Source organism: Trachurus trachurus (genome assembly GCF_905171665.1).
Source record: "Trachurus trachurus genome assembly, chromosome: 5".
NCBI classification, from domain to species: Eukaryota; Metazoa; Chordata; class Actinopteri; order Carangiformes; family Carangidae; genus Trachurus; species Trachurus trachurus.
In genome coordinates, this window is record NC_139896.1 from 15,203,930 (window position 1) to 15,276,018 (window position 72,089).

At 41.9% G+C, this 72,089-nt stretch overlaps 2 protein-coding genes across 2 annotated transcripts in view; one reads left to right on the top strand and one right to left on the bottom strand.

The window, feature by feature from the left end:
• Positions 1 to 25,789: 25,789 nt before the first annotated feature.
• On the top strand, positions 25,790 to 48,546 carry wnt4 (wingless-type MMTV integration site family, member 4; the record flags this gene model as incomplete). The annotated part of the gene is made up of 6 exons (XM_083971511.1): positions 25,790 to 25,866; positions 45,408 to 45,489; positions 46,258 to 46,411; positions 46,659 to 46,790; positions 47,101 to 47,243; positions 48,076 to 48,546. 6 exons carry the CDS (start codon positions 25,790 to 25,792, stop codon positions 48,544 to 48,546), a joined length of 1,059 nt encoding a protein of 352 aa, XP_083827637.1.
• Positions 48,547 to 61,664: 13,118 nt separating this feature from the next.
• cdc42 (cell division cycle 42) overlaps positions 61,665 to 72,089 on the bottom strand; it is an 11,297-nt gene continuing 872 nt past the window's right edge. Inside the window, exons 2-6 of the mRNA XM_083972614.1 lie at positions 67,193 to 67,333; positions 66,852 to 66,924; positions 66,535 to 66,644; positions 65,732 to 65,929; positions 61,665 to 61,871 (exon numbers count right to left, since the gene is read on the bottom strand). Coding sequence (XP_083828740.1) covers positions 61,782 to 61,871; positions 65,732 to 65,929; positions 66,535 to 66,644; positions 66,852 to 66,924; positions 67,193 to 67,297 — 576 coding nt within the window. The 5' untranslated portion in view covers positions 67,298 to 67,333 and the 3' untranslated portion in view covers positions 61,665 to 61,781. The remainder of the gene's footprint in view (positions 61,872 to 65,731; positions 65,930 to 66,534; positions 66,645 to 66,851; positions 66,925 to 67,192; positions 67,334 to 72,089) is intronic.

Here is a 72,089-nt window from a genome sequence, read left to right on the forward strand (position 1 = left end):
CAATGTCATCACATGCACTTACAGGGCACACATACAGACAGAGAGGAGGAAGTGGAGGAGTGGTACTATGGATCTGCCATGTGTTCCTGTAATGTGTCAGAGCCTTAGTGTGTTTTTAAAACTTATTTCAGGGCTAATGTCAGTGTGTTGACCCGGGTTGTGTATCATGTATAACATGTTCCAGTGTTTCTTATCCTGAAATATCTCAACAGTTATTGAAATTCCTGGTTGTTGGTGGACGAATTTCAATCCCTGAAAAAGAGATTGTTAATCTCAACATCTATTCCTGCATAAATAAAGGTTAAATAAGCAAATCAATCAATCAAGTAATTTCGGTGATACTGTGAATTTCCATCAAGAGACACCATCAGGTCTGTCTGTCTGTCTAATACTGTACTTGATATTCCCATCAGCCTCGGTTGTGCTTTCAGTTTTATGCTCATTTGCAATGATTAAATGTTAACATGTGAAACTTACACTTGTTTCACATAAGAATATACTATTTATGATCATACTTTTTCAGCATTCAGTGGATTTAATCCCTTGTACTCTCTGCGTAGCAGCTTTCATTGTTACTGGCGGACTCCACGGTCCCCAAGCTGGGTTCAGATTGCGTACCAACAGACAAGGGAATGACAGGAAATTTTGCATGAGCTTATTGGACATGGTGCAGATGCCAGAAGCCAAAGTACACACATGCACGCACACACGCAGACACACACACACAGGGACAAAAATGTATCAAACATGACTGCGTTCAAAAAAGTAAAAGGAATATCTGCAAAATGCTTGTAAAAACAATTGGATCATACATCTTATATTTCAAGTATAATGTTGCATTGATCTGTAATAACTCAAAGTACAAGTATATCAGAATTGCACCATTTGAGATATTTTCCCAGCCTGCAACTAATGCATGGAAATCTCAGAACCTCTCTGCAGCGTCACTGATTATCAGTCAAACACAGCACAGATCTCTCCAAAGGTGTCTGAGTGTCTCTCTGTGTGTGTGGTACTAATTACACTCGTTCTGTCTACAAAACAGCTTCCTCATTTTTCACCTGCCTAACACACACATTCCGACTTGACACGCACATACGACCCCTCCCTCTCTCCCACCCTCCTCTCACTCGCTGTCTCGTCTCATCTCATTGCTTCCTGTTCTTCCCTCTGATTGGTGTTGGTGCGTGCACGTGTGTGAGTGTGAGACTTACTGACACTTTACTGATGGAGTGATGTGCATCTGATCCGCTTGCTGTCTCAGGTGTCCCTCAGCATTGCTCACAACATATCAGTCATCCTAAAGCTGCCCTGCAGCCCCAAAACACACACACACACACACACACACACCGTCATACACAACTGCACAGATAAAATCGCACAACTTAAAACAGACACTGAAGGAAAACCACAACACTGACCCACCCACACACACACAACTCCACCAGTGCAATTCCACATCTGGGTAGTGGGGGTTTGAAATTTTGGAGGTGTGAACAATGAGAGATAGGATGCTGTGAACAGCAAACATACACACACACGTATGCACAGTAGGCCTGAGGCAGATTCTTTAGACTATAGTCTCCATCCTGGGTGGCAGGACTCAGACACACACACACACACACACACACACACACACACACACACACACACACACACACACACACACACACACACACACACACACACACACACACACACACACACACACACACACACACACACACACACTCTCTATAAGGGTGCTGATGGAAGTGCAGTGTCAGAACAGGGTGATATGGAACTCATACCAGAAGCCATGGGGTAGTATAGTCAGATTGAACTATAGTACAAATCCCATGGTCGTGTGTGTGCGTGTGTGTGTTCATGAGTGTAACAGTGGAGTGGTAATTCCATCCGAGACCCTCAGAGTGACCCCAAAACACACTCTGACCCCCCTGCCTGAGGCCGCACACAAGCCAAAACACACACTCAGCCAAGCCACACACAGTCGCAATCTCTGACCACACACACACAGAGTAGCTAATATGGGTGCAATTCAGATTCTTAATAATTGGCATTGGCAGATGAAGTTCACATTCAAAGGTGCTAATGTGTATTTGAACCAGGGACAGATCCACTGTCGGGTGTGCTACATTGACAACATGATATTGACCTCTGTTTATCAGCAACTTCAAATCTGCAGTTCAGTCTGTGGCGCGTTAGCTGGTTTGGTGTATTTATAGCCGTATTTACTGTGCAATAAACTACTTTGTTGTTGACTCGACTTGACGAGGTTTAATGATCACACATTCATTATTCAAGTTGCCATCAACAAACAACTTACAGTGCATGGAAACATTGCTAATAAGATACAGCTGATAAAGACATGAATAAAAACAAGAATATACAAACTGGGCGGATGTTTTTCACTTCATGTATAAAGACAAGTACATAAACAAGTATGGTGTTAAATTATTTGTAGATTTTTTTTGCCAGGAAATGATCATTATTGAGCAAGCCATTCAATACCACACCTGAATGAGTTTCTCGCTCAGAGGCTTAGAGAAAGGCAAAGTTCACTACATTTTATAATAATAATAATGTTGTTGTTGCTGCTGCTGTTGCTATTGTTATTGTTATTATCATTATATAGTAATGTAGTAAATAGTAATTACTTAAAAACAAGAATTTCAAATTTTCAGATGATTCATTATTTGAATAGAATACTATTTCATGTTTAATTTTAGCAACTGACCCTTTGTCTCCTTGTAAAATTATCTGACTGTGCAGAAAAGGCCACCTCCTCTCTTGAAATTTAGCAAGATGGTACTCAACAATTAAGACGGTAGGAAGCCACTTTAAAGAGACCTCGGTGGTGAGCTCACTTTGAGGAGTGTCTGTGGTTATAGTGCTAAACCTCTGCCTCCCCCACAGTGAGGTTTTAATCGCTCCTTGTTGATTCAAGCTATTGTATCATTAATCCTTGACATTCAGGATGATGTGATTCGTAAGCTGCGGTGCGGTGCAGCGTCTGAGTGCGCTCGTGTGTGTTCTGTTGTTCTTGGCAGTGCGGTCGACTTTGTAAAGGAGAAACAGAGCAAACTAAGTAGAGATGTTAACATCGTCTGAATTTATGACAAACTGTTGCAGGAAAAAAGATGAAACTAATCAACAGTGCAAGGCAGTTTTTTTTTAAATAGCAGTGGTGTATAGAAAAGTGGTCAAGGCCCAGGGAAGTGGGTAAAAAGTGTTTTCCCCTCCCTCAGCATCCACAGGTGAATCTTTCAGTATCTAGACTCTGGAAGGATGAACACCATTCTTCCAACAGATATTCTTCACCTGGTGTTTTGATGGCAGTAGTGCAGAGTGCTGTCTAATCCGCAGGTGTTCATCTTGAGTGCAAAGTCAAGATGAAGAAATTACCATTCCATACTTTTACAGATACCCTTTTTTCACGATACAATACCACTAGCATGAACTTCTTACATTTTTCACAAGTTTCACATAAGTCGAATATCCCAAACTTTTTGTGAGTAGTGTATTTAACTTGGTTACACATGTGTTTAAATCTTTGTTAGTGAGATTGCCCCCTCCGCCCCACAGGTGTGGCCAATCAAGATGCTGATTGCACACCATAATTATAAACAGGTGTGACCCTGTCACAATAAAAGGCCACTCTAAAAAAACAAAACAAAAAAAACAACACTGGACTGTGCTACAGATGTGCATTTTTTGGCAGGAGGATCATGGATGAGAAAACAAGTCAGTATCTTGTCTGACCACCATTTGCCTCATGCAGTGCAACACATATTCAATTTGAGATTTTGTTAATGTCTGAACCTCTTCTCTTCAATTGCTGGGTGAAATAGTTGGATACTGACATGAAGAGGAACATAATGTTGTGCGCTGAGCATCCCAAACATTCTCAGTGGGTGACATGTCTTGTGACTAAGTGTGCCATGAAACAAGTGGGATGTTATAAGCTTCCAGGAACCGTGTACATCAGGCTGCAACATGACGCAATGGCGGCAGATGAATAACACGACAATGAGTGTGTCTTTAACTTTTATTGAAAAAGTCGTAGATCTTTTAGGGAGAAAAATGTTAGTACGTGCTAACATAAGAATAACAAGCAAAGAAATGAGCAGCAGAGTGAGTTGCATGTTCGTATTTTGCTGCAGAGAACAGCTCCGGAGTTTCTGAGCAACGATTTTGACAGATGTAAATCTCCGATCTCTCTGATGTCTAATCTGTAACACACTGCTTACGGCAATATAAATGAATTTCACGTGGGCTCTGTTTGTGGGTAATTCGCATAAAGAAACATCAGTTACAGAACAAATCAAACAGATTCATTGCAAATGGAGGCAAAACTCCAGAGTCGACTGCGATGGGATCTTGTCCTCTGCTTATCATCAGATAGCATGGGGAGCCACCCAGAGATTCCACATAGACTAACATCTGCTCAACATACGACCCTGCAGCCACGCCATCCAGCGCTGCTGCAGCCAGACACAGTCGGCCTCCGCTCTGGTGCAGAGGAAAGCGATTCAGGGTGAGGGAAAAACAGAAGACGCAAAGGATGAGACTGAGGTTGTGGTATATAGCAAATAAGTGGAGACATGACAGCATGGAGAGCATTATCAGTTATTGATTTGCGGTGAATTTGTCCTACATGTGCATTGTTTAAGCATGAACGTGTGCTTTCTGTGATTTCTTCCAGATGATGATTTACGTGGTGATCTCTCACTGCCCGACCATCATGTGACTTACAAGATGCTTGGCAATGACCTAACCAGTATTCATATACCCAGCCTGCATCCACTCTGCCATCTGTCTTATGTTCTGGCTGCATCTCCTCCTTCATATATCCCCTCATATTCAATCTCTACCTATCCCACGACCTCCGGGAACTCATCATTTTTGACAGTTGAGCACTCGGGGGTTTACCCCTCGCTGAGTCTGTGCCTGCATATCTGTGCAAATGAATCCAAGCATTAACAACAGCTTGTGCTGTAAGCAACATATTGTTCTGTATCTGTGTCAGAGCAGGAAACAGGTCCCTCTCGCTGCCAGTAAAGTCCCATTAATCACCCATCCAGCCACAAGGCAGGCTGGGCCAGTGGATGTGACCGTATGTGTGTAACTCTAAACCACAAAATGCCTCGACGTTTATGAACATTGTCCGTCCTCCATCGATCACGCATCTGGATCCCATTGTCTCATGCCCCGACATCAGACAGTCATCTGGAGCCCATGGAAGAAGAGAGAGGGAACAGAGGGGAAGAAGGGCACTCCGATTACTGGTAAGTGTGATTAATCATAACCACATTGGAAGCAGGATGAGGCAAAGACAGAGATGGACCACGGGGCAGAATGATAATGGCTGCTCCTTTGGGATCAGGGTGTCAATAATACTGGAAGAGCAAGGGGCTGAGGACAAAGGGCAAGGGTGAATCTTGGAATCAATGTTGAAGGGTAAGACGTGAACTACAACAGCAAAGCTAAGGTGGATCAGCACTAGCTCTGCTTTATGTTAGCACATGCATGCTACAGCTCTGTGATGTTTTACAGTAACAGACTTTTTGTATCCGATCAGTTGTTTGTGTCTGAACGATGTTCAGAAAATGATATGCAAATGAGAGAGGGGATACAAAAGCAGAGATTCAGACAGAAGCCATGTGTTAAATACACAGTTTGTAACTTTTACCTCAATGGGTCGTTCAGTCAAAACAGTGACAAGGACAGTGTTGGGTGACATCATGAAATCGAGTTGGAATGGGAGTTATCAACATCACCACTGCTGTCAGATTCTCTCGGTTGGACTTAGTTTAACATTTTAATGCAGAAAAGTTACTTACAATAACTTTGAAAACAAAGCAATGTTGGAAGTGTGTGCTTATGATACTGGTGATGCATGAAATATGTAGTATGAAAAATGGAGTACCAGATGGAATACTACATAACATTTTAAAAAAGCCAATGCTGCAGCGACTTTTTCATCTTTTGCTGCAATAATCACAAAGTAAACAGTAGAATTATGACATTCATGCTACCACCAGTACTATGCATTCGCATTAATTGTACTAGCCAGTACAGATAATTGCAACAAGGGACAGATCTGATTCAAATATGAGGGGGCTCTGTTATTTTTCAGTCATTTTATATCGCTGAAATCCATTGCCGTTCCCAAGCCATTGTGTCAGGTGACACCGAAAAACTCAGTGGATATGCAGATGAAGTAAGTTGTCTACTCATAATGAGGCAGAGCAGGAGACAAGCTGCTGAAATGTTTAAAAAAGACATTTGGTAATGTCTCTCTCTTTTAGAGAATCTCTCCAGGTGCTGGAAACCAGACACATGCCTACTTGTTCTTTGCCCTCGGCCTCCACCTCTGTCCACAACACCAGCCCATGTTCAAAAGACTTCACTTAATGGATGGAGTGTGAGTTGCAACTGCTCCTCCAAAACAACTAACCCTGCCCATCAGTCCCCGAATAATCTTCAATAACAAAATATTCTTTTCTTCCCAAGTTGAAATCAAATAAAAATAACTTTGTGTCGAGTCACAGACATTGACATATTAAACACCTGTTTTAGGAACATTCCACTCGTTATCAACACCCAGCAGCAATGTTTTTAACTTCAAATGCCACAAGTGCATTCCAGTTATCGCTGTTAAGCAACAGTGTGAAACAGACATCAACAATGAATGGTGTTTAGCTCAGATGGTAGAGCACCCGCCCCTTGTGTTGAGGCTATAGTAGTATAGGTCTATAGGTTCGAATCCCGCATCGAGTGGCCCTATCCTGCGTGCCTCTCTGCCTCCCATTTCCTGTCTCTTTCTCAACTCTCCTGTCCATTAAAGGCAAAAAAGCCCAAAAAATATTTAAAAAAAAATCTAATTTACATAGAGACCACAAATCCTTACAGAAAAAAATTATATTGATCTATGGAACAATTTGGGTCTGGAATTTGTTTACATTTTTGTGTTTGTGCTGCCAAATTGCTGGATGTAAAAATAATAGAGATAGAAACTTTTTTGCTTATTTAATTTTACAACAATCAGTGGGTTGGTGTAATAACCATTCACATCGGAACTGAATGTGCAACAATATGATTAATTTTGTTATTTTGCTGCTGTCCCTATTAGTGTTGTTCTGGAGATCAGAACAAATCCATCAAGAGATTGATTGATTGACTTGTAGTGTTTCTAAACCTGAATTGTTTAGTCTGGTTGAACCAGACTCTGGCAAGTCTGACAAGTCATTTGGCCACACAGCCACTGTAGAGGATGTGGTCCAGCTAGTTGGTTTGTGGAGCAAGTGTGCGGTGAATAACAAATCATGAGAGGAACGCGGTATATCGCCTTCTTTATATTCAGACAGATTCTTCCGTGTCTTTGTTCCTGTGTTTACGTTCTTGCTCCTTGCCCAGAAACATTTAGTTCATGCTTCTTAGTGATGCACTGTGGTTTTCCTATGTGAAAAGAAACCAAACCAAGATTATTAGGTTTCCTCCGCTGATTAAACACCCTTGGATGAGTTTGCTTGAACTTACAGAGGTCAGCTGGACCAATATCTTTGTTTGCTGATAAAATTCGCCCTCGTTCCACTGCGTTGGCAGTTTGATGGACTGAGAGCAAAGCAGACACGTCGGACAGAGTCTGTCTCTCCCCTGCAGGTTCCAGAGAACACGAACAGATGAACAGAACAGATGAAGATCAAACATTTTGTGCTATCTTTGATCTGCGGATTAAAGTAATTGATGCTGAGTTTTATGGGATGGACTGTGTTCAGTGTATGGAATATGTTCTCCGGCTGTGTGAGGCTTTGCCCGTAAGAATCTGGATGACTCATTACAACACCCCACCCCACCCCACCCCCACCTCCTCCCCATTCAACTGCAGCTCCAGTCAGACGCCCCCCAGTCCTGCTCTGGCACCTCTCCTTCTGCCCCGTTCAGGGTGATAAGCCCCAATTATGACCGCCTTCATCCGGAGTTCACACACACACACACACTCTAACGCACATGCAAAACTACATATAAGTAAGCCTGCAAATACACACACACAGACACACAGGGAGAGAGGTCTGATGGTCAGGTGCCCCAGACAGCATTCCCCTGTGTGATTAGGCTTAGTGAGCCATCTCCTCTCTCCAACCTGTCGCCAGTAGCTCTGCTTGGCTTTAACACCCAGCCGGCCAGCTACACAACACTACTGTCTGTGTCCGCGTGTGCATGTGCGCGAAAGAGTGGAGTGTGTGTAAGCATGTATCCGCAAATCCAGGCGGTGTGTGTGTGTCGAATTTCTCTTTCACATTGAGCTACACTGTTTGTGTGTGTGTGCGTGTCTGCTGTCTGCAACCCCTAAAGCTGTGTGGATTAGTGACAGGACCCCACCAGAGCATGACAAGGCCTTTGTCTCTGGAGCCCAGTGGTTTTATGGCTGAGCACGCTCTTGTGTGTGTGCCTGTGTGCATATAATGTGTGTGTGTGTGTGTGGGTCTGTGTCTATGCTGCTGTGTGTGAGTGTATTTGAAGGCATTTGTTGTCTTCATTTCCCATGCCTTTATTTCTCAATTGCACAGTGGAGGTGGGTTAATGGAGAACGTCTGGCTGCACTGATGACCGTCGCTCCATAAGAAGCTCTTACTATGTCTCTGCTGTCATTTTTCATGTGTGTTTTGAGCCCATACCTGAATGAAAGTGATGGATCCTTCCTGGGACAAACTAAGTTCTCATTAGCAGTTCATCATCAAGCTGATTTCATCCCTGCAGCAGATTTACTCCTTTCATTCATCAACCTGCAAATCTCCACATCAGGCATCAGTAGCATACTCATTCTGGAGAAGTGCACCAACTAAAAGCAGCGTTACAGAGACATCCACATGTTCCTTTGCCTTAGTTTCAGATCGAACAAGGAAATTAAACATAATAAATCTCATTGAGGCTGTGGGGAAAAAGAGGTCTATCTTTATTCAAAACCTGCTGCCTACATTACCCACAATGCAACACGACCAATGCCAGTTCAGCCAGTTCAGTTGGGCTATGTTTGAGCAGAGATGAGGAGATACAGATTTTTTTTTTTTTACCCCAAACGTGTAGCCTTCAGCCCAATCTGACGCTGACATTATTCTTCATATTTCACACAGCTCCCTCTGGAGACACAATAGGTTTTATACAACTTTTTCTCATGTACTCCCCAAGCCCTGGACACAGACAGTGATGAGCAGAATCAATGGAGTTTGGTCTCTGCTGCTGAACATGGTTTGTTTCCAGCAGCAGGGTGGTGATTATCTCTTGACGAGAACCTCGGCTACTGTTGTTTTTATAATACGGAAAGGTTATTACACTGTGTCTTCAGGGCAGATTGGAGGCTACAGTGAATTGTTTTTGGAAGGTGACACAGCAGTCTGGGGCTAGTTGGTTAGCATGCTAAATTCAGTGTAAAAGACATGAGAGAGACTTGAGTTGAAACTTGATTCTGATCCCGCAACATTTCTAGACTCCTAGACACCGGGCAACTCTAAAAGTTGCACATCAGCACTACAATACTATGCACCAAATAAATCAACATGGTCTACAAATATTTTAGCAGTAACAGGACTTAATGACAATGCTGATGTTGAACAGGTTTTATACAGCATTAGAGTACATGAACATCGTCTGACATGTTAAGTAGTGGCCTGATGTCCATCTTGATGTCCCCAGCAGTAGTTGATTTGTGCAATTTTAGATTCTTTATAGTCTCAGTCTAATAAAACTGATTATGGGGAATCATCAAATGCATTTCAACCTTTGCCAACAATGCATATCCCAGCTCTTAAACACAGCTCTTACCCAGCTGTTATCCCTCTTATCTGAAACCAAAACATGCTTCCCTGTACTTTCTATACTGAGACACGTCTGTCTGACTTCATCCACTACAGGTCAATAGAGTTTACATACCAAATCTAGGTGTGTGTGTCTTCGCATTGTTCACAAGCCTGGAACTAAGCATTAACCCTGCTGTCCATTGGTGGCAGTGCGTAGTAGTGTGTGTGTATGTGTCTATATGTGCGTGTATGTGTGTGCTTAGTAATTGGGGAACGTGGGGTCGCCACTGTGGTTTTCCGTGGAACTGTGATTCCGACTGGAAATACCAGAGCTTTGACCTCACACAGCAAAGATCCCAGACCCTAAATCCCTGTCTGCCATCTGATAGTCCAACACAGACTCACAGAGGTGTACAGAGGAAAACCACAGGGGCCGGCAACAAGCTAGGGTGTGTGTGTGTGTGTGTGTGTAGGGCTACAGCTGATGAGGGGGTGATGATTGTTGCCAAATCTGCATAAATGTGAATGATACGACTTTCAGATGGCCTAAAATCTTTATATTGATATTCAAACATAGATTTCACCTTTGTGCTCCCTGAACAGGTAAATGTTTATTGGACTGCAATCATAGAGCACTTTTATAGACTCATCAACCAGTAAGAGTAGATTATAATGGTAGCCACACACATGCACACGCAAACACACATTCTTATAGTGATTTTCCCACCACACACACACCAACCCCCCATTTGGGATTAAAGCAGAAGTAAGCGGAATGTTTGTGTTAATACAAGTCTTAAATAGTTATATCTTCCGATGGCAATCACTTTTATAGAGTGTTTCGTCCGAAACACGGGTCTGTCAGTCACTCTGCTCTGCTGTAAGCCGAGGAGAAAACTTTCCTTGTATCCTACAACCTTTATCCAATGAGGAGAGAGAACGGCATAAAGGGGCGGTCCTCTCTGTGTGTGGAGCCAAGGGATGCGCGTGAATGTGGTGACGTAGGGACGAGGGCGGGGACTGCTAACTCCATCCGCTGACAGGAAGTTAGCCAAAACGACCGGATCGCTTACTTCTGCTTTAAGTATCTCCACCAAGAATGAAGTGTCAAAAACTGCAGTTCCTCAAATGGCCACTTGAGGGTGGCTCAAAAACTGAGCCATAGATTTTCATGTTAAAATGTCAAAATTTGCAGCAGAAATAAACTTCTCTATAGTCTCGTTCAAAAAAGAGTTTTAGTCTCTATAACTAATTTACTAGAGAAAAGACCTAAAATGAACTGGTAAAAATATATTTGATAAGCCACCTCACTTCCATTAAATAACCACCAGTCTTATCTGAAGCAGACCCATATGGCAAGGCAATAGTTTCCCTTTTTTTTGTTATTCAAATGTAGTCTCAATAGACTCTTTCAAACTGTTCTGTGCTTTGAACTTGTGCTTTTAAATCTTCTGTTTTTATCCTTTAGGAATCATATGAAGAAGATTTTGGCCTCAGTCCTGAGGTTACTGGGGCTCTGCACATCTATGGAGTACATTTGGGAAATAATAATTTGATTTATGTATATTTTGACATTTTATTACTGCTATTAAAGGATTTGAGCATCAATCAAAGCAACAACAGCAGACAGTGGTTCAAAATGTGGTTCTGGTGGCAATATGCAGAAATTTAAACCATGATTCAAAATCTTTCTTAGTGTTTTTTTCTTTTCTTATAGGTTAATTTTAATGTGTACACATTTTAATTGTTTGAATATCTGATAGTCAAAGGGCGTAGTTTAAACACACACTTGGCTTCTCATGCGTACGTGAAATGTACGAGTGTGTGTTTGCGTGCACATCGTAGCCTGTGCACGTCAATGGTAAATCCCTGATGGCTGACTTGTGGTGACAGCGAGAGGTGCTGAAGTTCAACGCCTTCGGAAAACAGAGGAATGAAGCAAATTAAATTCAGCTGTGAGTGTGCGTGTTTATGTGTGGGCCAAAATGACACAGGGCTGGATAGGGAAGGGAAACCCGCGGTGAGAGCGAAGCCCGGCAGGCTGGAGCTGTCGGCTGTTGTTGTTTTCACACTGGTGCTGTGGTCAATGCCTGGAATACTTGGACAAACTGAAGCCTGCAGGCAACTATTTGATTTCCTGTCCGCTGCACAAACGACTCTGATAAGGTAGGTGAACGTACCCCAAGGACGGGGACCTCTCAACACGTTGACACACACACTTACTGTAATATGCTACAATACACTCCTTATCACCTCAGAGACGATGGAGCTAGGGCACTTACTCGGAGTGCCTGTGAGAAATTGGAAATTTCAGCGCTGACACACACTCATAGACACAGTTTCTCTCACTTGCCTAGTGCTAGTGAGGAAACTGTTCATTGCTGAGAGACGCTGAGGAATAAACACATACATAGTTGTGGCTTCTGTCACTAAAAACAGGGGAAGTCACAGCCAGTAAATGTGGGGAACGCAAGGGCCAACCAGCACTAAAGCCAGCACCTATGTAGTCAACGCCTCGAGGGCCCACCCACTTCTGACTTTCAATAACCACTGTGTGTGACCAAGCCAGGGTGGAAGTGAAGGGATAGAGAGGGTCAGGGATTTAAATTGTGTGTTAGTGTGAGTCTATGTTTTCATATGCACTCAAACCGCATATGTCATTAGTCAAATGTGTTTATTTCCACTCTTGCAGCATAACAGACCTTATTCTCATTTCATTCAAATCAATTTGTGCTATGGGCAGCCAGTGACCCACAATCCAACACAAGAAATCATCATCCTGAAGTTTCTCTCCAGACATGTTTTACACCATGTGAAAATATTCAGCTATTATTGGTAGGCATTGGTCTGGTAATATTAGTTTGTTTGGCATGTATATCTTACCAGAAAATAACTGATGTCATCTTATGTCATCTTCTAAGAATATTATATTATGAAAGTTCATCATGTCCGTATAATTAGTTTTCTTTTTTCTTTTCCAAGACAAGGAGTTTTCCCATACCTTTCAGCCAGCTGATAAGGCACGTCACCGTCTGACATCACGGTGACAATTCTGAGGAAGGAATTGAGGAGTTTTGGCGGAAAGAAAACGCTGAAACTGTCAACAAAAAGGTATGGGAAAACTTCTTGTCTTGGTAAAGAAAAAGGAAAACTAATTCTAAGAATATTATTAGTATTATTTGTATCTGATATTTGCTGTTTGTACTGTAAGTAATTTTCTGATTCAAAACAATGTTGGAAGTAAAAGTTAATCATTAGAATTTCACATTACATTACATACATTATAACAAGTAGATTTTATGGCAGAACACAGTTAGGTTCAACAGCTTTAGATTGTATTGGTCTACCTAATAAAGTGTTTGCTGAGTATATGATTTTTTCCCCCTGCTGCACAATTACAGTAGTTAATACCAATACAGTTAGTTATTACTAACTGTTGAGGTAGCTCAATCAGCTGATGGAGAAATGACAGTTTAACCATTTAGGAGCAAACGAGGTGAAATTCTGCAGATGCATGAATGAACCTCTTGTAATATGATATTGTTTGTATATTCTGATGAAAATCATAATACATTTTGCCATAGTTCCAAAGATTATGTTTAGTTTTCGCTGTAACTCTTGGAAATTGTTGGTAAGCACAGGAATACTTATGCAATGATTTTAGTTAAACTGGTGATTTAAATGTATCTTGTTCTTTTTCTTTGGGAGACGGCCATGTTGCACTAGGAGATGTGCTGATAAAGAAAACAATGGAGGTAGGGGTCAAACAGGGGGCAGATTTTCTTTTATATTTTAGGGCACAGAGAATGAAATAATGGGGAACAATTCCAGAAGTAAGACCGTAATCCACTGCTGAGTAACAGAGCTGCCACATCCAGCCAAGACCTCTGGTTTTATCTTCTAAATTAAATCTTCTTAGCTGAGAGCAGGATCATATGGGAGCCTATAGGCTTCTTAAGGGGATCAGCTCAGTAGCATCTTCACAAGGTATTTTGCCTATTGTCCAGCTTCACTAGAGATAATTGACTGTTACATCAAGTGTTGCCTTTCAGATGAAATATCATCAGCAAAACAAAGAAGACTGAAACTTGTATTTTGTAAAACTATGAAGTCAGATAATGAATATTACAATTTAGAAATGTACGTTGTAAATTAGGTAATGTAGCTATAATGTTGGCCAGCTAGGGGAGAGTGGTGTATCAGTTCTCAGGGCCAGTAAAAAGACTGAGGTTCTCATTACAACACATTTGCTGATGAGATTGTCTCCTGACCTTTTTCATGCCTGTTAATCTCATAGAGACAAAGTCATTTTCAAGGTCTAATTATAATTTGATCAGATTCCACCAGCCAACTATGCAGGGCTGAGTGTTGTTTATTTTTGTAGGAGATCTCTTGAGCAAAGACATCATTCCTCTGTGGTGTGGGAGAATTTCTGTCTAAAGTCTATAAAACCTGCAGTGAGACTCGCCTCGCCCTGTCTGCAATCATAACTTAGAAAATTTCAGCAGCACGAGTTTCCGGAGAGCGTAAACGTCTCTTCATGGTCAAAACCATGTTCTGGTGGCATTTCCACCTGGACAAGAGGAGCACTCTGTGGCAGCCGATTTTTCCAGCCTTTATGCCAGCTTGAGTGTTTGTGCACATCGCGTTGAAGTGTGTGGTCAGTGCTGGCTTTTTGCTGAAAGCCAAAGCTCTTCCAAAGCCACAGACAAAGCCACAGCAGGTGGATGGGTAGCAGGGGTAAAGGAGAGGAGGAGGTGGGAGGGGGGAGCTGAGGCAGGGGGTTACAGAGGGCTCAATGCCTCTCCTCATCACGCTCCTCGACCCTGAAGAAAAGGCTGATTAATCGGAGCCTAATAGGATGGAGGCGCCACACTTGTTCTTTTTCTGAGGCTGGACAGGCTAGCAGGACGTTGGCTGACTGACAGAACAACAGATGAGAGAGTGGGGAGAAAAAACTTTAGAGGATTCACACCAACTAAATTACTTACCAGTTTTCTTTTACCCTATCCTAAGACTGACAATGAGCAAGAGTACTCTGAAGATAACTATTATAATCTTATTTTTTTGAGAATTCAAGTATTATTTTGGTGAGACAGCATTCTTTGACTTATTAAATTGACAGAAAATCAGCCTTGTCATTTTATTTCTCCAAGCAAGGAGGCGAAAACTTGACCCAAGTCCTCAGAGCTGAACAGTTTGCAAACTTTCCATTCAATGCAGTATTCACTGATTTTTGGAACTCGGGAGTAGAGCAACCTCTAAACACAACTCTGACATAATATTAGCAGCGGTTGTCTAATAACATGGCAAGACAACTAACAACAGAAACAAATTTGAAGTAGGCTAATGTTTTTGTCCACATGATCATGTCCACTAGTGTATTCTTACCTGCTGAAGCTAAAAGCTCTAGCCTAACTTCACAGGTTAAAGCAGATATCAGCTTCAGGGCCGTTTCGGCTAATGCTGCGTTCAAGGCAGGCTTTTGAAACCGTAAGTTACAGCTTCAAGTCACAACTACGACTTGGTAGCGTTCCAGGTAACCCGTAGCTCGTGTTTTTACCGTCCTGTTGTCTGTGAAAGTTCCCTATAACGGCCACTCGTTACTTCCGACCCGTGAACTCGTACCAGATCGAACTGGTATGACTTCACAGGAAGGAAAAACACAAAGTACGAGTTTCCGTGAACGCACCATGAGTTAGCAGCCCCCGCCCTTGTCAGGCATCAATTGGTCCTCGTGCTACGTCACCACATTCACGCGCATCCCTTGGCTGCACACACAGCCCTTCATGCCGTACTCTCTCCTCATTGGATAACACTTGTATCCCACAAGGAAAATTTTCTCCTCGGGTTACAGCAGAGCAGAGTGACGGAGAGACTCGTGTTTAGGCTGAAATACTTCATGTAAGTGATTGCTGACGGAAAATAGGACTATTTAGGACTTATATTAACAAAAACATTCCACTGATATCTGCTTTAACTGTTGTTCATGGACAGCTAGTGCAATTTTCGTCGCAACAGCTTTCTGCTGAAGCTAGAAACAAACTCGCGAGAATTTGGGAGTTTTAAGTGGTAAAACTACAAATTACTGATTTTAAACTCAAGAGATGTCATTTGATTGAGCATCGGATTGAAGTTTGAAAAGTAGATCTGGAACCTATGGAGTTAGTGATGAGCTTAGCTAACATGAGCTTGAGGCTATCAGCTTGATGCTACGTCAGCTGCTAGCTATCAATATGGCACAGTGAGAGGCAGAAGATGTTCAAATGTCTTCAGATCAAGTAGGTAAGGCTCAGATCCCGTAGCCTACAAGTCTTGATTAAAAAGGGAGCATCAATTATTCCCTGTTGTCTTATTTCGGTTTGGCCATCACATTCTGAAGGGTCTGCCTTTTGTGGGTCGTGTTTGGGATGCAGCCTCTGAATTGAGACGCTATGGTACAACTGTCAAGAGTCACATTGCAATGTGATAGTCATAGGAGTGGCGGGCTAAATCACTTTGTAAATTAACAGTCACACCTTGATGAAGTAACTCCGGTTTAATTAGTCCAACTTTTTTGATTTTCTGATCAAGCATCTCACTTTGAGGCTGACTGAAGGTGACAGGGAGGGGGCCCATGGGTGACCCACTCGCTACTGTGTTCCTGTGTGACGCCTGCCAGGCTTTGTAGTGGACGCCTCTGAGGTCCTTTCAACCCAGCTCAGTCTGGTCTCTGGACCCTTGCAAGGCCCCTGGGAGCCTACTGCTGACTCCCCATTGTCTGTGTACGTGTGTGTGGTATATGTATGTATGTGTTTGTGTGTGTGGTGTGTGTGTGTGTGCGTGTCCAAAGGGGTCTTTGGAGGCCTCCTGGGGGCCGGTGACTCCTCTTTGTCTCTGGTTGGCCTGCTGTCAGAGTGTCTTTGTTATGACAGTTGGGCTCCTTTTATACAGACTAAATCACCGCTCTCAGCTGTTCATTTACTGGCCTAACCCCTGACAGCCCTCGTGACACCTAACACACACACAACTCGACCCCCCCACCCCCAAACCTCACACACACACATACACACTCATCTCCAACATCATCCTCTTTGGCTTCATTGCACCCCCCCTCTACCTCTTTTTACCAGGAAACACATCCACCCTGTGAGAATCTCTCTCCCAAGCATAATCAGAAAAGAGGATGAAATGAAAAGGACTATGAGAAGGAAGGGTTACAAGCAAGGGGGGGAGGCCAAAGGGCGTTTGATCTCTGACCTCTGTGTTGTGACTGGGGCACTGAGGGGGTCAGAGGACACAACGACCCAAGGTAATCAGTAACTACACTCTGGATACGAGTCACGAACAGAGACTGAAAGTGAAAGAAACACAAAAAAAAATCATTCATAATTTGAATCTGATGTATTTGTTCATTTGACACGAAATGAACCAGTGCTGTCAAAGCATCAATGCAGCACTTTTATGTGGTAAACAGACACTTAACAGATTCCCCTTTGAGGCCCTAATATCAGTGCAGCAGTGAGAGTGCAGCGATCACTGGGAGCCAGGAAGAGTTAAAACAAAAAGTTGTTTAAAAATCCAATAAGTTAAGCAGTAAATAAACCCAAGAAGTAACAGAATAAATACATTACAAAACACACATATCAACATGTATGATGTTGTATGATAAATGTTTATGATAGGAACTTTAATATAGGTACAATGTACACATGTTATATACAGTATATATGGGTATTTCATATCTCTTCCTATGTGAGCTTATATCTTCATATATCCAGAGGATGCATATATGATGATAATGTAAATGATACATTACTATATATAAATATATACCTAACATGTTTGGATTATTTTATCTTGTTTTTAGGGAACTCAGACAAGTTTCATCAGTATGATAAATGGCTCAGTGAGTCAGAGTGCACAGAGGAGGACAGCTTGATGTCATCATTGATTTCTATAGTCAATATTGAACAGCATTGATCCCACTTGTGTTTGAAGAGCAAAGACTGGAAATGTGGCAAACACTTTCTCCATCTAGTGAGTGTTTGTCTATCTGAACGCTCGGTGTGTTCACAATCTCATTACTGCTCTGGTTTTGAGTTTCTTTTATCATTATCATTTAATATGTATTGTACTGTTCAAATTGAGTCGCAGCTCAGCAGGGTATTCCAGACGTCCCCCTCTCCAGCAACACTTTGCAGCTCCTCCTGGGAGATCCTGAGGCGTTCCCAGGCTAGATGGGATATATAATCCCTTCAGCGAGCTCTGGGTCTGCTCCGGGGCCTCGTCCCAGTTGAACGTGCCCAGAGAACCTCCAGAGGAAGGCACCCAGGAGGCATCCTGACTAGATGCCCAGACCACCACCTGGCTCCTTTACACACGAAGAGCACTGGAGCTCCAAGTTCCTCATGCTATCTCTGAGACTCAGCCCAGCCCCCCTGATAAGTATTGCTCTTTTTTGGGGGGGCGTACGTTAGGTTCCATTACACAACACCGCCAGGTGATTCTGCAGCAGGTCAACAAGCCAAAACACACAGCCAGAGTTATAAAGAGCTATCTCCACACACAAGAACACAGTCCTGGTCACAGGTTTCAGTGAGACAGCTGAAATCAACAGAAGACCCAAGTGGAACGATACCGAACAAGTACCAGCCACGACTCTGTGCAAGTAAAGGTAAAGTGTGCTCACAGCAAATACTAACTTCACATAGGGTTTTTTTCAACTTCTGAACTGATGAATAAAAACAACTTGGGTCATTATGACATTAAATACATTAGGATATGACTTACCTGTAGACTCCTACTTTTTTCTGTTTTTTGGGAACCAAAACATTAAAGCATATTCATTGTATGTGAAAACCTTCTTGTTAATAAACCTGAGTATCTCTTTTAATTATTTTACATGTGACTGTAATTAAAGCTGAGTTGAGACAACTGAGGCAGATTGAAGAATGGCACAGTGATTCCTCTCGAAGTGATGGATAAACATAATAGTGAGTACAGGGGAATCTTTCTCTGACCACTGCTGCCTCACTTCTCTTATGTCACCTTATTTCAAGTGTGCAATGCTTCCTACAATAGACTGATGTGAAGGTCTAAACAGGATTCTGTCCAACTCAAAGAGTGACACCCCAGTGCTGCCAGTAAACTCATCTTGACACTGACGTGCTGTTTGGCCGACATCAGCACCTTCATGATGCAACAGGTGCAGCAGCATCCAACAGAATTTAGTTGAACTACTGAATCTATTCCAACAATATCAATTATTCAAATCAAAGTTGCACCTACAGCGTCTGTCTGACTGAAGCCCAGGCCCACCCACTCAGACAGCCTCCATCCATGTTGTTTGACGGACAGCTTTCACAGCAGACTAAACAAGCCCAAACTAAATGAACCAAAAAACCAGAGCTGGTTTAAACCACATGAAACTATTTCAGCTCCAACTGAGCTACAGCTGAGGATGAGCTCACTTTGGTTTCTGGCTGAACTCGGCTGTATCTACCACTCTGCTGGAGTCTGACTTTTCCACAGCATCATTGGTAATGAGATGACAGCGCAGTCCATCCCTCACATTAGCGAGTGACTTTAACCTCAGCATGCAGACCCTCATTCATTATGTCATTCATCACACAGACTAACCACCACTTAACTCCAGTCGAAGGCTAATTTGCACACATGAGCAGAAATCTAAACAAGGTGTTTAAATGCTACATGATCCCTGAGCAAGAATTTTCTAATAATAATAATCATCTAATTCTAATTGTAATAACAACTCGTCAGGGTTTCTGAGAGTTAATGCAGTTTGTCTTTTCCTTCCTCATCCTCTTGTTCAAACATCTTCTCAGGATGTATTCAGTTCATCTGCAGGGAGAGAGAGAGAGAGAGACAGAGAGAGATTAGGAAACAGTGGGAAACACCGAGAGGAAGACACTTGTCAGACTTGTCGTAACTCTTCCAGAGGTCACACACTCTGAGTGTGAATGTGTGTGTCAGTTGTGCATGAATGTGTGTCTCCCGAGAGTAAATGTTAGAGGGCAGAGCAGCATTAGTGTTACCGGGGTGATGGCACAGGCGTGTAAAGCCAGGGGCAATATAAAACCTGTGCTTTCCCAGAATGCCTTTGTGCCGGGCATGGGTGCCAGCTCCTGTTGCCATGGGGATTGCGAGGTGGGGGTGGAGGGTGGGTGGGGGGGGGGGGGGGGTTGTCGTTAGGGTAACACATCCTGACTCAGACCTTTTCTCTCATGACCCCCTTTGACTGTGCTTCATGTGTCCAGAGAAAACACACACATACACACACACACACACACACACACACACACACACACACACACACACACACACACTGAGCCTGTCTGTGTCTCTCACTGTCTTTATCAGTCACACACACACCGTCATGCGCAGATGAGTGTGTGTGTTTGTGAGAGAGAGTGTGTGTTTGTGGGGGGGCTGCCTGCATGCTGTGTGTAGCGAGCCCAGATGTCTGGGGCTCTATGGGGGATAATGGTTTCTTTCAGAGGAAATAGTGTGTGTGTATGTGTGTGTGTGTGTGTGTGTGTGTCAGAGAGAGAGACTTAAAATGCGCATGAGTGTGTGTGTGTGTGTGTGTGCCCTCAGAAGTGGCGCATGCTTGCAGCAAACTCATTTCAACCACTTAATAGGAGTTAGTTACAACACACACACACATTTGGGAGGAAGCGATGGGTTGGAGCTGCTGAGTGTTGGCACGGGCGCTCGCATGCTTGTGTGTTTCATGTAAATTAGATTTGACCCTGATTGGAAGCAGCACAGGACACTTGAGGACACAGCAGGAGCTAACTGCAAACCGAGGAGTCGGTCAAAGCCAGTGCACTGACAGCTGTGTGACGGCTCACACACTTTACACACTCTCACACACCGAATAACTTTGAAATATTAAAGTTAATCACTTCAATCGTTGGAGGAGAACAAAAACACCAGTCAAGTTTACAAGTCAGCTTTTAAAGTTAATCCTTAAGATTTCAGTCCTGGTTGATTTGCTGACAAGTGGTGTTACCAGCACTAACAGCGTTTATCCATGTTAATTCCACCATTAAAGAGTCATTTTTCACTCCTCGGGACCAGAAAAATCTTTTAGCAGCTGCATGTGATGCTTATTTAGTTTCAGCGAGGGAATGGTGAAGCAGAGAGGTGTAGCAGCTGAAGCAGAATAAATGTCTGACAGAGATAGTTTCACTATCAATAAATTGGTATCAATACATTCGGTTTTCATGTCAGTTGGTGTCAAATCAGTCATGAAATTCATTCATAGGTAATCCTGAGATGAAACTGATTATTGTTATTCGGTAAAATAAAGTCATAATAAAGTAATAAAGTGTTGGCAGGTAATGATCATTGGATCATTCTTGTGTCACAGAAAATCACTGAATCATATAGGACTGGCGTCCTTTTTACACTTTTTACATTTGATGATATAAAACTAGATACTCTCGTTTTCCGATAAACTTCCTTGTAATAGAATATTTTATTATGTTTTGTCACATTTACTTAGTATTTGCAGTGTGTGCCCACTTTTTTTTTCATTGTTCCATTCTTTGGCTGTCGCTTGTTGACTTTGGTTTGTGATTGTTACTGCTCTCCGATGTCTAATTTATTAATTATATATTTTTCATTGTTTTATTATGTAGATGCTTCACAATACCATTATCCCTTCTCAGTCATTTCTGTTGAACAGGTTCTGAGGCGTCATCTCCAGCCTGAAGCAATTTTTGTGGTGAAATTGGCAAAACAATTTGTATTTTGAAACTTCAGATTACTTTTAGAGTGCTCTTCGAAAAGAAATACGCAGAAAAACATAAACAGATAATAAATTAACCCTCAAAAGGTTTTGTGACAGAAAAATAAATGTTTAAAAACCTGCTGATTGTTGTTGTTGGTGGAGATGGTACTCCCACACTGCCTATGAATAATCTTTCTTATTATCAACCATTAGTATGAAAAAATGTTGTTAAAAACTGTAATCATTAAATATTTGTTGAAACTATATTTTATTAGATCTTGGCTGATGTTGATAATGGTAATATTGTTTTTACAAGGTAAGAAAATGTAATTGAACCACAGCTTTAATGGTTATTTAGTTGTTTTATGACAATGACAGAATTCTATATATTTCTATCTAAAAACGTTAAACATTACTGTTAAAGGGGTTTATCTCATGTTGTTCTCTATACACTAAAACTTCTCCCTGAAGGTTTCAGCGTGCTGTATAACATGGTATGTTAATGAGGTACAGTTCAGTTATGTAAGAGCAGCCACTAAACTTGTCATTCTGCTGATCATCAACAAGCTCCTTTACTCACTTCCCCCCTCTGTTGGCCAGTCAGCAGCAGAGCTGATGCAGGTGACCTATGGGGGACGACCTGGATGTACTGGCGAGATGTCATCCTCTTCGCCTCACCTGACGCTGAGGCCCTGGCAGCAACAGCTCTTGCGCTCTCCCTGTAACGCCGCTGTGAGTTTTACACACTCCCCAGAGCTCGGTGCAGGTGCCATCTGTCTCAGTGTGGAGCAGAAACGGGTTCAGCGGGAGCAGAAGTTTGGAAGAAGATGACAACACATAATGTAGGTCAGCAGGTTCCCACACCAGCCCCTGCTCTGCTGTCCAGGAGCCCCGACTCTGTGGCTTTTTTTTTCTGAAGGACCTGCAGACTTTCAGCCCAGAGGAGAAAACTTTAGAGCCTCTTGTCAGTTACTGTTTTCAGTGTTTAGCTGATACTCTGTTTTTGGGCTCATGTTCTGCCTTTTTCCACTGCTGAATTCATTTGGTTTGGCTGCTCCCGCAGAATCTCCCCACAGGGATCAATACACATTTATCTTATCTTTAAGTATCCAAAATCAGACAAATGACTAATCTTACTCAACTCTACAGTGTGTGTGTGTGTGTGCGCGCGCGTGTGTCTGTGTGGCAGCCAGGAGCCACTCTGCACACAGCTGGTGGCGCGGCTACAGCGCCTCGTCCCAGCAGGGTGTATTCTTAGCTCCCTAAAACCCAATAAGTGAAATGAGATTAAACGACACACGCACACACACACACACACACACACACACACACATAACCCAAACCTCAACCACCACCACCACCCACACATGAACACATACACATAAGCTTAAGACTAAGCCAATGTGTGAAGAGTGGCTGCTGCTGCCGTCTCCTCTCTGTGAGTCTTTCCACATCTGTGCGTTGTGACTGAGAGCAGCTCAGATGTCACATGTTAACACATGTTCGTTGTCCCTACATACAGTTTTCATCTCTATTTCCTCTGAAGGCAGCTTTGAGGTTGGAAACATAAATCCAATGCCAGAGTATGTGACAGTGTTACATACTGCACAGAACACATCTTTATATTGAGTGAAACATTTAAACCTGTTTTCTCTGTCTTGTGCATCATTATTCTCCTAAACTCAGTCTGACGTACATAGTTTGTATCTTTGGAAGCTTTTCTCGTCTAGAACTCAGAATTGAAAACAAAGCTCTGTGGGCTTGAATAAAGTTTGGCTGAACAGCATGACTTTGTACCGACTCGCCCACCAGCAGGTCAGCGGGGTCAACACAACAGAAAAGGTGAGACGTGTTTTTCTCTGGGTTTTGTTCTGGTCTCTGTTGTTTCTCTTTATTAGCGCCATTTGGTTCACACCTTTGTTAGTTTGATTGTTTCCAACTGTGTGCACGTTTTAGGTTTAATCATAGATGATTTAAAATGGTTTAATTGTGAAATGTGACAAATATGACATTTCAAATTTTTTATGGTCATTATGTTTTCTCTGTTATAATGTATTTATACAGCTTGTGCATGCTTAATGTTTTTATAACATTAAACAGTATACATACACATACATGTTACTATATTAGGCTATACACCATACTCTATTTTATGTTGCTGCTCTTATTACTAATATGATATTTGATCTGATATAATACAATATAAATGTTCTATAAGGACAGTTGTGAGTTTTGAATTACTGCACAGGATTTGAGGACTTGATTACAACGTCTCCTATGAAGACATTTCACATGACTACACCTGTCAGTCATTTTCTGTTTATACTGCAGCCTCCACTTGTGTGTATTATCAGGAGGAGTTGACAGATACATTAAGTCGGCTCACATCTGTTATAAATCATTTCTGATGACACTTATGTAGCTTACTGTTTTAAATTGCTAACTTTGGAGATGGTAATTTAACTCTCATTGTTTTCCACTGTTGTTTATTTTCCCTCTTATTTTTCTTTTAACTTTTTCAAAACTGTATCTTATATCTCGTCTTCTCTTCAGAAATTCTATCTCAACATTCCTCTCCATTTACTTTATCATTAATCTCTTGGTTCCTGCTTTACCCTTAAACTCCCCTGCACAATATAAGTGGAACATCTGTGCAACACCTGTATGATATCTCTGATCTGCTTCTTTTTTATTTATCATTTCATACCAGCTAGCTACCTTTGTTGGTGCTGAATGAACATTCAACCTTCAATCCAGGGCCACATGTCTTATGGCTGCAAAATTTAAAATAGAAATACTTGACATGTTTATGCATCTTTTTATACACCTTTCCCCATAATTCAGTCTGACATATTTGGTATATTTGGAAACTTTGGGATCCTCCATGTGGTTAAAAATAAAAAATCCTGTGGGTTTGAAGAAAAAAATTAATTTGTTGTGATGGACTCAGGCAGCGTCAATCCCTCTAACTAAAGTAAATAACTTTCCCCCATCTCTCTTTCCCATTGAAAATCTTTTGATATGTAAATACTTTTAAAATATGATCTTACAGCGCTCTCCACCTCAGCCCAGGATCAGGTGAGTCATATGGGTCCTCCATGGTGTTACATGAGGCCAGCATGGCCGCCTCACCTTATTATCCTCCTACAACGTTTTCATCAATCAATAGTGTGTAGCTGACATTTGTCATATTATTGGGATTTGCCGGTTTCAAATGCAGACGTTTTGCAGCCAAGCTTTAAATAGCCTGTTGACCGCAGAATATTTGGTTGAGTGTGTGACAGAGAGTGAGGCGCTGCCAAGAAGCGTGTGTGTGTGTGTGTCAAAAAGAGCGTGTTTATGTGTGTGTTGGAGAGGAGTGGAGGGTGACTGGGGAGGGCATTAGTGAATGGCTGTGCTATTGCATCCTCCCAGGAGACCTCTAAAATACACACAAAGTCCCGTCTACACACACACACACACACACACACACACACACACACACACACACACACACACAGAGGGAGAGAGAGAGAGAGAGAGTACCTTCGCAGCTCAATAAACCCGCCTCCTTCATACCCTGAAAACTCCCATCTCTCTGCCATACCTCTATATCCTCGCACCGCCCCTCAACTAAAGTCAGCGCACACACTCTCTCCTCTGCCAGACACACCGACAGACGGTGGTGTGTGAGGAGGAGTCGTGCGTATTTACGCTCAGAGTGTGTGTGTGCATGTGTCGGGGAAGAGTTGCAGAGCCCGCGGCGCGCAGACAGGAGAGCCCCGCTTGTCTGAGAGTGGGACCCGGCACCGGGTGATAAGACTTAAGAGGAGGAGGAGGAAGAAGAAGAAGAAAAAGAAGAAGTGTCCGAAAGCTCGCGTTCATTTGGCTCCTGTTTGCCTGTCTCTCCACGCGCTCTCCCGGCTCATGTTAACGCGCAGCTGAGAAGGAAAGCAAACAAGTTGATTAAGAAGAAGGGTCCGATTCAGTCCGAGCGGCTCCAGAGTTTAGACCGTATTTTTAGCATCTCTCCTCTCCCCCTCTCCCCGTCCCTTCTGAGTGCAGAGGGAGGGACGGGAGAACCGGGCGGACGGATCGCGAAGCTGCGCGCCTCCCCGGTGGCTGACCCACTGGATGCGGGATGATGATGATGGATTAACAGCCTTCTTCTCCGGACCCTGTCGCGCTTTTTTTGATCTTTCCTCGCCGCTGTCCAGCTCGGGATTATTTCAACTCTCACCGACACCCACCGCCCTCCCTTCATCTCGAGATGACCGAGGAATATGTTTTGCGGTGCGTCCTGATGCTCTGCTGTGCGCTCCTCTCCGCCAACGCGAGTAACTGGCTGTAAGTTGGACTTCACTCATCTAACCCCCGTGATACCGTTCCTCCCGTTCCCCTCTTCACCTCCACTCATACCATTCACCTGTTCTCTTTCTCATCATCATCTTCACATCGTCCTCCTCCTCCTCCTCCTCTGTCCTTTCCATCCAGCTCAGTGGCCGCTCAGGTTAATTGTTAACCATCCATACACATGCTCTCTCTCTCTCAGTCGCTCTCTTTCTCCCCCAGACTTAATAACTTACCAACACCACTACATCCCCCATTAAAAAAAAAAAAAAAGTCAACAAGTGAAAAAGCACATGTTCTTTTTTGGAAAGGCAAAGGTTTTACGCATATTGGCGAAATTTCATGTTCTTCATTGAAAATTGAATTTTGCTCATAAAAAATAACTTTTATGTATAAAACGAATATATTTAATGGCAGCTGGAAACATGTCAATGACGCCCCTGATGAAAAACGTTTATGAAGTTTTTTTTTGTTTTTGTTTCAAAGTGACCAGAACTCCTGCGACTGTTTTGTCACCATGACGGCCCTCAGCCCCGTTAGAGCTGCTTCTCTGGGGGATCAAAGTTTGGGAAATGAGGAAGAGCCCTAGTAGAGAGAATTAAAATGTCTTTTAAATGCAAGCATTAAACGAGTTCATATTCTTGTAAATGGCAATAAAAAAGGTGAAAACTAACAAGTCCTTACTTGGCAGAGCTGTGGAGTTCAATCTTCATAACATTTTCTGATGCTTCGGTTTTCATATTTCAATCAACAAAGATCAATGTAGAAAATTAGATAATGTCATAATTAAGGATTGGTTGGTTCAGCTGCATCTGAGCTTAAATAACTATTTTTAAAAAGTATCAAATTATAAAATGTAGACAGACGGAGGTAAACATAACCAATATTTACGTACAGTGTAATATAACTGCTAGTTTACCATTAAATTCTCCCAGTTGACATCAACATAATACACTGTGGGATAAGCCTAACTGTGGAGATTATGAAGAATGTAAAACTTCAACAATAAAGTCAGTAAAAGCTGACGTCAGCCTATGTGGAAATATTGCACTTTTCATTTATGAGTTCAGTTCAGGAGGATGGTAGATCAGTCAGACCACAGGAGTCTAGTTAAAACCCCCATAGAGGATATAACACACAGCTGAACTGCAGAGTGCCACCTCTTCCTGGGGCCGGTCGGTTGGGTCGCATGTGTGTGCCTGCTCTCCCAGCTGCCTGTGGGAGGTGGTTAGGTGGGTTTCTGCATTCCTCCGCAGGCTCCACTCCATTTTCTGCTGCCATTCATTCCTCTCAGCTTCGGCAAATTTACAAGCAAGCGCTCATCATTTAGAGAGGACCTTCCCTTTTCTCTTCTGCGGAATGGAGGCTCGCGTTGATATGAGTTACGACACGGATACAGTTATTATTATCTGACACTGACAGACTTCCCTGCTGTTATAATCATCCTACAGAAAGCTTGAGTGGCAGTGGCAGTGCATGTTTACTTTCTTATTTGCATTTTTATTTCACCTCATTTCCCCAGTGGTAACACCTTTGTAAGTTTCACAGTAGGATCACTACAGGCTGCTATGTCTACATCCAAATAATACTGCTGATGGCTTTACTGATATTGTAGACAGAATCATCAGAATAAGTCAAATTAAAACCATGCCAAACAGCAGTGCCTGCCCTTGCTGAGGGTAATTGTGCTGTTTGGGGCTGAAGGTGTGGTGACAGCAGCACAGAGCAGGCATGTACAGGCAAGCTGCCGAGCTGCCAGTCTGCTCTGCGGGATTACACTGTTAAGGAAAGGCTGTGTGTGGGACTGTGTGGACTGAATCTGAGTCCTCAACACCTCCACAAATCATGTTTCCGTCTCACCCCCTGCAGAGCAGCAGCAGCAGGTACACTCAGGGTCAAAAGGACGGGAAGCAATTAGATCATTACTGCCAACAAGTGATGGCAGCTCAGATATATAGTGTATATACAGAGCAGTGTAGCACAGCAGGTCATATAACCTCCACATTAATACATGAAAATGCGTGCTTGCAGGTCGGAAAGATTTATAGCAGGCTTCGACTTTTGACCTATGTTTGCTTTAGAATTGGAGTCTGTAGTTTATTGCTGTAACTTTAAAGGTCCCATATTGTATCAAGTTAGATTTCCATGTTTTTTTTTCTATATTTATACTGTGAACGCATCAAAGACCCAGTCCTCATAGAAACAAACACATCCTGTATTCAGGAACTAACCCTTAAAATGACACATCAGGATTTGTGTAACTTTGTGATGTCACAACAAGGTTTAGAGCTACCCCCTTCTGATTGGCTCAGTGACCGGTTGTTTCAGAGGGGAGCCTGAAAGGGATATAAAACTACATTCAGATGGGTTTTTGGTGTTTAAAACAAACAACTGCGAAGAAGCAGATTCTGAAGCATAGAATATCCTCACTTTTACTCCTCAGGACTGGACAAGCCAGATGTTATACAGCTGTTTTCACAGGCACACTCTTAAGCAAATTCATCTTTGTGTGGAAATGAGTACCATATCTTGCGCTGGATCCTGGATCTACCCCTTTAACTAGGTCCACACTAAAGTGGAGTGTATTCTTCCCTAGTCCATGTCCCAGCCCTCCACCAGATTTGGTGCAAATTGTTTGGTACAGTTTGTGTAAACCTGCAAACAAACAGGCAGAGGATGAAAAGTAGTATCTGTAGCTCTAGTTCTGCTCATAAACTGTATTGGGGAAATATGACATGCTATTATTATTTATTTGTTTTTAAATCTGCCCTGACTGATTATGATTTAGTTGATGTGATACGGTTAAAGTGTTTCAAACAGCTCTCAGCTGCCTCACACTTCAGTTTAAACGGCAACCTGAACTGAACTGTTTGTTTACCTCACCTGTAGCTCTGTGTCGCTGTCACCTTTAACCCACGAGCCAGGATGTGATCACTTTTCTGCCAAGTCATGTTTGGTGTCCAGCTGCCGAACAGGGATTTCAGTGCTACTTTTCATTAGTTTGTCCGTCATCACCCTCCTCCTCCCCCTCCTCCTCCTACTACTCTTCCTCCCTTACCCTGCACCGACTGGTTCTGCTGCACCTGCACACTGCCCCAGGTCTGCTGTATGTGTGTGTGTGTGTGTGTGTGTGTGTGTGTGTGTGTGTGTGTGTGTGTGTGGGTGAATGTTTTTGTGTGCATAACTTTTTTTCGATGATGGAGTATGTAAGCTGGCATCTCCCTCAACAGTGGCAAACACTTAGTAATTATACCACTGACTGCAAAAGAATGGCAGCACCACACACAGACACATGTTGTGTGTGAGTGTGTTCTACGGAAGTCCGAGCGCAAAAGTGAAAATAAAAAACGTTTGCATTTTTATGTTATCTGAAGGTCACCATTGCTTCTCCTACATGGTTGGACAGGGACAGTGAAGTTGGTATCTGCAACCTCACCACTAGATGCCACTAAATCCTACATTCTGGTCCTTTAAGTTAGTGGTTCAGGGACCCTGAGGGGTCCTTGAGGGGAAGAATGTATTATTATTATGGTCATGAGTAAGTTTCCACCTTGGAACTGAAACACTTCCTGAACTGTAACACTGTATCAGCCACAAGCTAACAAACGCTATTGAGAGTCTCTCTGATTCTTCCCATGTTAATCATATTGATAATTTGCTATTTCAACCTTGCACATGCAGTGGTGGTGGGCAGGGCATAAGGCCAGATTCAGGTTTTTCATTAAGTACAGTTATGGTAGTGTTCATTCTTATAGCACCAGTATTTGATCATTTATGCAATGATTACTCATAAGTTCAAAGTATGGATTTGTCCTGTACCAAAAACCAAAAAAATGTGACATCGGGGCGGTGCGTGGCGCAGTGGGTAGAGCGGCCGCCCCATGTAGAGGCTACAGTCCTCGCCGCAGGCGTCCCCGGTTCGAATCCCGCGTCGGGCAGACCTTTCCTGCGTGTCATTCCCCCTCTCTCTGCCTCCCCACTTCCTGTCTATCTCTACTGTCATCACTATCAAATAAAGGCAAAAAGCCAAAAAATATACTTAAAAAAAAAAAAAAAAAAAATGTGACATGTGTGACCGTAAATACAACTGAGGCTAATGAAAGCAAAGCCTAGTTTATGCTTCTGTGTCGCGTCGACGGCATACCTACGGCGTAGACCCGATGCCGTCGTTGTGTTCTGCGGCGAGGGAACGTGTTGCTTCCGGTCACAGTAAACAATCGTTGCGTCGACGCAACGCGTTGTCAGGATCTTTTGGAGGTGCGCGTCAGGCTATGGCATAGGGTCCGCGTAGGGGTCTGTGTCAACGCCGTAGCTACGCCGTCGCTGCAACGCAGAAGCATAAACCAGGCTTCAGTTATATTTACGGTTCACACTAATTGGTAAAAGTTAGCATGATACGCTAAACTAAGATGTTGGACATGGTAAATGTTGCACCTGCTAAAAAATCAAGTTCTCACACACGTCATATGAGCTTGCTGACAGACACGTTGAGCTCAAGGTTGTATCACTTACTAATAGAGGGTTTCAATTATTATGTTGAATACTGAAAGTGAATCAACTGACTGTGTCTTGTTTCAAAATGTAAAAAAAACAAAAAGAAAAAAAAAGAAACTCAAACACCAACCTGAGAAAATGTAATCACAGAATAATTACTCCCACCAGTGCTGTGGCAAAAGAAAGATCACATCTGGCATGCGTCTAGAGAAAAGACAAAAAAACAAAAGGCATTGCTCAGTTTCAATTATTTGTTTAGCTAAAGTGTCATGAATCTGCTCTGTAGAAAGGATTATAATCTTCATTTGTTTGTTTAGGAAAGCGTGTCTCCTTTAAAACCTAGAAAGAGTTGAGTGTTTGCTTTTTAAACACTTCGGTTTCACTGGGGAACACCGGGTTCAAGCTTAGATGCCATGTGCTACTGTCAATGTGAAGCAAAAGATGCAGCATGAGAAGAAGCAGAATTATGGGAATGAGTATGGCAGGGAGCATCATGTTGTCAGCAAATGTTCTGGTTTAGGCGCAACCCTTGTTTCACTGAAGATTCGGCCCTCAGCATTGTGGTCGTGTCACAATTGAGGTTGAGTCTGGCAACAGAGGGGGAGGCCACACAGAGGTAGGATACAACGTGTTGTTTATGGTACCCAAAGAAAACAAAGCATATAAATAGGGCAGAGGTCAGTATTGTGTGTTAGGTGCAGCAAAGAGACAAAGGTGGTATAGGTTGAGGAGGATGCTGAAACCCAAAGGAGAAATGAGAATAGCTGAGCAAGCCAGTGGAGGGGTTGTCATGGTTATCATCAATATAACCCTTTCGGTTTCTCCCCATTTCTCTCTCTCATGTCCTTCGGCTTTTCCGTCCGTGTGAGTGTGTATGTGTGTGTGATCATATATGTCCCAAACAACCAGGTGCTAAAGAGATGGCAGCTGATGGGTAACCAGAGAAAGCAAAGGCCTTGAGTACACAGTACATGCTGGCGCCTCACACGTCTTTTACACACTCGTTCACACACACACACACAAATGCACAAACACATGAATGTGGTAAAGCTTAGGCATGTTATTTCGGGAACTCTCGTCACCGCAGCAAGTACAATTATTGTGACACACTTTGGACCCACGGGGAATCACTTAGGACGGGCAGGTTATGACCAGGACAGCTCGAGGAAACACCGGGGTCACTGAAAGACGAAGGACAGGACTGAGAAAATTATAGAGACGAGCACAGGAGTTTTTTGGGAGCCATAACACTCGCTCATGCGGGCAATGTTGTAGGGCTGGAGTTCCTTGACTGTGAACAGCTGATTGCATTTCTGAATATACACGTCAGCTTCTGCTGGATGCTTGGGCTAGTGAGCAAGTTAAAGAAGGTCCTGCCTTAAAAGCTTTTGAAAATGTCTCGGGCGTAGAGGTGAGTGGTGGCATGTTGGACTTGGAGGAGTGGAGTAGGATCTGTAGGTGTAGCTGGGCAGAAGAGGCCAGTGCATGGGACTAATAGTGCAGAAAATGTGTTAGCGGCCACTGAGGCCAGCTCTGCAACAGGGTGGTCACAGAAAAGAACCAGAATCAGCACAGACCTGAAGAAGAAACCCAATACGTTGAGTAGGCTTTGGTTGCATTCTCGGTCCTTGTAAGTTAGCTAGCTCTCGAAAACAAACACAGGTAAGGTAGCTGAGAGCTAGCAATCAGCTGACAGCAGCTAAAGGTTGCTGGAAATTTAAATCCAAAAGCTATAGGCTACATTTGATCACTTTAGTGAATTTGTAACAGGTAGTCAGAGATATGATGGTTGGCAATATGTGGTTGAAGATACTGAGGTAAAACAGACGATATTGACTCATAGATTACATTGCTATCATTGGAACTTATTAAAGAAACAAAATACAGAAAAAAGTTTTATGCATTATAAGATAGTATATATAAAAAATAACTCAGAGCTGTTGTAGCTCATCAGTCCAAAGCTCACTGAATCTGTGGCAACATTATCCCAACATTGTCAATGCACATTTCATCACAGGGGGAAACTTTAATATATTAATATTAAATATACAAACTTTGAGCATTACACACATGATTGCATATATAGATTATTCCATATGATGAATTCATATTTAAGGTTGTACTCAGTTCTTCCCTTAGAAAAGTAGAGACTGTGTTCAGTGGTAATGGTGAGATACAAGATGAGTAAAAAACCAGCCTGCAGATTAATTCTGACCTTGTACAGAGAGTTCTTTATACCTAAACTTGTGTATATCGCACAGTTTACACACGTGTGTTAACTGTGTAAACAGTAAGCTGGAGCTGTGTATGGTGCATGTTCAAACCTGCCCACTGTGCATGACTGATTTCAACTTTACAGCAAGCTTATCTTGTTATCTATCAAACCCAATGTGAAAATAAATACAACAATTAGATGCCAGAAAGTCTTAAAGTTGTCAACACATTCAAATATCAAAGTACATACTGGAACTGATCCCAATAAATGACCTTACTCATGCTTATTATTAGTCTTCTTCTACCTGATTAAGTTTGGATTAACGCAACTTTTTAGCCATATGCAGTATAGCTTTAACCCCTTTTACCTGTTGCTAGATATTTGGCTCACACGTGGACTGTGCTGCTGAGTCTCCCCACTCTCTCTGTGTAATAACAGAGCCAGCAAAGAAACTCAGATGAACAGACTGTACCTGAAGTGAGCAATGTTACTGATTTCTGTATCTTAGGTTAGGAATTTGTTGCTGGGAAGTTTGTTTATTTTAAAACTGTCAGTGAGCAGCAGCATTTATGATCCATCAATCAATAATGGTTAATTATTATTTTAGAGTTTGGAAATACAGAGGAGGTTACAATAATATGAAAATCAACTGGAAATTAGTGTCTAATTAAATGCACATCATAGACACCATTGAAAATTGTAACATAATAAAGGACTGACAGGTGAGTTTTGTGTGTTACATCTCAAGTTAGACAAACATACAGTAGCTGATTGTTTGAATGGGATCCAGTCAGTCAGTTTGATGAACAGGTGACGAGCATTGCTAACCCTACTCCACCACTTTATTTCCCTTTTCTCTCATCCTCTCCCACATCTTTTTCCTTCCAAAGGATTGCCATTTCCATCTGTGTCACAGTGACAAAACTAAAATTAGGGTCTACTCACATTAAATGCAAAAGTTCAACCTTAAAATCAAGTTAATGATAAATAGCTGTTACAGCACAACATCACATGGAGTGTTGGTCTGAGGGTAAAAGGCATCGAACTAAGTCCAACAGTGAAATGACCTGTGTTTTTATAGTTAATGACCAGATGACAACACCAACACACAAGCAACAACCTGAGGGATCAGATGAGGAAGCTGCTTTTTTTGGCATCATACAACATCCTTGTAGAAATGGTGACAGGTAGCTCAGGAATCAGCAGCAGCCAAGTCCTGCATTTAGAAACAATCAGCTGTTCACAGCTATTGTTTCCGCAAGCGCTGCAGACCTCCAACATGGCCTCCAGAGAGTGTGTTTCATCACCTGAAACATGACAGAAAGCAGGATGAACAATCAGAGGACAGTGATGTTACAACAGGCTGTTGGCTGTAGTCGGATGAGCCTGTGAATGTAACACTCGCACACACACACACACACACACGTTAACTGGTTCGTAGCCTTTTGGGGCCGCAGCACTAACACTGAGCAGGAGGTTAATTTCATGGCTTTTACAGCCTCTCTCCCTAATGTGTGTGAAAGTGTGTTTTTGAGTGTATGTGTGTGTGAGAGGGTTGTGGTGTTGGCAGAGTGTGTTATTTTTAGGGGGAAATGAGCTCTACTGGAGCCAGCAGCATAAAAATACACCCAGACACACGCGTGGACACACACACACACACACACACACACACACGCTCACACAAATTACTGATGTAGTGTGAGCTGGCGCTGCTCAGGCCAAGTGTTAATTGAACTCATCAGGTAGTTTTCACTCTCTCCTTTAACTCCTTCCCGTCTCATCACATGACGCTCTCTTCTTCCTCCTTTGTTCCTTCACTGTCTGACTTTGAATGATTTACTCTGCTCCTTTTTCCATTTTCTTTCCCCTCACATCCTCCCTCCTTCTTATCTTCCATTCTTTCCACTGGAGGTACTGTCTCCCTCTTACTTTTATTTGTCACTGAATACATAGGAACAAGGCTATTTTCAGTACTATGACTCAAAATTAGATCCACGCACTCGCCCATTATTACCACCACCAACTGCAATGACTCTGTCATCAGTGTTTGGTTTTGTTTGTTTTCATGTTTTGCTTCATGAACATTTGAGGAGTTTTGCCTATCATGATTCATGTTTTGGTTTTCTTGTTTGTTTTATTAAGAAATATATTGATAAAAAATGTACACCCAGTCAGTTGGACTCATCACTCTTATTTTTCTCTCAGCTTTTTTAAACTGTCCATAGTAACACAAGATGAAGGCAATGAGACATGTGAGTAATGGTATCTCCTGCTGAATGACATTAAAACTTGGGCCAATATGCAATATTTTTTATCATGGCAAAAAACTCACATTTTATTCCAATGTATTTGCTTTGCAGTGTTGCCATCCGCAGGCTTTAAGACACTGGTATATGTATATTACGGTATGTGTATTGATATACTAATATTGTTAAAAAAATACAATTGAAACAAAAATTCTTCGGCATCACAGTCTTGGGAGGCCCCAGACAAGTTTATCCCAAATTATTCTGCAACATGAAGTCATGATCAGAGAGGTTCACTGGTCTGGTACTAAATTCAGTTGCAATCAGGATTTTAAACCTGATTCATCCTCATCCTCAAACATGGAGCACAAGATTTATGACATTTAACAGACAGAAATCATAAAGACAAAGACAGAGGACTGAGGGCAAGGGAGATGGGTGTTTGTCGGTCAGATGCTTTATATTACCATGTAGAGACTAAGAGACTATTATTATTTATGAGTCACAGAACATGTAACATACAAACAAACACACAGACACAAAAACATGGTAGTCCTGCAGGTCTTTTATTTATTTTTTTTATTAAGTTTGTTAAGAAGTTTCTAGCGGCCACCCATGGAGAGCACTGTACCCTGATCAGTATCACATGCAACCACAGCCACTGTCAACAGACTCTCATTTCACTGGTTGCACAATAAATGGAAACACACAGGTAAACGCTCATGAGACAAAGTAGCTATAGCCTGCTTTACCATTCACAGTAGACCTGCACAGAGCAGCCATAAGCTAGTGTGCAGGAAAACGTTTTTGTGATGGTTGGCCTCAGTCTAGATGAGGAACTGTATTTTAGGGACAGCAACTAAACAAATTAGTTATTACCTGTTGTTGCTCGTTATAGTTAATTAATGAATGGCGCTTGTAGAACTGTTTGTATCTTAAACTGAAAGGACCTGATGCTACAAAGGGAGATGACACTTTCTGACTGTCACTTGTCTTCCATAAAGATGTAGCGTCAGGGTGGTTTATAACCTCTTACATTGTAAACAACGACAGCAGAAGCTCTTGGGAAGTTCATGGACTTTAAAAGCCTTCACACCCCGGTCATGGAGACTCACCTGGTAGAGCACATGCCATGTCGGCTTCGTCCTTACTCCAGCTGCCAGGGGATCAGATCTGACCTGTTGCTCTTTGCTGTACTGTCATTTCCTCCTTGACGATCCTGTTTTTCCCACTGTCATGTCAAAAAAAAAAGGCAAAAATGCTGACAAGAATAATAATTATAATTAAAAAAAAAAAAACCTTGGCACGTACTTTCAACAATTTAAGGCAGAAACCAATCTCCCTCATGGATTTGTAACTTAGTTAAATCAAGACTTAGAAAAAACTCTGCTGTAAATTGAGGTTCTTCCATATCAACTCCCTGCCCAAGTAACACGGAAAAGCTGTGACACATCAGGAAAACTTGAGGATGTTTGTTGTGATGTTCATTGCTTCATGTTTGAAGAAGAGTAAACATGTGTAACCAAGAGACTGTGTTTAGATACCAGATAAGTGAGAACCGGTCTTAGAATTAATACTAAACTTGTACGGAGTTCTTTATACCCACAAACTTGTGTACAACGTGCATTTTGCACATGTGCATTACTTTGTAAACAATAAGCTGGAGCTGTGTATGGTGCATGTCCAAACCTGCCCACTGTGCATGACTGATTTCCACCTTACACACTTAGCTTATTATCAAGTAAAGTGAACATAAAAATTCCTTGTGACACTATAAGCAAATTCATCCCTGATATGCAAATCACATTCAGTTCACAAGTTCTGTGTCCAACAAAGTGGCAATATAAAGGATCATATAGTTGTTGTCTAATATCTTACTAGTGTGGTATTTTTAATAATTAAAACTAATTCTCAAAAGTATATTCTATCATACATGTATACAGTTCCTACAGACATATTTCAAATTAAATTCTTTACAGGTCACTGTGCAGCTCTTTGTAGATTTCATTTGGTGTTGTGGTTTTTGAGCCAGCACATGTGCTCTGTAGTGGAGTCTCCCCAGTCTAATCTATGTAATAGACAAACTACCTGTCCTTGAAGTGAACAAGCCACTAGCGAAGAGACTCATGGAACAAATAAGCTAGAGCATTCACTAGGCGTTCTGTGGCAATTCTAAAGTATTAAGGGGAATTTACATGTTGTTGTTACAATAATCTGATAATGCTCGAAGACGACTGACCAGCCCTGGTGCTGCCTCACCAGATTTTCAAGTTATCTTCTGGCTAAGACTTGGGGAAGCTTATTGTATTTTTGTGTAACATTCTCAGAGATTGATGTTTGATTAATTGCCACTGAATTTGCAACACACATTCATTTACCTGCCAGGATGGATTGTAAACGTCTTGGTGGCACCTTACTCATCGTGTAGTACTGTAATCAGATCAGTTGCAACTGCAAAATCAATGACTGCTCGGGCTGCTACTGCTGTGGTTGAAATCATCAAGTATATTTGCATATTACCTTGAGAACAAAGAACTGCACCCCTGTGAATGGATGACATTTTCCAGAGATTCAGAGACTTGATTGATGCACGTCTGCCATCTTTGTCCAACCAAACCCAGCAGCACCAATCCACCACAGTGACTTTGGTGCTATGATGACATTTTCTTTGTAGCTTATGTGACAGGTACACAGGTCAGGAATCAGCAGCAGCCAAGTCCTGCATTTAGAAACAATCAGCTGTTCACAGCTATTGTTTCCGCAAGAGCTGCAGACCTCCAACATGGCCTCCAGAGAGTGTGTTTCATCACCTGAAACATGACAGAAAGCAGGATGAACAATCAGAGGACAGTGATGTTACAACAGGCTGTAGTCGGATGAGCCTGTGAATATTACGTACACACACACGCATGTTAACTGGTTCGTAGCCTTTTGGGGCCGCAGCACTAACACTGAGCAGGAGGTTAATTTCATGGCTTTTACAGCCTCTCTCCCTAATGTGTGTGAAAGTGTGTTTTTGAGTGTATGTGTGTGTGAGAGGGTTGTGGTGTTGGCAGAGTGTGTTATTTTTAGGGGGAAATGAGCTCTACTGGAGCCAGCAGCATAAAAATACACCCAGACACACGCGTGGACACACACACACACACACACACACACACACACACACACACGCTCACACAAATTACTGATGTAGTGTGAACTGGCGCTGCTCAGGCCAAGTGTTAATTGAACTCATCAGGTAGTTTTCACTCTCTCCTTTAACTCCTTCCCGTCTCATCACATGACGCTCTCTTCTTCCTCCTTTTATTGTTCCTTCACTGTCTGACTTTGAATGATTTACTCTGCTCCTTTTTCCATTTTCTTTCCCCTCACATCCTCCCTCCTTCTTATCTTCCATTCTTTCCACTGGAGGTACTGTCTCCCTCTTACTTTTATTTGTCACTGAATACATAGGAACAAGGCTATTTTCAGTACTATGACTCAAAATTAGATCCACACACTCGCCCATTATTACCACCACCAACTGCAATGACTCTGTCATCAGTGTTTTAATTTCTTATGGTCACGTTTTGCTTCATGAACATTTGAGGAATTTTGCTCATCATTTTACTGCTTTTGACACAGAACAGCTTCATATGCATAAACACACATTGTTGTTAAGTCATAAGGTAAACAGCCTAGACTGTATTTCAAATCAAAAACTGTCTCTGTCATTCAGTCATCATATATTTTGGAGGAAAAAATCTTAATGTAGTCCTACCGGTTCTGAATAGGCTACTAAAGAAGGGTTAGATCAGGAGAATCAGAGTTCAAAGCGTTTTAAGTCTTTCTCATTCACACTGGATTTGACACAGGTTCATAGGTCTTTCTCTTATTCCTCCAATGATATGATCTGAACTGAAATCTGTGTTTTAATAGCGAGAGATTTGCAACATGTAAAGGACATAATACAGTCACAGCATGAGGTGGAACAAATACAAGGACGTTATGTATTTACACTGCTCAATCCCCTCATTGCTGCTTCTGCTGCTTCCTAGAAAGTCTGCATTGGGTTCAAGAGTTTCACCATATGTTAAAACAGGTACAAATAGCATGCACATCCCAAAAAAGGTAATACTGGGTGCTGGACCAAAGGGTAAATATGAGATGAAGAATAGAGTCCACACACCAGAAGCTGCTCCTTGAAAATATAATAAACCTGACGTTTCGGGCACCTGCCCTTCATCAGACATGAAGTAAAAAAGTGGAGCCCCTAGGGTCACCTGATGCAATCAGGTGTGATCAGCCAAAGTGTGAACAATAATAACCTAATCAGAGGAAATATAAGTCCATGCATGTTCATGTCATTCAAATTCATTATAGCATCAGTACAGTATGTACATTATAAGCATAGGGAAATACATGCAGAGGTACAATGCAAGAGGGTACAATACAATGCAATGATAACAGAATACCAATATACACAATTCATTAGGAAATATTTAAGAGAATCTGTGCAGGTGTAAGACCTGAAATACACATAACTCACACACAAACTTTAAATATCACATGAGGTATGGACAATCATACACCCATGTGGTATTAAACGTAAAAAAATAAATAAATAAAATAAAGTTCTGTAATGGCGTCTCAAATAGCTAAGTATCAACAACACAGCAAGAAGACAAATGAAGAGTAACCTGAGAACATGGCTCGCACAGTAGTAGCAGAAGACAATATGCAACAACAGACCAACTACTGAGGAAACAATGTCAACACAAGTGGCACATTCCTAGACATATAAAAATGAGGCACACAAAGTCAACACATCACAAAAGCCATGTTCTCAGGTTACTCTTTATTTGTCTTCTTGCTGTGGTGTTGATACTTATTGGTATTCTGTTATCTTTGCATTGTATTGTACCCTCTTGCATTATATCTCTGCATGTATTTCCCTATGCTTATACATATACTGATGTGCTAATGAATTTGAATGACATGAACATGCACGGACTTATATTTCCTCTGATTAGGTTATTATTGTTCACACCTTTTGTTTCTCACATCTGATGCATCGGGTGACCCTATAGGGGCTATATGGTGCATCTCCACCTTTTCACTTCATGTCTGCTGAAGGGCAGGTGCCCGAAATGTCACGTTTATTAAATTTTCAAGGAGAAGCTTCTGGTGTGCGGACCATATAATGTTACAAAGGTTTCTGTTCAGATCAGACCTGGAATCATCTTCTACTTGTTGCAAAAAGAAAATTTATCAATACAGGTTTCACTAATTTCCAACTGTCACACTGAACTGACAGAAAAACAAACTTTCTGGTAAGAATAGTCTCTCTTCAACTGCCAGGACAGTGACATCTACAACTAAAGGCAGCATCTGAAGGTAAACTGGGAGAACAGTACCCTCTAGAGGTCACTGCATGTTTTGCATACAGTAGGTGTCCACTGCAGAGGGGTCAGGGAGGGTTAGCTCAGGTCACACTCTTCTTTAGGAGCGCTTTAATGCTGCCTGCCTGCAGACTCTCCCCCGACTGAGGCTTTGTTGTTCGTGTGTTTGAGAAATCGAGCCTTCGCTTTTGTTCAGTTTCACTTTCCTTGTGGCGCTTTGTTGGTCTGAGACTGAAGGAAAATATCGTCAGTGCTTGTTGCAGTCTGATAGCTCCTGGAAGACGTGTGCACAGAGGCTGAGTAGAGAAGACATTTTTGAGACTCTTGCTTGCAGCTCTCCTCCTCACATTTCCCATTCACACTATATTTACCTGTCACTGTGTACCTCCGCTGTGTGCTCAGTGCTGGAAAGGTAAACATAAGGATATTTTCATATAAATACACATTAGAGATGATGGAGGCGGAGAGAGTGTGCTACAGTTTGTGTTATGCGTGTGTGTGTGTGTGTGTGTGTGTGAAGTCTACTGAAGCACATTACTGTCATGTAGTGTATCCAGCCTCTATACCCCCTCTCTCTCTCTCCACTGCTTTTTCTCCTCTCTATGAAGCCAAATGTCACTTCCTCTATAGTTAATAAAAATATGTTCTTCTCGCCAGCATGTTGAATGAAAAGTAGAGACAAACCCAGCGTTGTGAAACACTGATTGGCAGACAAGGAAAAGCATATGAAGAAGAAATAAAAGGCAACAGTGAGCAGGGTAAGGCTGAGGGATGTTAGCACCATGTTAGTCAAAGTTACTGACTCTGATTTCTGTCAATTAAACACACTGAACATTGAGATATCTATTAATTATGCTTGTTTTGTCTGACAATGTAAATCATTCCATATAAAGTCCATTTAAAATCAAACAAAATGTTTAAAAAAGGAGCAGTCTCTACATTTAGGATCCCAAATCTTTAATGACTTGATGATTTGATGATAGGCTTATGGTAAATATGTTTGAGTGATATTTTAAAATCCACACCTCGTATCTTTGTATTTAAGGAAATAACTGCTACAGCTAAAAGACACAAGCATTCAACAAACCAGATAAAATATGTTAATTAAAAAGCTTAACCATACTGATTCACCTCACTGATGTCTGTGTAAAACAAATCTGTGTAAAACAATTTTTAACCATTGAAAAAAAGTCCTGTGATGACAGTATGTGCTAACAAGACAGACCTGAACTCATCTTACGTAAAGGTCCACTGGATCGTTTTTCCATATGACCTTTTTTTTTAAAATATTTTATTCTTATTATTAAAAAAGGTATTGAGCTAATCATTAATCGTTCCATTAAATACTTTTGTCTTACAGCAGTTACAGTTTTTTATATAAAAAATTCAGTAGTTCATATTAATAATTGATGAAAATTGTTCAAACCTTTGCATGGGTTTCACAATTTTTAAGAGATCCTTTATTTCCTGTCTAAACAACAACCTGCGTCACAAGTGTCTCCTCTGTTTAGAATTATCTCTTATTTTCAGTTTCAGCCTCCCATGAGGCAGTAGGGGGCTCCGGGTGGGAGGTATGGAGCATTCCACCTGGACACTAGTGCGTTCGCAGGCCGTGCTGTGTTTGTGTTGCATTACACATCGCAGCCTTCACAAGATCGCTGGCTCCACTGGGCTTAGGCCCCTGGGATTTAAGCACGCAACCACCAGAGGCCAGAGAGAGAAGAGGGAGAGGAATGAAGATGAGATGTGGGATGATGGTGTGTGTGTGTGTGTGTGTGTGTGTGTGTGTGTGTGTGTGTGTGTGTGTGTGTGTGTGTGTGTGTGTGTGTGTGTGTGTGTGTGTGTGTGTGTGTGTGTGTGTGTGGTTGTGTGTGTGTGTGTGTCCTGTCCTTCTATGGATTGACTCCTCTGTCTCCTTGTTGAGGTGTTTTGTTAACCTCGTCTCTGGGAAGTGAAGGGTACACACAGCAGAATGAACAGATAAAGACAGACAGGGCTCACACACACACACACACACACACACACACACACACACACACACACACACACACACACACACACACACACACACATTCACCCAAGGTCCGTGCTGAAGTTTTCCCACACACACTAATATGCAGAAAAACACCTGAATAAAAGCTTATCCAATGTTTATTAAATGTTTCCAGGGTGAACATCAGGCCAGCGGGATGCCATCCAGCTGTTTGTGTTTTGGTGTGTGCGATTGCTGCTCATCAGAGGAGGAGCAGCTTTCGGGTTGTTGTCGTCTATTTTCTGTCTGATGCTCTCCCAGCTGGACGGCGTGGCCCTGAACGCAGCCTCCCTGCCCAGGGCGACGCTGAACAACAAAGAGGGATCAAACGCCGCACATGGCTTTGATGAAAACCTCGCAACTGCAGTGGAGCAAATCAGAGCAGGGCAGAGCTGAGTTGGACTGGATCCACACCAGGAGAGAGAGAGGGAGGTTGGGTAGGTGGGGGGACCTGTTGATTTAGGGGGAGAAATTAGAGTGGGTCTAGCCCTACCCCCCCACTCCCCCACCCCCAAACACTGCAACTTCATAATGCAACACAATACACAAAACACCAACATGCAACTGCCTAACAAAGTATGTGCAGAATTAGTTTAGATTGGTTGTCAGGTTATTATTCTTATATGACTACACTTTCATTAGGGTGAAAGAGTGTGATACTACTGTTTTTGGTACTTTCTCTCTTCATCTGTATTTTGGCTGACCTGTCCTTCTCTTTTCCTCACATGAAACAAAGCGTTTGGAACAGTCTGTAAAACTCTGTAAAACGTTTGTGCTATACATACTGTACACTGATGTGTATGTATAGCACAAAAGGTTTTAATGGAAAATGAGATGCCAATTCATACAGGTAGTAAACATGGAACAGTAATACTATTCATTTGGATGCGTTAGCATTTACTTGTTGAGCTCCTTTTATCTCTGTTGTTGGTCTCCACCATCCGCTGTGGTTACCAGCTGGTCTCCAAGTGTTATTTGTGGATAGGCCTGTCTGCTTCTGTGCTCAGCTTTGGCCTAAGGTAATGCACTGCCTATATAACTGCCACACACAACCCTACAGTATGTCAAATTATCTGAAACATCACTTTAATCACTGCTTTAAACAAAATGTCAGGAGTTTCTGACGTGAAAACGCTGCAGACGAAGGATGGGGCCTCGGTGGTGCTTCCACTTTATGAGAGAGTGAGGTCACCCCAGAGGGTGGATCTGAGCGGATGTGGCTGAGATGTGGTGGAGTGGGAGAGAGCAGGGTTATCACAGCGATGAGTGCTAAATACTGACACTGTCTGGATGGGAAGAGAAGAAGGCGGCTAATGAAAGGGGCAAGAGAGAACGAGATTATCTGGACTGTTGAGAGGAGGAGATGAAAGAGTGAATGGAGAGGAGGAGCTGTTTGACCTCTGATGTACTAATTATACTGACACATTTACATATAGTATTAAACACAGCACTTGTGCTAAAAGTGCAGTACTTTTACCCCTTTTAGCATTAACACACATGGAGAATTTAAGATGCTGAATGTAGCAACCAGCCGAGCTTTGCAAAACGAGTTCAATTATCAGGTTGTTATACAGATCGATTCAGTCCAACGGTGTAAATCACCAGTGGTATGACATTATGTTATGCACTACAGTTTTGTCAATAATCTGACAGCAGAATTCTTTGCAATCTGGATCTGTGCCACGGTTTGATTGAGATGGGCAAACAGGGCTTTACAGAGGTATGTGTGGTCTTGGGAACTCATAACCCAAGACTCATAAAACAAGCTTGAGAAACCTCAAGGAAAAACATGTCTACTTGTACGGAATAATAGCCTGAAAGTTAATTTTGCTGGAATTTGCCTTTATTAAGAGCCATTTTGATATTCACAATCTGCCCATTGTATGGAGGAGTCCGCAAATACTTCATATTTTCATATTATTACATGTTGGGTTATCACGTTTATTACACTTGTCCCCATCCCTTCAGTGCTCTTTTACACAGTTGTGCTGCTGCAGTTTTCATTATATGAACCTATGTGACTTTCATGTACCACTTTACATCTTAATACATTAAGGATGAATTAATATAATTCAGTTTTGGTTTATATTTGATATCCAAATAAGACCATTACCAGACACAGCACTTGTTTTACTGGAACAAACAGGTACAGTCTCTTCACTCTGGTACTGGTCGTGTAAGATTAAGATAATTCACATTGATTTAAAAATGTCACTATGACTTTAAAGGCCTTATGTGACCTCAATCACAATTACATCTAAGCTGTCCTGGCCTGGTATGTGTGGAAGGAGCTTTGCTGGCTGCCCCTATAGGTCGAGCCAGTTAGATCCTCTCCATATTATTTGATATAGCAGCTATGTTATTCGTGTGCTTTTACTCATGTTTTTGTCTGCACTTTAATGTTTGTAAGTGAAGGTGCTATCAAAATAAAGTCACTCTATATCGTCAACATAAAAATCGATCTCAACAAGAATAAGAGGTGATAAGAATTAAGTTTCGGTTTCAAAAGCACAAGTGTTTCATTTTCTTTGACTCAAGTGCTTTCAGATATGATCTGTAGTAATAGAAACTGCACTGGAAGTAAAGAATTATCACCTCACTTTGTTTAAGAAAAACTCTGATTTTATAGACTCAACATGTGTGTGAGGGGAGCAGCACATGAGCATGGCTGCTCCCTCTGAGGGAGACTCGCTTACAAGAAAATGAGCCTATTTCTGCAAGGTGCAGCTGGGCGAGGAGATATGAGACTGAAGTGACGTGAGGTCGATGTGTGAGGGTCACGGCATCCAGACCAATGCCATTTTCTCAGATTATGTGTGTGTGTGTGTGTGTGTGGTTGTGTATGCAGGATATCTCCCTGACCTGTCTGGCCTGGAGGTGGTGTGTGTGATAAACCACTTTCCCTCCTCTCAGTGTCCTCATTACCAGACAATTATCCAAAACATTCCCACGTCATGGGAACTAACCCTCCTCAGACCATCCCTGCTGGTGTTTTCTAGAAACTGTGACAGTAGCAGAGTCAAAGTGATACTGTAGTTGAGTTACTGCATGTTGACATCAGATTTTTTTTTTTTTTTTTACATTAAAAACTTTTCTTTGCATTTTTAGAAACAAAACTGTAGTGCTGCACATTAATGAGACTGTTCTGTTCTGTGTGTGTGTTTTGTCAGGTACCTGGCCAAGTTGTCGTCAGTGGGAAGCATCAGGGATGAGGAGACGTGCGAGAGGTTACGAGGCCTCATCCAGAGACAGGTGCACATCTCCACTCACAACAATAATTTATTACAACAGTGTGTGCATACTGTAGCTCTTTTCACAAACCCCTGCTACACAATGAACACAAACACACCTCGTACAACTTGTGGAGGCTTTTCATAGATGCACCTTTTGACTGTGTTGCTGTCAATTCACAGCACACCCTTTGAAATTGACAGTTACGTTTTTACCACGGTGAATGGAGCAGGTGGTGTGCAGAAAATCAAATTTCCTTTTTTTTTTTTTTGGTTGTGCTGCACTGACTTATGTCATTGTAGGCCACTCCTTGAACTAACAGACATATGATAAAGCTGTTAGAATACTTGCAGGGCCGTTGCTAGGAATTCTGGGCCCCCTGAAAGAATACTAAAGTGGCCCCCTGCCCCCTGACTTTTCCACTTTTTTTATTATCATTTTTTATTTAGCCTACTTTGTTTTGACGCTAATGCAGCATTACTATGAGTATTAGTCAGGGTCTTATGCAGAATAAACCAGTCATACAAAGATTAGACTACTGGGGTTTTCTGTGGGCCCCACTGGTCGCTGGACCCCTACAATTATCATCACCTTTCTCCCCTACACAACGGCCCTGCCTACTTGTGTTCATTAATAAAATGTCCTGCTTCATAATGAGGCATTAAGAATCTCATCTTTGCCTCATTTATTCACCGGAACATTCACAGAGAGGTACAGAGGTTCAGTAGTTTAGTTTGTATGTGTGCTCTGACTGAGGCTGATGCAGCTGTTGTGTGACTCTGTTTCCAGGTTCAGATCTGTAAGCGCAGCGTGGAGGTGATGGATGCTGTGCGTCGTGGAGCCCAGCTCGCCATAGACGAGTGTCAGTTTCAGTTTCGTAACCGCCGATGGAACTGCTCCACTCTGGAGACAATGCCTGTGTTCGGCAAAGTGGTCACCCAGGGTAAGATTATACACCGCAGCAATCCCTGTCACAAACATTTTATCAGTCAACTCAAATATGTCCAAATATCTTAGAAATATTGTGACATTTTTTTGTTTGTTTCCATTTGTGTTGGCTCCCCCTGCATGTTAACGTCTGGGCTCCTTTAGACTTTAATACAAACTGCTTTTTTCAATTCAGTATGAGAAGCTCCTTTCAGCTGCATAATGAAACAATATGACTGTGTTTGTGCATGTGTGTGTACTAGGCACCCGTGAGGCAGCCTTTGTGTATGCCATCTCAGCAGCCAGTGTGGCGTTTGCGGTCACAAGGGCCTGCAGCAGCGGAGAGCTGGAAAAATGTGGCTGTGACCACAATGTACATGGAGTCAGTCCAGAGGGTAGGTCTCTCTTTCTCTCTCTCCCTCTTTCACACAAACACACACATACATACACACACACACACACACATGCAAAGGAAACAACTGACCCAGTACCTTTTAATACAATAAATGATGTGACATTTAAGTGTTTATTTTATTTCGAGAGGGCTAAGCTAGACTCTTACAACATCAGCTCTGGGGCCATACATTTATACAATGAACCACCAACACAGAAATAAAAGTTTGTGTAAATCAGCGTTCAAGTATCATGTTTATGCAACATTTAAAGAACAAAACAGGAAACCACTCTTCTGGTATCTCATCGCAGGATTCCAGTGGTCGGGCTGCAGTGATAACATTGCCTATGGAGTGGCTTTTTCTCAATCCTTTGTAGACGTGAGAGAGAGGAGTAAAGGCCAGTCCTCCAGCCGCGCTCTCATGAACCTGCACAACAACGAGGCTGGCAGAAAGGTGAGTGAGATGAACCCTTCTGCAAAATGCTTCGCACCTTTGAGTGTAAAATGAAGATGATTGTTAAAGCTGAGAACTGTTTTTGAAATTAGCTTAGTTTGTTCAAAATGATCTTGACATAGATTGTTGTGTCCTGTAAGTGTGCAGCAGCAGGAATACTGAGAGTGGAAACTGACAGTGAAAGTAAATAAGTAATTTGAGATGTAGATCGACATACATCTACATAGGCCTACTGATAGAGATATTTGGGTTAAGTGCAAGTTAGGTTACAGATACTTAGGGAAAGTCAAAGTCAAAGTTCAAGACAATGAAGATAAGTCATTTAAGCCCCTAAACCCACCATCGGGCCCAGAATGCATTAGAAGCAATACAGTCAACAGGCCAGTGGGTTAGAATAATCCTGATTAATGTGACACAAGTCTAAAATAATTCAATTAAACTCTGAAGCCATATGAGAGACATCCAGTAAAGTCTCCAGTCTGTTAAAGAAGAGCTTCTCAAACGTTTTCGTGTTAAGGACCCCAAAACAGAAAAAAAATCTGACCTCAGACCACCAATTTTTAGATGTTTTATTACATGAAATGTTCAAAATCCACAGTCAAAATCAGTCAAAATTCTGCCACTGTGTTACTTATGGAAAGAATTACTGTGAAAATCAGTTATTCTCCATTTGCTGCTTCTTGCTGAGGGTTTGTGGGACTGGTATCATTCGAAAAGTTTGCTGTGAGAATGAGCACTCCATGTCTGAAAGATGTTGGCATCCAGAGCAGTTTGTCTTTATGCATATGATGCATCGTCTTACCTCAGTGTCCGTTGTTTGGCCTCTCCACAGGCCATCCTGTCCCACATGCGTGTGGAGTGCAAATGTCACGGCGTGTCCGGCTCCTGCGAGGTAAAAACCTGCTGGAAAGCCATGCCGCCCTTTCGCAAGGTGGGCAACGTCATCAAGGAGAAATTCGACGGCGCCACTGAGGTGGAGCAGCGCAAGGTGGGCACCACCAAAGTCCTGGTGCCTCGTAACTCCCAGTTCAAACCTCATACAGATGAAGACCTGGTCTACCTGGACCCCAGTCCAGATTTCTGTGACTTTGATCCACGCACGCCGGGCATGCTGGGCACCGTGGGCCGCCAGTGCAACAGAACCTCAAAGGCCATTGACGGCTGCGAGCTGATGTGCTGCGGTCGCGGCTTCCAGACGCAGGAGGTGGAGGTGGTGGACAGGTGCAGCTGTAAGTTCCACTGGTGCTGTTACGTCAAATGCAAACAGTGCCGAAAAATGGTGGAGATGCACACTTGCCGGTGATGGACGTGGGGGCACAGAAGGCGCTGCTGATGAACACAACAAACGCCCCACACTCTTTCTAAGTCACCAAGGCTCGAGGGAAACCACCCCACCCTCCTACTACTGGTCAACGGAAACAGACTGAGTGGCTGAGAGGTCATCCTATTCATTTTATGCCACCGTAATGGATATCAGTAGTTATTGCATGGGATTTCCTACAAGGCTACAGAGGCAGTTTGTTTCTTCTGAAGTAGAGAGCATCTTTCACTTTCTGTCTCCCTCCCCTCACTCTCATGTTTGGTTTGTCATTGATGCTTCTTATTTTTGTAATGTTTAACTTATTTTGTTGAGACTGAGGAGACTGACATAGGGTGGGGGTGGACTCAGAAGGAGGGGACAGACGAGTGGAGACTGGGGACAAACTGGACCCACGGGTGGCCAGATGGGTGGGTGGGGATTAAAAGGGTTAGGGTGGGGTCAAGAGGAGTGTCGTTTGCCCTCTGTCCTTGCTGCTGCTGCTTTCGGTGACTCAGTCTGAGTGCTGGATGTCATAAAGGGAGACGCCAAAATCTGTCGGAGGACGGACTCGGAACAACAGAGAGGAATGAGTCACAGACGGGCTCTCTGTGATTCTCTTCCTGAGTGTACATGGCTGTGCTGCGCTGAGGTTTCACTTGCTGTTGACTCATTTATTTTGCCCCCCTGCAATGCCCTGATGCTGCTCCACTCACACACACACTCACTCACTCTCTGTGCGTCAGAGGGAGGATGATGATGATGAACAGGTGAAAGCCACTGTCCGCTCCTTTCTGTCTTTTTTTTGTCAGCCAGTTGCCCCGGCAGGTGGAAGGGCCGAAAGGACTCGTTGCTCATTAAAATGACTCCAAAACAACAACCTGTATTCATCCATACCTGCATAAAAAACAGAAACCTGGTACTGAAATTCCAAAATCAGATAAGAAAAAAAGAAAAGAAAAGAAAAAAAAAAGATTTGTTGTTACCATTTCAAACCATCTTATTGTGAATATTTGTCGGGTGCTCATTTGGACTGATGTTGATCTGGGCCTCCTCCTGCATGTTGCCATCTGCCAAACGTTAGTTGGCTTAACGCAGACACACGGTAAACACAGAGACATGCATGCACCAGCAAACACACACCATGTAAACACACACCAAGGGGTCTGCCAGAGGGTTGCCGAGCATGTTCGCCATGCATGATGACTGAAGCACTTTCTCTCCAAGCGCACATAGAGCCCTCGCCCCACAGCAACAAACCTCCAGCCACATATTCAATTATCTCTCTCAATCTCTCTCTCTCTCTCTCTCTCTCACACACACACACACACACATACACAGTTTTGCCATGCCACTGTTGGGACTCTTGTTGTCTTGTACCACCACCATAAAGCCAAGCTTTCCTATAATAACGTGCTATCATTATAGAGACATACTGTAGATCTGTAAAGACTTATACACTGAAGAAGACTATACTGCCTATGAATGTATGTTAATATGGAATATATGCTGTGTCAAAAATGACTGTTGTGGATTCTTTCAAGACAAACTGTGTGTGTGTGTGTGTGTGTGTGTGTGTGTGTGTGTGTGTGTGTGTGTGTGTGTGTGTGTGTGTGTGTGTGTGTGTGTGTGTGTGTGTGTGTGTCAGAGAGCGAAAGAATTCCACGAAAACAATGTTGCCCAGAAGGAAAGAAAGAAACGTAGGGGGATAGAAGGATGGAAAGTGAAAGAGAGCAGATCCTATTCCACCACCGAGCCCTGAAATACACACACTCACACACGGCCTTGCTGACAGACATACACATATTTCAATAAAATCGTCCACTTCCCGTGTCTTTCAGCTGCATTATTATGTGGCCACAGTGTGCACTGCGCAGCCTTTTCACGTGTGCATGTGTGTGCTGTTTGTGTGAGGTACATTACACCCCGAGGTCCTTCCCTGCACCCCTGACACCTATAAACACAATTTATGCGCCGTATATCATCACATACAGTATATCAACCAGTGATAGATGGATGTGTTTCCCGCGGCGGCTGAGAAACCTGGTAATCTGGTTTCGGGAAGAACCAGAGTTGCCGCTCGGATTTCAGCAACCGTCTGATTGGGTTTGGGCAGAAGAGGGAACAGAGGCAGGAACACCGGACTAGAGCAGGGATTACAGCGAAATGCAGACCACATGGCACAAGCTTTTTCCCTCCTCCTGTCTCTATCAATAGTATACTATGCCCCCCCCCCCCCCCCCTTCCCCTTCTCCTTAACTCCGGCTTTCTCGCTCTTTCTCCTGCAATATCTTTGACTTACACTGGTTCCAGCTCGCTCCCCCTCTGCAGAGAGTGTAACTCTAACCGCTCTCGGTCTATGATGGCGGGGGATCTGTCCTTCATTAAGCTACCATGATGGCCTAGATGAGATGGGTGGTGGTGGCCACACTGATTGGGAATGTCTGTGGGCTCGTATGTGTGTGTGCTCAGGCTGTCAGACAGCCATATGTACAGTCAGGCAGTCAGTCAGAGAGCTCTAATGCCTCTTGTGGTTTGCTGCGGTTGTGGCGGAGACAAGAGGCTGACAGTAGGGTTTTACCACTTAGTGTGTGTGCGCGTGTGTTTGTTGGGGTGTCTCGAATTTTAGACGCAACAAACATTGGCTTATGGAGGATGATACAAATATGTGAGGAATGAAACTACTCATAGCTCATTTTGTGTTAATATCCACCATCGATGTAGATTCCTTTTGGGGCCAAAAGTCATACTGCATCATTGCTCAAATGAGCAATTCCTATTTCTCAAAAATGTTTTTACAGGTAGATGAATAAAAAACTAGCAAGTAGTACATTTTATGTTCCTATATTGAATCTGTACACATGCCGGATGCATAAACAAAAAAAGACTGGAGTAAATTCAATCAGGGTGCTTTTGCTGCTATTGCTCGCTTATGGTGGGTAGCCTAATTTTTAGATAGCAACTTCATGAGTTAGTGCTAAAATGCTGCAATTTTAGTACAAACCATTACCGAGCAAAAGTTGCACCTATTAAAAAGATAACCCAAGTTGCACCTGTCACTTTAAGATAGTGTTACATGTATCAAGGAAATAAGGGCTAACTTAGATTCGATGTAGAGACTGCCTGCAGTTTACCTGTCTAAATGAGTTAGATCTTCAATATCCACCCCAAACACCACACACACAACAGACTGACAGTTGTAAAGGATACTGAATCCAGTAACAATCCCTCACAAGAAAACATAAAAAAAAAAAAAAAAAAAAAGGGTAAATAAATTAAAGTGAGCACTGGATAAAATCACTACAGTATACTACAGTAGGCTACCTATCATCAACTCAAAGTTGGATCACAATACACAGTTCTATTAACCACCTTTGTTTAAACCACAATTGGCCAATTGATTAGTTCAAAACAAAAAAAACAAAAAACAAGCTCTCCGGTATGAAAAAGAAAATTGTCCCCAAAGTTCAAATGTATAATGTACAAATAAATAAATAAATAAAAAGTAAGGGAGAGTAAAGTGCACTCAGTCGCGCCCTCTTTCACACGGATGATGAAGAGGATATGGAGATGTGGATGTGGATGACCCTTTTTCTGAAGGTGAGTGGCAATCAGGATGGAGCTGCAGATGGATGACAGCAGAAGATGGTAGAGGAACCAAGGACTGAGGACCTAATCACAAAAAAACCCTACACAGCCATGCAAGATAATTACAAATCTAGTCCATATTAAAGGTCCATTTGGTCCAGATTTTGCAATGTCGCACACCCATAGAAAGATGACCACCCCTATCAGCTTTTGCACACTGAAAAGAGCACCTAACAATTGCCACCTGAATTAAGAGGACAGTAGGAGACGATGCTTTTGCTGCTTCTTTTTCATGGAAAATAATCATAAATTTAAACGTGAGAAAAACATTTAGAAGAAAACACAGCTTAATTCTCAGAGTGGATTATAAATAACCTGGGGTTTAACCAACCTTCGTTACACCAGTATTTCCCAGTCTCAAGGAAATATTTTGGGTTCAGCATCATGTGTCAATCCTTAACTCACAGATTAACACTAAAATGCTACACAGGAACTCTGATTTCTTTCACGTCATTCCTTTGACTTAAATTAGCATGCTAACCAGCTAGTCCCAGCCTGTCTAATAGCTTTTAAATATTGCAGGCTCCAGTCTGCCCTGCGGATATAGTGCTTCTCACAGGATGTATTATACTAACAATTTTGTTTTATGAAGACAATGATGACTGAAGTTCCTGGCAAGTGACAGTCGTCACCACCTCCTTCTAGCAAGAAACTACAATCAGCAACAGAGAAGACACAAATAGCCCCTCAAATGTGGCCTTATATGTAAAGATGTATGATTATTTCAACAATGAGACAATTTTATATAGCCTTAGTTTAACATGTGAGTGGAATTATGGGACATTTAAGTTACAGTTGACTCTCCGTATTGACATCAGCAGACATGATAAACAACTTAAACATTAAATTATCCCAAAAATAAAAGAAAAAAAAGACAAAACTCAATCAGTATTACCTTGAACTGTAGTGTAGTATTAGAAATACTCAAATACAGACGCAAAAGACACATATTGTAATGGCTATGAACACTGTAACGGAGCCATAGAGTCAAAGTCCACCAGCTGTTCCTCTTGCTTCTGTAACTCATTGAGCATTTCTGTCATCAGCCTGTGTTGTTCCAGGTTCCACCACAGTGCTCATGATTTCATGGTTTGCACATTTTAAAATTACACAATTACAAATCATTACAACTACACCTCAAATAAATATTTGCTTGTTTGTCAGTAAAGATATAGCAACCAGTTTTAACTTATTTTTCCAACTCGATAGTCATAATTCCTTTTGTCTAAAGGAGACAAAAATTAGAGGAATAGTTGAACTAACTAATATAAAAATTGCAACACAAATCGCATTAACTTTATGATGAAAGCTCATTACAAATACAAGTAGTTTGATGTTTGCTCAGTGTTATTCCCAGCCAACAGAAGCACTGGTTATTCACTGGTAAATACTTCATACAGGTATGAGAGGTAATGAGATAACGATGGTGTCATTTCACGCTTTCACATAAATCTTCCAGCCAATTCGTCTCCCAGACAGGCGGCTAATAGTTCAAATTACACCTCAGGTACCTCTGCATACCTCAGGTTAAAGGTTTTCTGATGCTCTGTGTGTGTGTGTGTGTGTGTGTTGTGAGTGTGAGGGGTTAACAGTGCGGGGTTGGCTGGATATTAATGCCACTCGCTCAGAGAACCCAGGAGAAGGCTGGCTTTAGCCCAGGGCCCAGCCCTCCCAGGCCTCTCTCAAACTCCCAGATCTCTTCAGCATACTTCTCATATTAAAAGAAAACAAGTTACACAAATGAGACAGATGGTTCTTGTTTGTGATGACAGTTGCAATTCTTTCTCCCCTGGCCCTCCTCCCCTCTTCTTCCCTCTCGGCTTTCCTCTGGTGTCTCTGCTGTTTTTTGCCCTAAAACAGCCACGTTGTGCAACATGAGTGAAGTGGGCGAGAGAGTCGGACTTGTGGGCATCAACACACAGACACCAGGCTTCACATTTGATGTGACTAAAAACTTTCTAGAAACTTTTGCCTTTTGCCTGATGTCGTTTTCACACAAGTGCAAATTACTGGGACCTCCAGTTGATGTAATACGTGTTTCCAGTCACACTGTCTCCCACCTTTTCATATACAACTGTGTCTTTAATGTATCAGATTTTTATCCTGCTATTTTGCATTATCAAAATAAGTTGTCAGCATCAATTTTAAGTTTGAGTAAAGACACAAACCGTTAACCTCCACACCCCTAACTCCTGTTTCACAATATGAATGACACCATTTCCTGCACATTGATTAGCTACATATAAACAGAATTTAGAGGAGAACAAAAAAAAAGTTTGTTGTCATATGACATAGACGTTACCTCATATATATTCATGAGAGGACTAAAAGCAAAGGAACAGCTGATCAGTGAATGAATATGAAGTCACTGTGGGAGAGTTAGTGCCACAAACACACAGGGCTGGTGGTTGGTGGTTGATTTCGCAGAGTGAGTGATGTAGGCGACCCACAGTAGCTAAATGTCGACATTCCTCCAACCGGTGCTGGTAAACCCCTGTGGGCTGTGACAGACTCACTGACACTCAGCTACTAACAGAAACAAAGAGCCGCAGACTGAAACATAAATGAAACGAGCACATTCTGAAAAGGCCCTCACTGCTTCCTCCACATCCCCTCACCAGCAGGGACGTGAGAGAGGTGAGAGAAAGACATAAATGTTCTGTAACCCATTAATTTACAGGCCGCTTATTACGTGATAATGTCAAGAAATAACAATTAATTGCTTCATAATATCTAGAAATTGCCTAGAAATAACGATCAATTTCATAGAGTCGAGAAATATAGCCAAGAAATATTGATTGTGGCGAAATAGCCCATAAATAACAGTCAATTGCAAGGACTTGGTGGAGAAAAATTCTGGCCTTTCAAAATAAATTCAAAGCATGAAAAATGACTATGAAATTGGCCGTTACTTCTAGGCTGTTTCTTGACATTTTTATGTAATTAATTGTTATTTCTTGGCTATTTCTTGATATTATCACATAATTAGCAGCCTGTAGATTAAAGAGTTACCTTGTAAGGTTTGCAAATGTTTTATTGGCCCACTTCAAATACATTAGCAACCTACCACAGAGTCCTGGCCCACATGTTGGGAACCACTGATCTCAATAAAGATTCTAGCCCAACAACATTGTGAAAGACTGCAGGTTCAACATGTCCTCCACAGCCCCAATTTGATATTATAGGGCTTAAAGCAATAACTGCTTCTGTAGTAGATGTGTGTATTTATATACGAAAAAAGAGGAAGGAATGAAGGTTTTCGTCAATTTTTTCATACAGGTTTTTGGTTCATTAATAAACATGAATAAGTATAATAATGAGTTGACCCATCATTAAACAGATTCTGATCAAACGGGTGTTGTTGACACATGTGCAAGTTTGCATATTTAATGAGAGAGTTTACAGAATGAAGACGAGGAACTTGGACTTGTATCAAGAGAGCTAAATAAGCTTGGGGCCGGGGACACTTACATCCAGGTGTGTTGTTCACATCTGTCCATACAAACTCAGTGAACAAGCTTTTGATTATTGTGAGAAACACTCTTTTCTCCAAGCGTGGATAGATCAGATAAGGATGGATCAGAGAGGGAGGAACATCCAAGAGGAGTGAAAGTGACAACACACAACTCCTCACACTAACACACACACACACACACGTACCCAGCAATGGTGGGTCAGGTTGTTGATGGGGGCTTTGGTTAGCCCAGCTCCATCTCTGGATGCTGGTATGAAGGATCACTGTGAGCTTACCTCTCCACATGCACACTCAAACATACTCCTCCTGGGTCCTTAGAGCCGCGTGTCTGTCAATAAGGGGACTTCATCTGAACAGCAAAGAACTTTCCCTTAACACCTGGGCAACTGCACACACGCACACGCACACCTGCATGTGTGTATTTAGGTATGTGTATATGGGTGAAAGTAGTTGGAGCGTGTGTGCTACATGTATCTCTCAGCCAACAGCAACCTGCCATGTCAAAATAATCATTACAGTGACCAGTGGTAGCGTCAGGTTATCTTGGGATACACTTTTCTGTGTTTTATTTGAAGAGTTTATCCATCAGAATATATTGGTTGATGGGACTAAAACATACAATGTATCTGTACATGTCCACTCTCTGAAGCCGAACCCTGCTAGTTTCAAAACAGAATCACAGTTTGGTGTTGCTCGTGAAATTAAAACAACAAAAAAATAAAGTTTGGGCATTCAACCCAGCTGGACAATGTGACATGACAAAGTTACAAAAGTCCTGCTCGTTTTGAGGCTCAGTCTGTGAATTTCTCTGTGAACTGAGCACCTTGATTCTTTCACAGTACAAATATAGAAACTACACCTTTATAATCAAAGACATGGACACCTTACTTTGTACATTATGGTATGTTTCAGATTTAAGATAAAGCTCTGGTTTCAAAAGCATACCTAGTTAACATGGAAAAAACTGCTAAATTAAGACTAAGAGATAATAGAAAAAAAAGAGGGGGTTTCATGGGCCACACTTTGGAGTTCGACTGATTTTAAAGTGAATATCCGCATCAGTTATATCCTTTCTTTTTTTTCATTCATTTTTCGATTTTACACACACTGAACATATTCAGTAAAATACAATGGGAAATATTCACAACATATTTTAGAGGAGACCTGCTCTCAGTCAGTGATGCACCTCATCAAGTCAGTGATGATGAACTTTTAAAACCACATTTTAATAGTAGCCAGGATTCAGTTGGCTCACAAAACTAGTTGAAACAACTCAATAACACTGGATAAGATAGTTTCCACAACTCTGTGCTACATGGACGATAGAATAACACAGTTTGCAGCGCTGATGGTGTCGGCCTGAGCTGTCTGACAGAGGTAAGACCCCGGCAAAAGCTGCTTGTCAGACCTTCAGTGTTGTGCACTATTCATAACCACTAACTGCAATAAACAAATTAAAAAACAATACAATGCATCTGTCTATCCAAATTTATGTCAATTTGTGTGTCCTTCATATTCAATGGCACAATCAATTCACCTGTCAGACACCAATCACTGTGAAAGTGGGAAATTCTCCATTATGGTTATCCATCATATAAAATACATATACATCTATCATTATTGTCATTAAAAAATGTCTCTAAATATGCTAAAGAGCAGGTTTATATTTGTCATTTTTGTACACATACAATTTTCTTTCTTTTTTTTTTTTTAAGGGAATTTTCATTTCCGTGAAAGTTATCCGTACTTTCCACCACAAGTTACAATATGCCCCAGTTAAAAATAAAGATGGCCACTAACCCTTCTCTCTTCCCCTGGCCCCTCCTCCTACCTGCTGGAGAGCATTTAGAGCAGGCAGACCGGGCCAAACCTGCACCTCTACACCACGGCCAACATCTACATGAAAACCACATTGTGCTCCATGTGTTGGCAGGAGCTCTGGACACTGGAACAGCAGAGACTGTCAAAGGTTCAGAACCGGCACGGCTAAGCAGGGCTGTGTCCTAGCTTCAGCCAGCTATGATTTACTCTCATGCGCACAGACACACACACTTGCAATACACACAGCAAGCAGCATGCCCTCACATTATATATAGCTGAGATGCCTGAGCATTGATTTACCGCTGAGCACTGATAAAACTGCTAAAATCCTCAGCATGCTTTTCATGGTAAGTCAGTATCCGTGCAGATAATCATAAAATCATCTCATAAAAATGGGTGCAGCACACATACAGCCAGCTCTCAGCCAGCATTGTGCGTATGCGTGTGTATTTGTATGTGTGTTCCAGGTTTCTCAAGTGTCCTGGTGAGTTGCCTGGTCATTACATCCCCACCTCTGCCTGCTCCATCCACCCATGGAGACGCTGGACCACGGTGATTGGACAACCCCAGAGGACAAAACATTTAGACTCATTTGTCAAACATGATGAAGACCAATGGAGGCCAGGTGGTGTCTCTCTCCGCATATGTGAGTGTGTGTGTGGATGTAGCGGGCTGTGGAGCATCTGTGTGTGTGAGAGAGCGTGTGTGTACACCAATATTTCAGCAGAGAGGAATGCCCTTGGTTCAGCCTGTGTGATAATTAATGGCTGTCAGCATCTCTTTAGCAGAAGAAGGCGCTGACAGACAGCACTCCAGAAAGGCAGGGAATGTGTGAACGCCTCACAGGGGTGGATGAGGGTAGAGGGAGGGAGAGGAGCAATGCAACGCTCAACATCCCCTCCCCAACTGTCTGCAGCAGATGATCCAGGTCACCAAACCTGGGATATCACCCTCATTTGCTGCTGTTTGAGGAATTCCTGGACATCTGTGTAAGCTGTGTGAAAGCGATACTGATCTCTCAACACCAACATTACAGCAATGAACTGTGTGTACAGTCTGTGTGTGAGTGAATGACAGGGGATAAATGTAGCTTGAGCGACTAATCTTATAAAAACAATTTAATTTTGCCTCAAACTGATGAAAGAACCTATTTTTGTTGCTGTCTAAATTATCATTATGCATTATCACACGCATTTGAAGTTGATGTACTCACCATAACTTATTCTGGTTGTATTATATCCACTATTTTTTTTAATTTAGTGGACAATTTCAGTCCTTTTTTTTTTTAAATTACCAGACCATGAATGAAATCTCATCTTATCATTTCCAAATGTGGTCCATACACTCTCGACGATGTCAAATTATGAAGCTTTTTCACAGTCGTTGGTCTGTCCATTGCGACTGTTACAAATACTTTGCAACGTGATGAGGACAGGACCCCCACCTCAACTCTGGTATATGCTTAAGAAACTGATGATACTTTGTTGTGAACGCTGGGTTTTTGAGGATTTTGATGCTTCGCCAAGAGGAAGTTCTTACAACTCCAACACACATTGTCCAATCAGACCCAAACTTCATGTTTTTATGGCGAGTCCCACAGTGAGGACACCTGCATGTAGTCACAGCAACATTGGATACATAAAATATTCAATACAGACATTTATGGTGGAACAGATGTTTGCAGTATTGGTTAAGTTAATCAGCTGCCTACATTTGCAAAGCAATTGTGCATTAGGCTTTCGGACAAGCATGTAGTGTAGTCCTAAGGATGACGAAAGGTGTACCACAAGGATTTTGCTTAACTGTTAGATCTAGTTCACATTTGCCAAAATCAAGCCGTTCCTCATCCAAACGGGTATTCTTCAGTTTGATATTATAATGAACCCCTGAATGTAAAAGAACTAAATATATTGATTTCTCTATGCCCTTTATAAAAAGGTAGATTAGTCATTAGTCTTTAAGCACTTCACATACAGATATCTGAGCGTATCCATAGACTTGGTACTACACTTTGATGGCACAACAGCTTCTTTTCATTTTTATCCATCACCTTCACTGTGAGGGGCACAGAAGCTGGGATGTCTGAGTGAACAGCACCTCCTACTGGATCAACATGCTATGACATCATCCAACTGTGATGCCCTCAACATGCAGAGGAGCGAATGTTACTAAAACTTAAAATAGGATAAATGCCACTTGCATCACTGATAGTGAAGAGCAAGTACACATGGGATGTTCACTGCTTTCAATTATAGGTCTATTTATATTATAGAGTATATATACATAAAAAAATTCTTCTTTGATTGTGTTGCCAGCTCTCACAGAAATTGACCGCTTATGTTCAAGGATTGAAAAAAAAAAAAGCATTACTTGTGTTTTGACGCCATTTAACTATAAAAACTCAGGTAAATTGTTTGGAGATGAGTAGGTATCTATAGTTCACCAGTCATAATAAAAAACAAAAAAGAATGGAAAGTGAAAAGTGTTAAAGGCAATTAAGGTATAAGTTTAATATTTTTGAAAAGAATGCATATACAAAGAACAAAGACTTTAAACAAAGCATTTGGTTTTGCACCAAAACAACAACAGGTTATAATAATTATACTGACTTGGGCTGGACGTCAACCCAACTCTAAACCACCAGTAAAGAAAAACGAGAACCAACCAATCACAAATAATCTTTACCAAACAGTCTCTCTGCCACTGGAGGTTTTTATTCAACTAAACCAATCAGAGGTTTTCTTGGTATAAACTGGCAGGTAAGAGTTCAGATGAGTTCCGACCCCTAAATGTAAAAGGAGTGAAAAGTAACCTTTTTTTTTATATATATTTATATATAAAATAAAAAAAACAGCACAAACAGAAATAATGAAGAAAAAAAAAAAAGATTTTGGTAAAAACACCTGGAGCCTACATCAACATTGTGTGCCAGCTTACATTATAATTACATCTGTTAAACCTATCATTTAGAACAGAGACCAAGGTTCAGCTACATGCAGCACCGCACAGTTTGAACGGATACAGACGGGACAGCTCTTACACATCAGAGAAACAGTCTGGACACAACGCACTACAGGAAGGCACCAAATTCTGACCTGGCACAGAAATCTGGTGGAAAAAATTAATGTTCACTGATCAGTTGTTTTAAATACGGAACTTCGGCCAAAACAACATTAGTTTTGCGAGGATGTCTCTGCTGTACCCGTTTCAAAATGTAAGGTGGTGACAATGTTAGAACAGTATCCTGCTTTACTCTCCCTTGGTCCCTGGCAACGCATGAAGAATACACCGCTTGTTCTGCTAACACTGTTTAAGTTCCCTGCATCTAAAAGGCCAATTCCTGTGGTCAACTGGCGGACCCATTACTACTGGATGCCTTTAGCTCTTCAAGTGATTACCACACTCCAAATGGACTGCGACTCTGCACTGTGAAAAGTCCGCACTCAGAGGACTGGATAGTGGATGGCAATATTAACCAGTTCAATTTCCTCTACGAGAGAGAGCTGTGTGGATGTTTAGCCTTATTGCCCTGAATTACCGAGTCCTGTCAGACCTACACAGGTTCCTTAGTGGTTGAGAGTGCAGCTATCTGGACCATGGAATAAATATCTCAGACTTGTCATATGTTCGAGGAGAAAAAAAAAGGGAGTTGTTGGCAAACAAAGCTACTCTGTTAGCAGTTCTTCTGGTAGTGCTGACAAAGAACGTAGGGATCGGGAGATGAGACTGCTCATCAACAGAGGAGGGGCGGGACCAGCAGCATGAGCAGCCACCAATCGGATGGCTGAAAAGGGGCTTGGGCGGGGCTTATCTCCATGAAACCTTGACAGTGGCTGAGGACAACTTAACAGCTGGGCTTCTAGGCGTTGATTAGGCCGCAGCGCTGAATTAAAATCAATCTATCAAAAGCTCGACAGAATGAGTTCTACTTTTGTATAAGCTTGGTATCTGGATCACCATCTGCCCGGAACCCACAGCGCCCTGTTGGCCAGGTTAGGTTCATCATCTGTCCCAAATTCAGACTTGGGAGAGGGGGTGGGGCGGGTGGGTGGGGGGGGGGGGGGGGGGGGGGTGAAGCTTCTTATTATTGCAGAGAATTATCTGAAACTTGGTCGGCTGTTTTCCTTCTGGTCTTCTCTGTGGAAGACAATTCTGTCAACCAGCCTTAGCAGAGCAAGGGAAAAGGGTGTGAGGGCGGGGAGGGGGGGAGGGCATGTATGTGTGTGTGTGTATGCGAGTATTTAGATGTGAGGCTGTGTTGATGTGTGTCGTGTGCTTTGAAAAAGGTAGGAGCCTCTCATAGGAGCACACATTTGCGTTTCTTCTTGGGCTCTGGGGGCTCCAATGCAGCCAATATCGCCTCATCAAACACATTCTTTAGGCCTTTCTGTGAACACAAACACAAATATACGGGCTCAATGAGGGGCATCGCACACACACAGGTTAAATAAAAGAGGTTGGAGGGACAATCAGTCTTAACAGAAAAAAACAAAGCAGCATATAACATTACTTAGTGGGGTATAATAACAGAATGTGAGAACTACTTGGGAAAAAAATGATTAAAACATAATTATTTTGAGATATTAAAACAGATACAACTAAACTCAAGAAAGAAATTGTGTTTTCCTTCAAATGTTGTTTCAGTTAACTGTGAGAGGGGGAAAAATATCAACACATAAAATCACATGCATGTTTAAGTGCGGTTGAAATCAAAGGCAAGACAAACAAGAAAGTGGAGGAAGAACACAACACAGCCCCTGATGCTACAGCACGGAACCAAAATAGAAGGAGCATTTTCATCCTCGCATACTTTTCTTGACTTTAGATTAAAACTGCTGACTAACCCCTGCAGGAGAGCATCCACATTCAAACACAGAGGATACATTTTAAAACAACAATGATCACTATGCGCGGCTCAAGTGCTGAATGTTTCTGCTCTTTGTGTTTGCCTCCGAGCAGAGCTGCTTACACCATGAGGTCGGTCATGTGAAGTAACCAGAGCTGCTCTATGCAGTGAACCACTAAGCCCCTCAGCGTTGCAAAACTCCATCAACCAACCCCACTAAACTCTTCTCTGACAAAGCGCTGGAAAAAGGAAGGAACCACAGAGAGGAGAGAAAGTTTATTTACCTTTTATTAATTCATTTAACAGGTCATTGCACACAATTAGAACTGTTTTATTATCTGGACTCTCAAGGTAGAAGGATAAGCACCACAGTTAATGGCACCTTGGTGTTATATATAGAGAAGGCTGGGCCAAACCAGTCATAAAACATTTTTCACAATACTTACTTTAAAGAAACATCAAGTGTAGCTTAGACATAAACTGAATATCATTATGCCAAACAAACAAGAAATGCCTGTTCTTGCATTTATGCAGACAAAATGGCCAAACACTCCCTATATATGACATTTGTATATAAAAAGTACTACATTCAGAAAGTATTCAGACCACTTAACTTTTTCCATATTTTGTTTAAATTGCAGCATCTGGCTGATATCGCTGAATTCTTCATTTATTTCTGCACTATTCAGCTTTCCCTCAATTCTGACCAGCCTCCCCGTTGCTGACACACACACATACACACAGCTTGATGCTGCCAACACTATGCTTCAGCATTGGGATGTTACTGTGCATGTGATGAATGACAACTGGTTTTCATCAAATGTGACACTTGGAACAGAGGTTAGACAGGTTTCATCAGGTTCTGTGTCCTTCACTGAGGAGAGATTTCCACATGGCTACTCTACCATAAAGTTTAGATCAGGGGTATGGTGATGGGGATGGGATAGTTATCGGTCTGGAAGTTTCTCTCATATCCGTAAGGCCCTCTGGGGTGTTGTAGACTTCTTCAGACTAAGAATTACAGGGGCCACTTCGCTTTTGGGAACCTTCAAATGTTGCAGACTTTCTTTGCGTCCTTCCCTGGACCTGTGCCTCGACTCAAACCAAGAGACCGAAGTCTAACCATAAAGTAGGTGTAGACTCACTTGCTTATTAGAGGGTGGGGGGCTTCCTGCTTTATACCTTTGATCGACCTGCTGCACCGTACTACCTGCTGACATTTTACTTCCATCCCATGTGAAAAATGCAAACAGAGGAGGTGCTCTGTATATTTTAATACACTGGAAATTGTAAAAATTTCTTCATTTCTTCATGGGACATTGAACACAGAAAGATGAGGGGACAAAATGAAATGATACTTTTTTAGTATGTAGCTGCAACATCCCAAAATATGAGAAAAGTAAATCCATTGTAACACTTTCTGAATGCACTATATGCAACTATTACCACCTGCAGTCAGACAGACTGCATTAGTTTAGTCAAACATCAACAGTTGTACAAAAAATACACAAGCATTAGAAATGGAAGCTCTGTTTAGTGTTGAGATCAATCTCAGTGTGGAGCCATGTGAAGCGTCCAACCCCCTCTACTACATGACAAAGGGGAAAACGAAACTTAGGGAAACAATGGCTACATCCCAAATTACATCCTATATCCTCTGTGGGATACAGTTTCACTGATGATAAGCACTGAGCTAAAGTAGGAAAACTAAAAATATAACAGCGGTGATGTACAAAATCTATGATGTAAAACTCAAGATAGATCACTCTTGAATTAAGGTATGAAGTATATAAGTTGCCACACCAAACAACCTGAATGTCAACTGTTGCAGGTTAGAAAAGGCAACAAGTTGTTCAAGTGCAGAAAGATCTGTGTTAATGAGGCCAGAACACAGATAAGTTGAAGTGCACTCTCACTGCAGAATACTAGTTTTGTTTTAGATGTGAGACTAGTATGAGAACGATGGCCTGGTTAGTTCAGTGGCTGAGATTGAGATTGGTCATGATGTAAAAAGCAGCACATGTTAAAGAGAGAGAGAACGGAGAGATGCAGTAAAGGAATGACAAATGCAGAGAATAAGGGCAATCGAAGGAGGAAGAGATGAGGTGAATGGCACAGAATTTAAAATATACAGCATTTCCTCTTTCTCTGCGTCTCAGGTGGCTCTAGGGCAGCTAGGATAGCTTCGTCAAATACATTCTTCAGCCCTCGCTACAACGACAGGAGAGGAAAGAGAACAACAGCACAGTTAGCACAGCAAACACAGAAAGAGAAAGATGGGAGAGGAGGATAAGAGGAACATGGCAGAACAAGGAGAAAAGTATGTGACACAAAAGAGGAAAGGTTGAATGCGTGAAGGAGATGCATGGCCCCAAAGATGAAGAGTGAAGTGCAACAGTGTTGTGATGAAGAACTCTACTGCGAAGAGAGAGGGCAGGCGTTTGACAGTGGGCTGAGAGTGAGGCGTGGACTGAGCTCCCCGACAGGAAACAGGAAATGACATCAGCAGCTATGCAACAGTAGTGCCAAGGAGGGAGGGGAAGGAGGGAGGAAGGAAGGAGCGGAGCAGGGGCCCAGGGGCTACACCTCAGCTCCATCAACACTATTGTTCTGTTTCTGAGTGAGGTCGAACTCATATGTTCTGCTCTGGGTCATGTTCGATGAGGTTCTTACAACAATGCATCAATGCCAATGCAAATACTTGAGCAGATCAACAGCACTTGACTGCTTTGACTAACCAGACTTTCAAAGATACATCCTGAACACCGCAATATCAATCCAATACTGTCAAACAACTCTACACAGTAATGTGCCAGCTCATTTCTGTCCTCATTTCTCAGGGAGAGTATATCATTTCATTTATTTGGTGTACTTGTACGCTGATGTTACTATTGTGATTCAGAGTATTAACCTATAGATGGTTAAGTAAGAAATTAAGCAAGGCATGCTTTTGAAGAGACTAGCAGTACGCTCGCCTGTACGACTGTAGGCACTCTTTCTTAGATGTCGAGGTTCTCTCTTAAATTTCATCAATAGCAGCGTTTCACACTGTCACACTATTCCACCAGCCCAAGGAAATTCAAAGTCATCTGTTACCAATTGCTCTTTTCACCAGCCGTAATGCTAAAGACTGACCTCTTACTGTAACCAGAATACACCATTATCTACAGCTACATGGTTTTTAAGCCAAAACAGAACATCTAAATGTATTCTTAGCAAGACCACAAGTTGACGAGTTGGAGAGATCGGTGAAACCAAACCAGCATGCAGAACAAAACTCGACCACAGTGTGCACAGACTAGGGGGAAATACGGACATGTTCCTCTTTCCTCCACTTTCTTTGTTCTTGCAACAATTTGTGAGTAGTGTGTGAGTGAGAGTGTGCAAATCTGCGTTATTACCTGTGTGAGGGCTGAGCACTCCACATATTTGACAGCCTTGAGGTCTCTCGCCAGCTTCTCAGCTGTCTCAGGAGTGATGGGCTTTTGCTTGTTCTTGGCCAGCTTCTCTATAGTTGAGGGGTCATCCCGCAAGTCAATCTGGGTCCCGACTAGGAGGAAGGGGGTCTTTGGACAGTGATGGGTGATCTCTGGAACCCACTGGATTCACAAACCAAGGACAACAACAATCAACACACCAAAGAAATGACTATGTGTTAGCACTCAACAACTCTGTTGTTCTGATCATGTCAAAGGCTTTGACTCACGAGTCATACAGTGGCTTCAGACTAAGCTGTAGTCCATGCCTCTACAATTTTGTTCTGCATTTCAGTGCAAATTCTCCATGATATATTTAGTTTTTGATTTGGATGACAATGTTTTCAACAAATTTGTTCATTTACAAATGAATCAAAACTGAACTAAAAGGAGACTGTCTGGAGCAACTGCAACTGCAACTGTTGAATGCTACCAAAATGTTGAATCATCTTCCACGGAAACTCATTTCAGACTTTGGATCAATAGTGTTGTCAGCCAGTGTTGACCATATTTGTTCCTTTTTTTTTTTTTTTTTTTACATCATTGGCTCATGTCAACATGCAAAGCATGGCCGAGACAAATTTGAGATCAATTGCATCAACATTTGTGAAAGCTCTCGATACACAACGCTCTTTATACTGCAGATAAAAAACAACAACAACAACAACAACCAAGCATTCAGGGAGGACTGAAGACCAGAGACAAGAAAAAAGGAGGGTTACACTTGCCTTTTCTTTAACATTTTCAAAGGAGGAGGGGGACACAACAGAGAAACAGACCAGGAAGACGTCTGTCTGAGGATAACTCAGGGGCCGTAACCTGTCGTAGTCTTCCTGACCTGAGGAACAAGATACAAACATGTTAATTCACACAGCCTGGTCCAAACTTGGATATCTCTGCCATTAACACACAGTACATAACAGTCTGCTGTGGAAAGACAACACATTTGACACAGGATTGTACTTTATAAAAACATCTCAAAGTACACTTCACGGGAAGGTTAACAAATGTAATTAAGTCAAGGTTGAAAAAGGAAAAGACATACCTGCTGTATCAAACAAGCCCAGAGTGTAGGGCTCGCCTCCAATCATTACAGTTACAGCATAGTTATCAAACACCTACAACACACAAAGACCAAAATCAATAGTTAGTTGTTTAAATATGTGACATTTTACCACCACAAGATAAATATGTTGATATCAAAATATATATTCTGGCTGATAAAGAACGGTTCTAGCTGATACAGCTCTAGACTGTTGAGGAACACAGCCAAATAAAGTGGACATGGGTCTTTACCATGTGAGAGAGAAGCGACTAAAAGATGGGACCATTTTCACATTTATATAAAATCGAGTCTTTCAACATAACAGCTGCTCAAATACCTACCGTTGGTACATATTCAGAGGGAAACTTGTTTGTGGTGTAAGAGATGAGCAGGCAGGTTTTACCCACAGCACCGTCCCCAACTACAACACACTTGATGGTCTGCATAGCTGTGTTTTACAGTCTTCGCTACTCATTCAAGATCTGGAAGAGAGAAACAAAGAGAGGAAACTTCATTAGTTAAGGACAATCAAAAGTCACAGAGAGACTCACCATGAGAAAAGGTTAAAGCTACCTGCTGCAGAGTACAGTGAAATAATACAGGATCACAGTGAATGCAATTTTGCTTTTGTGGAAAGACATTACTGGCGTCAATTATAGCCTTGAGGATTACTTAGGGGTAAATTAGAGCTGTATTGTAGTGTCATTTTGCTACAGAAGAAAAAGAAAGCATGTGGTTGTTACTGAACAATTTTCTGTGGGAGACTCAACACCAGATGGCTATTTCATTATTTGTCAATGACAAACTGTTGCTAAAAGCACTTTGACATAACTGTAAAATTGAATTACTCTGACCAAAGGCCTGCGTAAAAATCTCATTATCTACTTGACACTGGGACATTTATGTGGAGACAACTCTTTCCAGTGAGCAATTAATAACTGAATCTCCCTGATCAACCACTGAGTCAGTGAAAGTGTCCAGATGTCCAGGGATTAAAGGGATTGTAAAGATCCACATCTGGAGACCCATTTGGAGACTAAATAACATAGTATCAGTGTACTTCACACAAAGGTAATGCACACTTTGTGGCTGTGCTACATCAGTATTTAGGTGGAGGAAATGTTTAAGTAGAGGGAAAAGACGCCAGATTGACACTCTCCTGTCAACAAAATGTCAAAAACACCAACTGGGAATCAAATCTACAATTAGATTGTGTGTCAGTGTTTGCCTGACACAGTAACATCACCACATGTCGACATTAAAGTTAAGTGCTGAAGAGGTTCAACACCCTTGAACTGTTCAACAACAACAACAACAACAACAACAACAACAACAACAAATTGCTGTTTCGTAAAATGCAAAAGATAGAGACAGTTTCACCTTAAAAACAGTCAACACAGCTTTGGCTTGCATTTGTTTCGATTTTAAACCTCACATCACAACTAAGCAACAAACCAATTGAACATGTGACCATTCCCTTTAACATATTTGGAATACAGACACTGGGATATGGATCAAATTCTCCTAGAAAACCACAAGGCTGGACCAAAAACGGGGCAATTTTCAGACTCTGAACAATGTCAGGGTCATTAAAAGGTCACGTCTTTAGCTGGCCAGCAGCAGAAAGCGAGTACCTTCACGTTTTTTGCTGCTGTAAACTTATCTCTGTGGTTTTCTTATTGTGTGTGAATATCTTCGATGAAAATTACCTATTTAAAGTAAAACTGTGGAGGTTGACCTTAAATCTTTTGGTAATAACACACAGTGCATCATGATGCAGTGTGCATTTTGGGAAAACACACCAGCCTATATGTTGTATGTGGACCACAGTATTCCCCTGTTTCTCCTCCACAAGTTTCAGTATGTCAGCGCTAAGCCACTGCAGAGCTCTGCACCACTGTGTGGGGGTGGGGGTGTCATTGAGAGAAACAGGAGGGACAAACTGCAGGCACCAAATGTTACAGTATGAACGTGGTATAACAGAGGGACAGAACACAGGCCAATGTTTTTCAGAAACACAAGGATGTCACTGATTTCTTTCGCAAAAGGCTGACATTGTTTGTTAGACAGATCTTCATATAATCTGTTTTCAAATGTTTAGTACTGCAGTGCTGACTATAAATATAATTGTATAAAAACTTTTTCATAACACACACCAGGAGTTTCCCTGCCTAAGAAGATCCCACACTAAATAAAAAAGAAATTAAAGATTAAGTCTGGTTCTGATAATTGATTACATTCATGGGGGCAGCCAAGGCTGGGGCACAGGCTAAAATGCATACCCATTTAATATTCATCATACCAATTATAGTGTCATTCTGACCAAGTGCCTATCACTCAATCGTGAACCAGTTACTATCGTGGGAGAGAATATAAGTTCTTTGAAGGTTTGCAAAGTGAGCCAACTTCAAACTGGATTCAAGAAAGATGACCCAGACTACGACTAAACTACAGCTAATAAGAAAAAATATGGATGGGACAACAGAGAGAAACCACTTGTCCTGTACAGATGTATGTATCTGTATTTAACAAGTTAATTAAACCTGAAATTTTAGGTCCAACTTGGTAACATACTCAATATGCTTAAAATGGAAAATGATCTCTCTAACACAAACTGTTCAATGAACCATTTTCACTCCTGAACAGAAAGCTGTTATTAAGCTCCATACTAACTGTTGCATGACAGTTAACATGACCCACCAGTGTATTCGCTACCGTCTACCACAACTATTTAGGAAACATAGGGCCTAACTATCCAACCTCATTTGACATCAACAGTGTTTCTAATTTTTCCAAACAGAACAAACTGGAAAGCAGGGCAAAAAGCTGAGGCACAGAGGCTGTATTAGTCAAATATTTTCTATCAGTAACATTTTCTTAATGATTATGAAAACATACAATGGCTGTCTGTTGCATCTGTGACTACTACAGGTTACAAAGGGGTGCAGCAACAACGATATAGAGTGAATACATGCTGTGGGACTTCCTCTCCGTGAGGCAAGTGCTTGCAGGATTGAGAAATCCCATATTCAGAGAGTTTTGCCAACATGTTCCCCAAACTCAAAACTCTGGTTAAAACCTAACCGCAATTGGCTCTGCATGCCAAAACATGCACTCAAGAAAACTGTGCAGTTTAACACTAAAGGTCAATTGAACTTCACAACTATGCTTTGTTCATAATTAAATTGTAATTGTGTCATTCTGTAAAATCGCATTGCTCACATTAGCCTGTTCAGGCACAATAACCAGTGTGATATTGTCCTCATTAATCTGATCTGTATGGTGTTGACAGGAAAAGTCACCGCACAGTCTGGCAGAGTCAGAAATCATTTCTAAAATGCTGGAATATTGTGAACAGGAGGCCAAAATGTGGCAAAAATATACGAGTTTCAAAATGAAAATGAAGTAGTGTGGCTGTGTGGATGTAGCCTAAGGCCAACTAGCATTGTGGTGGAAAGATGGTGATGGTTTACATAAATAACTTGTATTGGTTTGTAATGAAGCCTGAATGGAGAGGGGATGGGATAATGACCCTCCCAGTAAATTTCTGTTGAGCAGGTGAAGCTTAGCGAGGACTGCATCCTGTGGGCAGGTGACACAAAGTGAAGTTGGCTTAGCTGGCATTTTTATTAGAGGGGCACAACATTCAGTAGAAAGTGATAATACCACAATATCAATGAGAAGACAAGTAAGTCAAAAATAAATAACCAATAGCTGCATTGATGACAGGTGGAAGTAAGACCCGAAAGCCCTAGCTTTACAGACACTCTGCCGTTCATGCGTTTGGTTTGCAGTTTAGGTGTTTTATGCCTACATGTTGAGCATTAAGCATGATTTACCTTATCCATGTTATACACATACTTGTAATTTGTGCAAATAATTCAGGCTTTTCCTACACTATCACCATGTTGAGTGAAAAATAACATGTTCTTACGATCTCCAAAGTTTATACACCCATTCTAAATAAATACCCAAGAGAGTTACAACATTCCAGCAGACAACACTAAGAAACGCTGTGCTTCATGCACAAACTAAAGCAACTGCTGGGCAAGGGTTGACACAGTCTGAAGAAATCCTTTGCCCACTTTAAGAAGTCTATCACAATCAGTGGTCAGCTGCAAACATGTCTGTTGAATGTGTCTCTAGTGACCAATCATGATTAGATATCACCGCACGCTTCTATGTAAATAAACAAATATATATATTATTATTTTCAGCTAGTCCAACAGTGACACAAGAATCTACTGTTGGTGTGTTTGTGTGGGAGAAAGGGGAGGGGGGGAACGGAGGATCAGATCTATTCATCGCACATTGCATAGTTTTACCCATACAACATAAAAATATATATTTACAGTTCATTATGAAACTGTTGCAGAACTACTGCGAGAGCAAGGGATGTCAGATGTGTAGGTGGTCCTTCAGTGTGGGCGAGTGCATACCACTTCTGAATTTGACCTTGCATCTAAGGTGCATTTTACACTGGTACTGAATGGATGTTAATATCAGGTCTGACCAGTGCCTTAGTTTCACAGCATGGTAATTACAATCACATCAATTCAAATAAGTATAAGCCAAAGTATATGTTCTTCTAGGGGAGGTTACTTATTACTTAAATATTTTATCAACTCCAAAATAAACTCTTAAGTAAGGCCATTGCAAATGGGGAACAGAGGGTGGCTGCAGCACCAATAATGCCGCCAGACTTAATCCACGCATTTGTGTTTGTGGGCCAGCAAGTACTCTGAGGACAGGCCAGCTTTAAGACTAGCAGTGAAAGGAACTTAGGTTCAGTTTGATGTGGCACTTTTCTCATAACAAAGATCCTAAATGGAAACTGACTCTGATTGTGAATAACTGCATCAAGCACCAGATTTTTCAAATAAACTCTAGCAGCTCCATCAAAACTGAGCACTGCAAACGCAGCTCTCCTCCTACTAACCACAGATTCAAACACCACTTCATCCCCACAGCTCGCTATGCTACGACTGGCATTACTGCGGATTTAACAACATTTCCTCAATGATTGGTCAAGGCTTCCATCCATGCTCATCTGAAACAAATACACAGGGATGGGCTCAAGGCTTGACCAGGAAAATCCTTGGACATCTGGTCATTTGAAACCTCATATTGCAGAACTAAGGAAGAACTCGTACGCATTTCCCATGAGGTTTCTATCCAAATTATTTTTAAATTTGCCTAAAATTAACGTTAGCCTTTACATTACCTTTCCGTGCTCAA